This window comes from Macaca nemestrina, chromosome 1 (assembly GCF_043159975.1).
Source record: "Macaca nemestrina isolate mMacNem1 chromosome 1, mMacNem.hap1, whole genome shotgun sequence".
Taxonomy (NCBI): Eukaryota; Metazoa; Chordata; class Mammalia; order Primates; family Cercopithecidae; genus Macaca; species Macaca nemestrina.
The window spans coordinates 107,566,828-107,638,916 of NC_092125.1; the positions used below are offsets into that span (position 1 = coordinate 107,566,828).

General features: G+C 41.5%; 1 protein-coding gene across 1 annotated transcript; it reads left to right on the plus strand.

The window, feature by feature from the left end:
* The first annotated feature begins 21,907 nt into the window (after positions 1-21,907).
* LOC139360000 (hornerin) lies at positions 21,908-34,112 on the plus strand. Its single transcript, XM_071085244.1, has 2 exons — positions 21,908-22,045; positions 23,664-34,112. Exons 1-2 carry the CDS (start codon positions 21,908-21,910, stop codon positions 34,110-34,112), a joined length of 10,587 nt encoding a protein of 3,528 aa, XP_070941345.1.
* Positions 34,113-72,089: the final 37,977 nt, after the last annotated feature.

Genomic DNA, 72,089 nt, shown 5'->3' on the forward strand with positions numbered 1-72,089 from the left:
AAGGGTAAGATAATTCTTGATAAGCTGGCCTAACAAGATTTTTTCTGAAGACAAGCCACAGTGATCCCATATTACCTGGGAAATGGTGAGAGAGGAAGAATTTGGTCAGATACTGAAGGCAATCATATATCAAGGGTGGAGGGTTCTGTCTAAACTGATTTAACAGGATTCTTGCTAAAACTGTACTCTTGTGGACATTCCCAAGAATGGGGTCTAGGTCAGAAGAGCCTGACTAGTTAGGTCCAGGGGAGAGTCTCTGTCGATATTCGTGGTCAGTCTGGACCAAGCAGAGGTAGATGAGCATGAATTACTTATAGTCCGTCAGTGGCCTATAATAATTATGGGACATCATCAAGTGAACTAACCTCTATATAACAAGAATTCCCAGGAGACAAAAAAGAGAAGGGGCTAGCAAGCATATTTAAGGAAATAACAGCTGAAAGTTTCCGAAATCTGGAGAAAGATGATGTCATCCAAGTACAAGATGCTCAGAAGTCACTAATCAAATTCAACCCAAAGAGGAAATCCCCAAGATATATCATAATTAAATTAGCAGAAATTAAAGACAAAGCAAGACTACTCAAAGCAGCAAAAGAAAAGAAACACACCTTATTCAATGAAGCCCCTGTACGATTTTCAGCAGAATTCTCAGTAGAAACTCTGCAGACCAGGAGAGAACAGGATGCCATATTCAAAGTGACAAAGGAAAAAAGAAACTGCTACCCAAAAATTCTGTACCCAGCACAGTTAGCCTTCAAACACAAAAAAGAGATAAATAATTTCCAGACAAACAAAAACTGAGAGAATTCCTTAACAGCAGACCTGTCTTACAGGAATGCTAAAGGGAGTTCTTCAATCTGAAAGAAATGGATGCTAACGTACAAGAAAACATCTGAAGTTATTAAACTCACTGCTAAAAGAAAAAAAAAAAAAAACAGACAAATTCAGAATACTCTAAATGCCTTGACTGCCCATGGCAGGATCCTTGATTTTCTCCTGTGCTGGATCACACATGTCCATGGGTGGACTCAGATTGTCTACTTTCTTCAACTGCAATTGACGTAAGTAAGTCACTTATATTTTAAGAATAAAGACTAACAGATAAATTTATTAAAATAATAACTAAAACAATTGGTTAAGAGATAGGTAATATAAAAATGTAAACTGAAACATCAAAAAGTCAAAAAGTGGGGAGGAAATAGTGTTAAAGTGCGGAGGGTTTTTTGTTGTTGTTGCTATTTTTCTTTTCTTTGCAATGAAGTTAAGTCACTATCAGCTTAAGATAACCTGTAATAACATAAGATGTTTTTGTAGGCTTCATGGTAATCAAAAAGCAAAACCTATCATAAATACACTAAAAATAAATAGCACAAAATCAAAACATACTATGGGAGAAAACCACTTAACCACAAAGGTAAGCAAGAATAGAGAGAAAATTCTACCAAACAACTAGAAAACAAGTAACAAAATGCCAATAGTAAACCTTTACCTATCATTAATAACTTTTAATATAAATGAATTAATTTCTAAAATTAAATGACATAGAGTGACTGAATGGATTTTTTTAAATGACCCAACTATAGGTTGTGTATAAGAAACTTACTTCATCTATAAAGACATGCACAGACTGAAAGTGAAGAGACGGAAAAAGGTACTTCATGCAAATGGAAATCAAAAGAGAGCAGGAGTAGCTATACTTAGATAAAAGAGGGTTCAAATTAAGAATGAATTTGAAAAAAGACAAAAACGGTCATTATATAATGATATAAAGGAGTCAATACAATAAAACGATATAACAATGGTAAATATATACACACCCAACACCAGAGCATCCAAATATACAAGTCAAGTATTAATACATTTAAAAGGGAGGTTAGCTGCAATACACTAATAGTGGGGAACCTAAACATGCTACCTTCAGTAATGGACAGATCATTCAGACAGAAAGTCAATGAACATCAGAGTTAAGCTACACTCCAGATCATATGGACCTAAAAGACATTTACAGAACATTCCATCCAATAGCTACAGAATACAAATTCTTCTCATTGGCACCAGAAACATTCTCCAGGATGGATCATATGTTAGGACAAAAAACAAGTCTTAATAAATTTTTAAAAACTAAAATCATATCAAGTATATTTTCAGACTACAAAGGAAAAAAACTAGAAATCAATAAGAAGAGGAACTTGGGAAACTGAACAAATCCATGGAAACTAAACAACATGCTCCTGAATGACCATTGGGTCATGAAAGAAATTAACATGAAATAAAAAATTTCTTCAAACAAATGAAAAGCAAAACACGGCCGAATAGGAACAGCTCCAGTCTCCAGCTCCCAGCGAGAGCGACATAGAATACAGGTGATTTCTGCATTATCAACTGAGGAACACAGCTCATCACCAGCAATGGATCAAAGCTGGACGGAGAATGACTTTGACAAGATGAGAGAAGAAGGCTTCAGTCCATCAAACTTCTCAGAGTTAAAGGAGGAATTATGTACCCAGCGCAAAGAAACTAAAAATCTTGAAAAAAGAGTGGAAGAATTGATAACCAGAATAATTAATGCAGAGAAGGCCATAAACGAACGGACAGAGATGAAAAACATGACACGAGAAATACGTGACAAACGCACAAGCTTCAGTAACTGACTCAATCGACTGGAAGAAAGAGTATCAGCGATTGAGGATCAAATGAATGAAATGAAGTGAGAAGAGAAATCTAAAGAAAAAAGAAGAAAAAGAAATGAACAAAGCCTGCAAGAAGTATGGGATTATGTAAAAAGACCATATCTATGTCTGATTGGGGTGCCTGAAAGTGAGGGGGAAAATGGAACCAAGTTGGAAAACACTCTTCAGGATATCATCCAGGAGAACTTCCCCAACCTAGTAGGGCAGGCCAACATTCAAATTCAGGAAATACAGAGAACACCACACAGATACTCCTCGAGAAGAGCAACTCCAAGACACATAATTGCCAGTTTCACCAAAGTTGAAATGAAAGAAAAAATCTTAAGGGCAGCCAGAGAGAAAGGTCGGGTTACCCACAAAGGGAAGCCCATCAGACTAACAGCAGATGTCTCGGCAGAAACTACAAGCCAGAAGAGAGTGGGGGCCAATATTCAACATTCTTAAAGGAAAGAATTTTAAACCCAGAATTGCATATCCAGCCAAACTAAGTTTCATAAGTGAAGGAGAAATAAAATCCTTTACAGATAAGCACATGCTTAGAGATTTTGTCACCACCAGGCCTGCCTTACAAGAGACCCTGAAGGAAGCACTAAACATGGAAAGGAACAACCGGTACCAGCCATTGCAAAAACATGCCAAAATGTAAAGACCATTTAGGCTAGGAAGAAACTGTAACTACTAACGAGCAAAATAACCAGTTAATATCATAATGGCAGGATCAAGTTCACACATAACAATATTAACCTTAAATGTAAATGGACTAAATGTTCAAATTAAAAGACACAGACTGGCAAACTGGATAAAGAGTCAAGACCCATCAGTCTGCTGTATTCAGGAGACCCATCTCACATGCAGAGATATACATAGGCTCAAAATAAAGGGATGGAGGAAGATTTACCAAGCAAATGGAGAACAAAAAAAAGCAGGGGTTGCAACACTACTCTCTGATAAAACAGACTTTAAACCATCAAAGATCAAAAGAGACAAAGAAGGCCATTACATAATGGTAAAGGGATCAATTCAACAGGAAGAGCTAACTATCCTAAATATATATGCACCCAATACAGGAGCACCCAGATTCATAAAGCAAGTCCTTAGAGACTTACAAAGAGACTTAGACTCCCATACAATAATAATGGGAGACTTCAACACCCCACTGTCAACATTAGACAGATCAACGAGACAGAAAGTTAACAAGGATATCCAGGAATTGAACTCATCTCTGCAGCAAGCAGACCTAATAGACATCTATAGAACTCTCCACCCCAAATCAACAGAATATACATTCTTCTCAGCACCACATCGCACTTATTCCAAAATTGACCACATAATTGGAAGTAAAGCACTCCTCAGCAAATGTACAAGAACAGAAATTATAACAAACTGTCTCTCAGACCACAGTGCAATTAAACTAGAACTCAGGACTAAGAAACTCAATCAAAACCGCTCAACTACATGGAAACTGAATAACCAGCTCCTGAATGACTACTGGGTACATAACGAAATGAAGGCAGAAATAAAGATGTTCTTTGAAACCAATGAGAACAAAGATACAACATACCAGAATCTCTGGGACACATTTAAAGCAGTGTGTAGAGGGAAATTTATAGCACTAAATGCCCACAAGAGAAAGCAGGAAAGATCTAAAATTGACACTCTAACATCACAATTAAAAGAACTAGAGAAGCAAGAGCAAACACATTCGAAAGCTAGCAGAAGGCAAGAAATAACTAAGATCAGAGCAGAACTGAAGGAGATAGAGACACAAAAAACCCTCCAAAAAACCAATGAATCCAGGAGCTGGTTTTTTGAAAAGATCAACAAAATTGATAGACGACTAGCAAGACTAATAAAGAAGAAAAGAGAGAGGAATCAAATGATGCAATAAAAAATGATAAAGGGGATATCACCACCGACCCCACAGAAATACAAACTACCATCAGAAATACTATAAGCACCTCTATGCAAATAAACTAGAAAATCTAGAAAAAATGGATAATTTCCTGGACACTTACACTCTCCAAAGACTAAACCAGGAAGAAGCTGAATTCCTGAATAGACCAATAGCAGGCTGTGAAATTGAGGCAATAATTAATAGCCTACCAACCAAAAAAGTCCAGGATCAGATGGATTCACAGCTGAATTCTACCAGAGGTACAAGGAGGAGCTGGTACCATTTCTTCTGAAACTATTCCAATCAATGGAAAAGAGGGAATCCTCCCTAACTCATTTTATGAGGCCAACATCATCCTGATACCAAAGCCTGGCAGAGACACTACAAAAAAGGAGAATTTTAGACCAATATCCCTGATGAACATCGATGCAAAAATCCTCAATAAAATACTGGCAAACCGGATCCAGCAGCACATCAAAAAGCTTATCCACCATGATCAAGTGGGCTTCATCCCTAGGATGCAAGGCTGGTTCAACATACGCAAATCAATAAATTTAATCCAGCATATAAACAGAACCAAAGACAAAAAACACATGATTATCTCAATAGATACAGAAAAGGCTTTTGACAAAATTCAACAGCGCTTCATGCTAAAAACTCTCAATAAATTCGGTATTGATGGAACATATCTCAAAATAATAAGAGCTATTTATGACAAACCCACAGCCAATATCATACTGAATGGGCAAAAACTGGAAAAATTCCCTTTGAAAACTGGCACGAGACAGGGAGGCCCTCTCTCACCACTCCTATTCAACATAGTGTTGGAAGTTCTGGCTAGGGCAATCAGGCAACAGAAAGAAATCAAGGGTATTCAGTTAGGAAAAGAAGAAGTCAAATTGTCCCTCTTTGCAGATGACATGATTGTATATTTAGAAAACCCCATTGTCTCAGCCCAAAATCTCCTTAAGCTGATAAGCAACTTCAGCAAAGTCTCAGGATACAAAATTAATGTCCAAAAATCACAAGCATTCTTATACACCATTAACAGACAAACAGAGAGCCAAATCATGAATGAACTTCCATTCACAATTGCTTCAAAGAGAATAAAATACCTAGGAATCCAACTTACAAGGGATGTAAAGGACCTCTTCAAGGAGAACTACAAACCACTGCTCAGTGAAATAAAAGAGGACATAAACAAATGGAAGAACATACAATACTCATGGATAGGAAGAATCAGTATCATGAAAATGGCCATACTGCCCAAGGTAATTTATAGATTCAATGCCATCCCCATCAAGCTACCAATGAGTTTCTCACAGAATTGGAAAAAACTGCTTTAAAGTTCATATGGAACCAAAAAAGAACCCGCATCTCCAAGACAATCCTAAGTCAAAAGAACAAAGCTGGAGGCATCACGCTACCTGACTTCAAGCTATACTACAAGGCTACAGTAACCAAAACAGCATGGTACTGGTACCAAAACAGAGATATAGACCAATGGAACAGAACAGAGTCCTCAGAAATAATACCACACATCTACAGCCATCTGATCTTTGACAAACCTGAGAGAAACAAGAAATGGGGAAAGGATTCCCTATTTAATAAATGGTGCTGGGAAAATTGGCTAGCCATAAGTAGAAAGCTGAAACTGGATCCTTTCCTTACTCCTTATATGAAAATTAATTCAAGATGGATTAGAGACTTAAATGTTAGACCTAATACCATAAAAACCCTAGAAGAAAACCTAAGAAATATCATTCAGGACATAGGCATGGGCAAGGACTTCATGTCTAAAACACCAAAAGCAATGGCAATAAAAGCCAAAATTGACAAATGGGATCTAATTAAACTAAAGGACTACTTCACAGCAAAAGAAACTACCATCAGAGTGAACAGGCAACCTACAGAATGGGAGAAAAATTTTGCAATCTACTCATCAGACAAAGGGCTAATATCCAGAACCTACAAAGAACTCAAACAAATTTACAAGAAAGAAACAAACAACCCCATCAAAAAGTGGGCAAAGGATATAAACAGACATTTCTCAAAAGAGGACATTCATACAGCCAACAGACACATGAAAAAATGCTCATCATCACTCGCCATCAGAGAAATGCAAATCAAAACAACAATGAGATACCATCTCACACCAGTTAGAATGGCGATCATTAAAAAGTCAGGAAACAACAGGTGCTGGAGAGGATGTGGACAAATAGGAACACTTTTACACTGTTGGTGGGATTGTAAACTAGTTCAACCATTATGGAAAACAGTATGGCGATTCCTCAAGGATCTAGAACTAGAAGTACCATATGACCCAGCCATCCCATTACTGGGTATATACCCAAAGGATTATAAATCATGCTGCTATAAAGACACATGCACACGTATGTTTATTGCAGCACTATTCACAATAGCAAAGACTTGGAATCAACCCAAATGTCCATCAGTGACAGACTGGATTAAGAAAATGTGGCACATATACACCATGGAATACTATGCAGCCATCAAAAAGGATGAGTTTGTGTCCTTTGTAGGGACATGGATGCAGCTGGAAACCATCATTCTCAGCAAACTATCGCAAGAACAGAAAACCAAACACCGCATGTTCTCACTCATAGGTGGGAATTGAACAATGAGATCACTTGGACTCGGGAAGGGGAACATCACACACCGGGACCTATCACGGGGAGTGGGGAGGGGCAAGGGATTGCATTGGGAGTTATACCTGATGTAAATGACGAGTTGATGGGTGCAGCACACCAACATGGCACAAGTATACATATGTAACAGACCTGCACGTTATGCACATGTACCCTACAACTTAAAGTATAATAAAAAATAAATAAATAAATAAAAATAAATAAATAAATAAATAAAATAAAATAAAAAAAGAAAAGTGAAACACAACATACCAAGATCTGTGGGATACAGCAAAAGCAGCGATAAGAAACAAGTTCACAGCAATAAACACCTACCTCAAAAAAACAGAAAGACCTCAAATAAACAATCCTAAAATGCACCTCAGGGAACTAAAAAATAAGAACAAACCAAACCCCAAATCAGCAGAAGGAAAGAAATAGTAAAGATCAGAGCACAACTAAATGAAATATAGACTAAAACAATGTTACAAAGGATCAATGAAAAGTTGTTTTTTGAAAAGATAAGCAAAATCAATAAAACACTTGCTAGACTAACGAAGGAAAAAAGGAAAAAAGACCCAAGTAAAATCAGAAATGAAAAAGGAGACATTGCAACTAATACCACAAAATTTAAAATGTTCACCAGAGACTATTATGAACTATACACTAACAAACTAGAAAACCTATAAGACATACACAAGTTCCTGGACACATACAACTTACCAAAATTGAATCAGGAAGAGAGAAAACCTGAACAGACAATTAATGGGTAATGAGATTAAATCAGTAATAAAAAGTTTCCTAGCAAAGAAAAGTCCAGGACCAGATGGCTTCACTGCCAAATTCAACTAAACTTTCAAAGAACAAAACAAATCTTAACAAATTTTTAAAAATCAAAATCATATCAAGTATCTTTCCAACAATGGATTAAAACTAGAAATTAATAATAGAAGGAACAATAGAAATTGTACAAAATCATGGAAATTAAACAACATGCTCCTCAACAATGAATAGGTCAATGAAGAAAATAAGAAATTTGTTGAGAAAAAAATGAATAAACAATGTACGAAAATCTACAAAAGTAGTTCTAAGAGGTAAATTCACAGCAATAAAGGCCTACATCAAAAAAAGTAGAAAGACTCCAAATAAACAACCTAATGAGGCACTTCAAGAAACTAGAAAAGCAAGAACAAACCAAACCCAAAATTAGTAGAAAAAAAGAAATAATAAAAATTAGAGCAGAAAAAATGGCATTGAGACTATATATATAATATAATCAATGAAAACATGACATTGAGACTATAGATAATATATATTATCAATGAAAAATGACATTGAGACTATATATATACATATCATCAATTAAATGAAAATTTGGTTTTTTGGAAAGATAAACAAAATCATGAAACCATTAGCTAGACTAAGAAAAGACCCCAGTAAAAATCAAGGATGAAGAAAAGACATTACAACTGATTCCACAGATACATACAAAGGATTATTAGAGACCATAATGAACAATTTGTTGTATGCCAACAAATTGGAAAACCTAGAGGAAATAGATAAATTCCTGGAAACATACAACCTACCAATATTGAATCAGGAAAAAAAAAGAAAATTTGAACAGACCAATAATGATTAATGAGATTCAATCGGTAACAACAAATTTCTCAACAAAGGAAAGTCCAGAACCAGACGGCTTCACTGCCAAATTCAACCACACTTTTCAAGAAGTATAAACATCAATTCTCCTAAAACTGTTCCCAAAAATTGAAGAGGAGGGAATTCTAACTCATTCTATGAGGCCAGAATTACTCCAATACCCAAACCAGATAGAAACACAACAAAAAAAGAAAACTACAGGCCAATATGCCTGATGAACATAGATGTAAACATCCTGAACAAAATACTAGCAAACCAAATTTAACAACACATAAAAAGATTATTTATCATGATTAAATGGGGTTCGCCCTGAATAAAAGCATGCTTCAACATATGCAAATCAATAAAAGTGATACATCACATGAACAGAATCAAGAACAAAAGCCATGATCATTTCCATAAATGCTAAAAAGGTACTTGATAAAATTCAACACTGCTTCATGATAAAAACTCTCAATAACTGGGTATAGAAGAAACATACTTCTAAGCAATAAAGCCCATATATGACAAACCCACAGCTAACATCATAATGAATGGGGAAAAATAAAGGCTTTCCTCTAAGCTCTGGAGCAAAACAAGGATGACCACTTTCACAACTCCTATTCGACATAGTACTGGAAGTCCTAGCCACAGCAATTAGGTAGGAGAAAGAAATAAAGGGCATCCAAACTGGAAAGGAAGAAATCAAATTATCCTTGTTTGCAGACATGATCTTGTATTTAGAAAAACCTAAAGACTCTACCAAAAAGTTCTTAGAACTGATAAACAAATTCCGTAAAGCTGTAGGATACAAAATCAACATGAAAATTCAGTGGCATTTATATACACCAGCAGCAAGCAATCTCAAAAAGAAATCAAGAAATCCATCCTATGACCCCGTTTATAGCACTACCAAAAAAACCTAAATGTCTAGGAATTAATTTAACCAGAGAAGTGAAAGTTCCCTACAATAAAAACTATAAAACATTGATGAAAGAAACTGAAAAGGAGACAAGTAATGGAAAAAATCCCATGCTTATGGACTGGAAGAATTAATATTGTTAAAATGTCCATACTACTCCAAGAAATCTATAGATTCAATGCAATCCCTATGAAAATATCAATGACATCCTTCACAGACATAGAAAAAAGCATTCCTAAAATTTGTATGAAACCACAAAAGACCCCAAATAGCCAAAGCAATCCTGAGCAAAAAGAAGAAAGCTAGAGGCATCACACTACTTGACTTCAAATATACTACAAGTCTATTATAATCAAAATAGCATGGTATTGACATAAAAACAGACACATAAACCAGTGGAACAGAATACAGAACCCAGAAATAGATCCACATATTTATAGCCAACTCATTTTCACAAATGTGCCAAGAACATACATTGGGGAAAGAATATCTTTTTCAATAAATAGTTCTGGGAAAACTGGATGTCCATATGCAGAAGAATGAAACTAGACCCCTATGTCTCACTATATACAAAAATCAACTCAAAATGGATTAAAGACTTAAATGTGATACCTAAAATCAGGAGACTGATGAGAGCAAACATTGGGGAAACACTTTCAGACATTTGTCTAGGCAAATTTTGGGCGGGGGGTAAGACCTCAAAAGGACAGGCAACAAAAGTAAAAATAAATAAATGGAACTACATTGAATTAAAAAGTTCTGCAGAGCAAAGGAAACAACCAACATAATGAAGAGACAGCCTGTGGAACGGGAAGAAATATTTGCAAACTATTCATCTGACAAGGGATTAATAACCATTACATATAAGGAAACCAAACAGCTCAACAGCTAAGAAAAAAAAACATTAAAAAGTGGGCAAATTATCTGAATAGATATTTCACAAAAGACATATAAATGGTCAAAAGGCATATGAAGAAATGCTCAACATCACTAATTATCAAGGAAAATCACAATGAGATATCATCTCAGCCCAGTTAAAATGTCTATTATTAAAAAGAAAAAAATAACAGATGCTGGCAAGGATGCAGAGAAAAGAGAACTCCTATACATTGTTGGTAGAATATGTATTAGTACAGCCACTATGGAAAACAGTATGAAAGTTCCTTAAAGCACTAAAAATAGATCTACCATATGATCCAGCAATCCCCCTCCTGGGTGTTCATCCAAAAGAAAGAAAATCAGTTTATTGAAGAGATATCTGCATGCTCACATTTATTGTGGCACTGTTCACAATAGTAACAATATGGAATCAATCTAAGTGTCCATCAGAGGATGAATGGATAAAGAAAGTAGTATATATACACAATGGAATATTATTTAGCCATTAAGAAAGAACAAAATTTGCAGCAACATGAATGGACCTGGAGGACATGTTAAGTGAAATAAGCCAGGCACAGAAAGGCAAATATTGCATGTTCTTACTCAAATGTGGGAGCTAAAAAAGCTTATCTCATGGAAGTAGAGTAGAATGATGGTTACCAAAGGCTGGGAAAGGTAGAAAGGAGGAAGGATAAAGAGAGATTGGTTAATGAGTATGAAAATACAGCTAGAAGGAATAGTTCTAGTGTTTGATACCATCATATGGTGAGTATAGTTAACAATAATTATTTATTTCAACATAGTTAGAAGAGATTTGGAATGTTCCCAATACAAAGAAATAATAAAAGTTAGAGGTGATAAATATCCCAATTGCCCTGATTTGATTGTTACACATCACATGCATGTATCAAAATATCACATGTACCTGATAAATACGTATAATTATTAGGTATCAATTTTAAAAATTTAAAAAAAGCTAAGCATATCTAGAACAGAGCCTTGCAAAATTCCAACACCATTAAAAGAAGCAAGCAAAGACAACTGGAATTAATATTTTTGCTAACCAAATAGTAACTCCATATTTATATTATATAACTTAGGTTAGTAAATTATAATTATAAAGCCTATTATTATCATTATGATAATTTTATAAGACATATATATAATTACACAATTCCACATACACGATACTGTTGATTCAGACTAACATTCTGCATGTGTTAAATATTCTTGCCAGTGTAATTGTCCCTTTAAGAGTTGAGTCTTTTAAGAGTTAAGAGTCCTGATTTAAAGTCAGAAACCTGAGTTCAAATTCTACCTCTGCCACTTAGTATCAATGTGATTTTGCAAGTTAATTAACATGGTTAAACCTCAATTTCACTGTCTGTAAGACAGAAATACTAATACTTCACCTAAGAATTTGAACAGTTAATGTCTAAATATCTATAAATCACATTGACAGGTACACAGAAGATACTAATTTTAAAAAAAATAGCTCTGCAGCAAGTAACAATGGAAGCAAGCAAAAACAAGTTTTTACTTTTTTTTTTATAATAACGCTACACTCTAAAAATATATCCACAAGCAATGTGACCCTTACCTTAATAAGTGAGACACCAACAGGACAGGAACTAACTCAAAAACCAAGATGAGAAGAAAAACATAAAGAACAGGAATTTATTGTGACAAGTTCTTTCTGAGGACAAAGTTATCTGGTTCTAACCTTTTCTTTAAAAATGTAATCCTACTTTAATTCTTCTACTTAATATCGATCTTCTTTTAAAGGATAGTGCATACTTGCCCTCCTCAGTTAGCATATGTAAGTAGTGTGAGTTTAAATTTTAATACTAAAGAAAAACTTTGCTGTTTGGGTTTCAATTAGAGCATTAAATATTAAATTTCAAGTTTTGAAACTTCTGCCAAATTTTATATTTTACATAACTTTTACAGATATGTATTAAGTCTTATAGTATCATCAGATCACTGGGACTGACTGTAATGTGCTTGAGTTTATAGACAGAGCTTCTAATGCTCTGGTTTTCACATTCCAATTGCATAAAAATTGCCAACAAAAATTTATGAATTAACAATGTGTCTTGTCTCCATTCTGCTCCATTACCTTACTTTATAAATGGTAAGACTGGAAACTGATCCAAATAGTCAAAGAGCTAAGGATGGAGCTTTGGAGAGTAAAAACATTTAAGCACAGACCGTGAAAGAAAACCCTTCAAAAAGCCTGAAAGAAGCTGTGAAAATCAAACTATAAAGTGTTGAAGAGTAAGCGAAAGTTAAGGGAGTCAGAGACAATGAGTGCTGACTGCTCTTTTAAGGAGTTCAGTTATTAAGAGATGGAAATGGATGACAGAAATAAATTAGATGATAATAATTCATCATTATTTCCACTCACCTAAAACCTTCTCTTTCTCATTTATTGCTTTGCTTTTCTTTTTATTTATTTATTTATTTTGAGACAGGGTCTTGCTCTGTTGCCCAGGCTGGAGTGCAGTGGCACAGTCTCGGCTCACTGCAGCCTCTCCTTCCTGGGTTCAAGCAATTCCCCCACCTCAGCCTCCTGAGTAGCTGGGATTACAGGAGCATGCCACCATGCCCAGCTAACCTGGCCAACATGGTGAAACACCATCTCTACTAAAAATGCAAAAAATGTATTGCTTTTCTTAGTGGATGTTACCACCATACATACTGCCATCCAAGCCAGAAGCCTGGATTACTTCCATTCCCTCATCTGTCATCTGACTCATCTTCCTTATTCTACCTCACCTCTCAGTCTAGTATCAACATAGCAGTGAGTCAGATCATGCCACTCCTCTGCTCAAAACCTTACCTAATAAATAAGCCAACCATATGGTATGTTAGAAGTGTATATCAAATAGAAGGGTCAGGGTGGGCTTTACTGAGGTGATATTTGAGCAGAGACTTGAAGGAGATAAAGGATATAGCCAAATTGACATTTAGGGGAAGAGCATTCCTGGCAAAAATTCTTTTTTTTTTTTAAGTGACTTTTTTAAAAATTATTATTATACTTTAAGTTCTAGAGTACATGTGCACAACATGCAGGTTTGTTACATATGTATACATGTGTCATGTTGGTGTGCTGTACCCATTAACTCATCATTTACATTAGGTATATCTCCTAATGCTATCCCTTCCCCCTACCCCTTCCCCACAATAGGACCCAGTGTGTGATATTCCCCTTCCTGTGTCCAAGTGATCTCATTGCTCAATTCCCACCTATGAGTGAGAACATGCAGTGTTTCGGCTTCTGTTCTTGTGATAGTTTGCTGAGAATGATGGTTTCCAGTTGCATCCATGTCCCTACAAAGGACATGAACTCATCCTTTTTTATGGCTGCATAGTATTCCATGGTGTATATGGGCCATGTTTTCTTAATCCGGTCTTTCATTGATGGACATTTGGGTTGGTTCCAAGTCTTCCTTATTGTGAATAGTGTCACAATAAACATACATGTGCATGTGTCATTATAGCAGTATGACTTATAATCCTTTGGGTATATACCCAGTAATGGGATGGCTGGGTCATATGGTATTTCTAGTTCTAGATCCTTGAGGAATCGCCACACTGTTTTCCATAATGGTTGAACTAGTTTACAGTCCCACCAACAGTGTAAAAGTGTTCCTATTTCTCCACATCCTCTCCAGCACCTGTTGTTTCCTGACTTTTTAATGATCGCCATTCTAACTGGTGTGAGATGGTATCTCATTGTGGTTTTGATTTGCATTTCTCTTATGGCCAGTGATGATGAGCATTGCAAAAATTTTCTCCCATTCTGTAGGTTGCCTGTTCACTCTGATGGTAGTTTCTTTTGCTGTGCAGAAGCTCCTTAGTTTAATTAGATCCCATTTGTCAATTTTGGCTTTTGTTGCCATTGCTTTTGGTGTTTTAGACATGAAGTCCTCGCCCATGCCTATGTCCTGAATGGTATTTCCAAGGTTTTCTTCTAGGGTTTTTATGGTATTAGGTCTAACATTTAAGTCTCTAATCCATCTTGAAATAATTTTCGTATAAGGAGTAAGGAAAGGATCCAGTTTCAGCTTTCTACTTATGGCTAGCCAATTTTCCCAGCACCATTTATTAAATAGGGAATCCTTTCCCCATTTCTTGTTTTTGTCAGGTTTGTCAAAGATCAGATGGCTGTAGATGTGAGGTACTATTTCTGAGGACTCTGTTCTGTTCCATTGGTCAAGTGGGCTTCATCCCTGGGATGCAAGGCTGGTTCAACATATGCAAATCAATAAACATAATCCAGCATATAAACAGAACCAAAGACAAAAAACACATGATTATCTCAATAGATGCAGAAAAGGCCTTTGACAAAATTCAACAGCCCTTCATGCTAAAAACTCTCAATAAATTCGGTATTGATGGAACGTATCTCAAAATAATAAGAGCTATTTATGACAAACCCACAGCCAATATCATACTGAATGAGCAAAAACTGGAAGCATTCCCTTTGAAAACTGGCACAAGACAGGGATGCCCTCTCTCACCACTCCTATTCAACATAGTGTTGGAAGGTCTGGCTAGGGCAATCAGGCAAGAGAAAGAAATCAAGGGTATTCAGTTAGGAAAAGAAGAAGTCAAATTGTTCCTGTTTGCAGATGACGTGATTGTATATTTAGAAAACCCCATCATCTCAGCCCAAAATCTCCTTAAGCTGATAAGCAATTTCAGCAAAGTCTCACATTTTGCACAAAATCGATGTGCAAAAATCACAAGCATTCTTATACACCAGTAACAGACACACAGAGAGCCAAATCATGAATGAACTTCCATTCACAATAGCTTCAAAGAGAATAAAATACCTAGGAATCCAACTTACAAGGGATGTAAAGGACCTCTTCAAGGAGAACTACAAACCACTGCTCAGTGAAATAAAAGAGGACACAAACAAATGGAAGAACAAACCATGCTAATGGATAGGAAGAATCAATATTGTGAAAATGGCCATACTGCCCAAGGTAATTTATAGATTCAATGCCATCCCCATTAAGCTACCAATGACTTTCTTCATAGAATTGGAAAAAACTGCTTTAAAGTTCATATGGAACCCCACATTGCCAAGGCAATCCTAAGCCAAAGGAACAAAGCTGGAGGCATCATGCTACCTGAGTTCAAACTATACTACAAGGCTACAGTAACCAAAACAGCATGGTACTGGTACCAAAAATTCTTTTAAAAAGAAGGATGCCTGGAGGTTTTGGAGAATACCAAGGAAGTTAATATGGCTTCAGCTGGGTACCACAAGAGGGAGAGTGGTGAAAGATGAGGCCAGAAAGGAAACAGAGGTCTGATTAGTTTACTACTCACTACATTCATACCACAATGCCTTACTCTCCCTTCTCCATCTCTATCTCCTATCCCACCACTATCCCCTGCCACACACACACGCACACACACACAAACACACAGACATTAAAAGACAAATATTCTGGATTTTTTTCCAACAATCGAGGTCCTTATATCTAAACTTTTTTTTTCTTTTTTTTTTTTTTTTTTTGGTACCATTTCTAACACCTGAACGGTTTGTGAGAATCGCTTCCAGTCACTCTTCTCCATCTGTCCACTTTAATGGACCAGGTCTGCATCCTGAATGTTTCGGGTAGTAGGAACTAAGGGATAGAGACTATGAATACCAAGCCAGTAAGAGCATCAAATATCAAGATAAGAACACACAGCCTAAGTAACACAGTGAGACCTCATCTCTACAAAAAATTTAAAGATTAGACAGATGCAGTGACATACACCTATAATCTCAGCTACCTGGGAAGCTGAAGTGGGAGGATCACTTGGCCCTGGAGTTGGAAGCTACAGTGAGCCATGGTCGTACCACAGCACTTTAGCCTGGGCAACAGAGTGAGACCAAAAAAAAAAAAAAAAAAAAATATATATATATATATATATATATATATATAGAGAGAGAGAGAGAGAGAGAGAGAGAGAGCGCACAAGAGTGGTAAACTACAGCCTGCAGTTCATAGCTAGCTTGTCATCCATTTTTGTGCAGCCTACAGGATAAAAAGGTTTTCTATATTTGTAAGAGGTTGAAAAAATATATGACATGTGAAATTATATTAAATTCAAAGATTAGTATTGATAAATAAGTTATACTGAAACAAAGCCATGCTCGTTTGTTTACATATCATCTATGGCTGCCTTTATGCTACAACAACAGAGTTGAGTAGTTGCAACAAAAACTATCTGTCCTGCAGAGATAATATTTTGTACTATCTGGCCCTTTACAAAAAAAAAAAAAAAAAGATTGCTGGCCCCTATTTTAGGAGAACACTGGCCCCAAGAGCACATTCACCTGGAATAGTCTTCACTCACTCTCATATATATATATATATGAGAAAGATGCTGAGAGAATAAATAAAAGGATACGAGTATAAATGAGCTCTGGATTCCCAGCATTTGGAGCATTTTGGAGTTCTTGGAAGAGAAAATGGAGGATATTAAGAGAGAAAGAAACAACTCAATAGGCAGACCAGTACTGAAGCAGAATATATTCGAGTGTGGGTCTGAAGCTGAAAGATATGTCACCATGCCTGTCTCATCCCCAGGGAATATATACTAAGCTGTAAAACTATATCCAATCCATTTTTTATTTTTTGAGGTAATAGTAAAAAGGACTCATACCAAAAGAGGATATAGAAGGAAGCACTATTTGACCAGTTTCATATTATAGCTAACTTCTTTTGATTCCATTTACCCAAAATCATGACCTTCGACCTTCTCTTATAGACATATCCCTATTTTTTACACAGTCTCCTCATTTATAGAGACTAGGCTACAAAGAACTGTCAGAAATTACATGAAATAATTTCTGTAAGGAAAAAGGACAGAAAAGTCAATGAAGAAAAGATCTGCTTTAGAATTTCCCTATGATCCAAGAGATGGTACAATAGGCACATTATTCTGCCTTCCAGACAGGCAGAAAAAAAATGAGTGCACACAGATGGTACGGGAACTTCACTTTTTATCCTTGCTAGTTTTGTTTGTTTGTTTGTTTGTTTTTCCTAGGTGAAACACTCCATTCCTGAAGAACTGTTTCCAAAACCCTTCCTTTATCAAGACAATAGTTCCCTACTTGCTGACTATTCCTAGAAAAAGCAGATTTGAATTTGAATTCTGTCTTCTCCACTTAATAGCTAAGTGGCTTGAAACAAGTTATGGATTTCATCTGAGCCTCAGTTTGCTCATCTGCAAAATGGAAATATAATATCTAGATAACAGGGTTGTTGTTAGAATTAATGAAACAATGTACACCCACACGCAAAGCACTATGCTTGACATAAAAAGGAATGTAATTTCCATTCTTCTGCCAACACACAGAGAAAGGTACTCAAAAACCTAGAACATGGCACATACCATAGAAAAGCTTTTCTCCTGAAACCTATCATTTCCAAGGGGAAAAACCACTAACCAAACCTATGATGGAGGAATCTTCACGTGCAACCCTGTTACTGTGGAGAACACACTCTGAAAAAAAACATGAATCTGTTTCGAAAGTGACTTTGGTGATAATCTAGTCCAACTCTTAATAAGTAATTCTCAACAAGGAGAGAAGAGACCAAAACACATATGTAATATGCCTCTTATTTTCATGATACAAACCAGGAAATAAAGCCTAACAAAATTCTAGTTGGTGAGCATATTCAGAAAACAAAGTACTGAAAGAATTAATTTTTTCTTTAATAGTAAAAAACTATTCATATGATACTTGACAATAAATTCAATTACTTCACAAAGAGCTCATTGCATTTTCAGTCAATGCAAATATTAAATATTTCTCCCTTACATCAAATCAAAATTTATCTCCCTTTTATGAGCAGCCAAAGATCCTTTGCTCTGTTCCCTTTCCCCACCACCCCACACATGCTGACATTCACAAATTCACCTTCACTCTTGCTCTCTCATGCAAGAGTTAGTGGTTCTGATGTACCACACTTTTCAGCCCTTGTTTTCTCTCAGATCCTCCTCTCCTGGAGAATCTTCCTGAAAAGCAAATACAGAAGAGGAGCAAAGAGTGGTAAACTACAGCCTGTAGTTCATAGCTAGCTTGTCATCCATTTTTGCGTAGCCTACAGGATAAAAAGGTTTTCTACATTTGTAAGTGGTTGAAAAAATATATGACATGTGAAATTATATTAAATTCAAAGATCAGTATTGATAAATAAGTTATACTGAAACAAAACCATGCTTGTTTGGTTACATATCATCTATGGCCGCCTTTATGCTACAACAGAGTTGAGTAGTTGCAACAAAAACTATCTGTCCTGCAGAGATAATATTGTGTACTATCTGGCCCTTTACAAAAAAAGAAAAAAACAAGTTTGCTGGCCCCTATTTTAGGAGAACACTGGCCCCAAGAGCATGTTCACCTGGAATAGTCTTCACTCACAACCCTCTCCTCCCTTCGTGACAACAGCTGGCTCCTGCAGGAAATTGGTCTTCACTCAGCAAACTCCACCTCCCCTTTACTCCCACAGTCTCAGCCACACCTTTAAAAGGTCATTGTTCTGATGAAGCATGAAAACCTGGCCCAATCAGATGTCCAGAGGAAACACGTCTACAGAATGGATACTGACTCTGCAGCCCTCTGGGCAATTCTTAGAAGAAAACACATAGCCTAACAATAGTTGAATTTGGAATCCTGTAATTTATCACTTGCCAACAGTTGCTACCACACCTTCTCAAATCCTGATGACCATATTGCACAAGTTTTAAGTCCATGTAACTTCACACACCTTCAGTGAAATTTGTGTTATATGTTCACAATGGAAGAAATGCAGAGCGAGGGCCTCAGAAAAAAGCAGAAAGCTATTCACTGATTCTCAATGCTAAGATTCAGTTTATATTCAGGTAAAATCATGTCCTCTGAGGCAAAGATGACAAGAGAGAGGGCAGACCCTAGTAATCGTGTGAAAAGGTGGAAGTTGGTCAACACAGAGGACTATAGTCTTGATCCTTGTTTTTCTTTCAATTGAATTCAAACTTACATTTATTGGAGACCGTTATGTGACAAGCAGTATACTAGGTCTCCAAGTGACATAAGGATAAATAATGTCCATTCCTTATTCTCACGGAGCTCATAGCCTAGAAATGAAATAAGCCCATAGACAAATGTGTGTGTATGTGTGTATACGTGTATGTGTATGTGTGTGTTTGTGAAAGGCAAGGATATACAACAAATAACTAACAGTAGTTATTTTTGGCTAGTGGTTTTAAAGGTATTTTGATTTTATCTTATTTGCTTATCAATATTTTCTAATTTTTATATTAAACAATAATTGTATAGTAAAACAATTTTTAAAGATTATAATATAGTATGATTGATACAACAATAAATATGAACAAGATACACAATTACAACTCCCTCTTGAGTAATTCAGGAAAGATTTCCTATGGGAAGCCTAAATTGGATTTTGAAGAATAATTAGTTCACTAGGCAATGAGGAAAGACATTCTAAGAAAAAAATATGAAATAACATGGTATATTGAGGAAGTTTGAAATATTACTAGTTAATTACTGGTGGAGCACAAAGAGAAATATGGAGGGGAGAAATGGAGCTGGAAAAAAGCCACAGCCCAGATCATGAGGAGCCATAGATCCCACACTAACAAGCACACATTTCTTCCTAAGATTATATGGTGTTTGAAATGAAAGCTACGTTGGTGAATGGCCAATAAGGGGACTGGTAAATTGAGATAAAAGGTAAAATGAAATTAAAGAAATAAAAGGATGACCTGGAGCCATTATCCATTTCAAAAGGTAATAACAATACTACAGATGACACTTTGGCTGGAATATCATTTAAGAAAATTTAGCTCAGAATGGAGAGTTTGACAAGATGATCTTTACAGTCCTTTTAATCATCAGTTTCCATGATTCTTTGACATTTGGGCCATGATATCCCTGCACACACTCCATTCAATTTCTATTAAAATCCACACAATTTGTTGTCAATGTATTGTGCTACATAGTTTGATGAATACAAAAAGAGGCCTTTCTGCAAAGTGTCCTGACACTGGCAGGTGGGGCCGAGAGTAGCCCAGATTTGGGAACGGCTAATGCAATCTTAGGTGAACATGTAAGGAAGTGAGAAAGAAGGTAAACACCTGGGAGGTGGAGATAGAGGTGGTGATGGGCTTGTTTAGGAGTAAATTAGGACATCTCAAAGAGAGCAGCTCCTCCCTAAGATGGACCATTATTCCCTCTATAAAAAGGCCACTCTGCCCAACTAGCAGCACCCTGAAAGCTGCTTCTGTCTCTATCCTACTTGTTCCTCTGGTGAGCTAGGTAAGTGAGCAGGAGTTCAACTCCACTCAAGGGTACTTAGGGCTATAAATTATGAAAGTCCAGGATATGCTCTAAGGCAAAGAGGCACTAGATACAAGGCTTCTCTTTAGTATACTCTGGGGAACTTTGGTATAAGTTTAAGTTTACTGAAAAGAAAAATGAAACGACTAGGACTATGTATACTATCTCCTTTCTTTGAGGTTGTTTCCCTCATAACATGGATATCATGGGGTTCTAATTATCCACAGGCAGGTTGCCTTCTTTACAACTGAGCTTTTTCTCTCTATTGTGTAATAAGGTCTGAGGGTCACTTCCTGCTTGGAGTATGAGAACAGAAACTGGATCTAATAGCAGTTACCCTTAGCTTCATATCACCTAGGCTTGTTGTTGGCTTTGCTCACATTGTCTACTTTCTCTGACCTAGAAGTCTTGAGAGTTCAGTTCAGCCATTGATGCTCCTTAGTTGGAGTAAGGCGAGTCATGTATATAGTGGAACTGTACCCATAGTATGGTTGGAACCTAGAGAGAAAGAGGAAGCAGATGAAGTGGAACACTCAGGACTTCTACAGCTCCAGAACAAAGCTGATATTATCCCTGGTAATGGTGGGAAGCCAAAAACAGAGAGTCATTTTTCCTATATTCATTCAGGAATGGAAATAAGACCTATGGATTAAGTTCCTAATTTCATCACTCTCTTGCTACATGACTTGAACAAGTCATTCAACTGTGAATTGCTTCTTGATTACAACAGAATGAAGTTAATCATGCCTGACTAATTCTGAACAACTATTATAAATAATGAGACCTACTTATGTGTTTAAACAAGAAATGAGAATAGTAAGGGGTTGATCTCTCTTTTTCCTCCCTTTAGGTTACTCAAACTTGCAAAAAAAAAAAATGCCTAAACTCCTACAAGGCATCATCACTGTCATTGATGTTTTCTACCAATATGCCACCCAGCATGGGGAGTATGATATGTTGAACAAGGCAGAGCTGAAAGAACTTCTGGAAAATGAGTTTCATCAAATTCTGAAGGTAAGAACTCCATGCCAGGATGGAATTATGCAGGAATTTTCTTCTTTATCCCTTTCCACCTTCTTGTCACATATGTCAAACATCCTAGAGGACTCTTCCTACTTGGTGATAGAGAACAGGGTTTGGTAAAGGTTTGAGATAACGTCAAAAGCTGATCCATGATGGTTTCCATAGCATAACTAAAGGAAGTGATCCTACTAAACAACAAACAAAACCCATAGATTAAATAATGTCCAATCTAAGTGACTAATTCTTACAAACCCACACAGTCCTCAGAAAAACTGCAAAGTAGATATCTGAGTTCAGGAAATTAGCATTACCCCTGAATCACAAAAGAGTGTGTCCGCCACCTTAAAACTGTCAGGTCTAGATTTGATAGCTTAGATACTTGGGAGCTTATATCAGACTTTTGAGTTTCAATTCCTTAAATTTGGATTTCTGTGGATTTCAGATATGATATTCGGATATCAGATGTCATATATTCAGTGCGTCAGCTAAGAATCTCATAATCTTCACCTCTAACCTTGTTTCTTCATCTTTTTGCCGAAAGCAAAAACCTGGTATCATTTTTTATTTTCTCTCTCTCAGCAGACACCACTACCTTCCAACCTCCATCTAACTCATCAATAATCTCTCAAAACAACCCGTTTCTCTTCATCACTATTATTAGTCCTCTGGTTCAGGCCACCTACTACTTCTACTCTCAGCATTAGATGCAAATATAATCATTTCACTCCTCAGCTAAAAATCCTTCAGTAGTTCCCTATTGCTCTTAAAATGAAGTACAAAGTTCCTTAACATAACGTAAAACTCATAATCTAGTTGCTATTTATCTCTCTATCCACATTTCTTGAGTCTTCAAACTCTAAATCTAGCAATCCTGAATTTCTTTCAGTTCCCTGAAAGCTCTATGACTTCTCTCACCTGTAGCCATTTGTTCATATCATTCCCTCTGCCTAGAACAATCTTTTCCCCTTCTCCTTCCCTTCCTACTCCTTCATTTGGCTAATTCTAATCCATCCTTCAAAAGGCATCATTTCCTCTCATTAACCTTTCTAGGACCCCCAATGGTTCCTCTCTCATGTACTCTTGTAGAAACCTTATCATAATAAACTATAATTTTAAGTTTGTATATCTGATCAAATAAACATTAAATTCCATTTTTTTCAGGAAGCAAACTTGTTCACTGCTTTATACTCTCATATGACATAATGGTAGGCAAGTAGTAACATAATAAATCTTTGCTCAGTGAGTAAATTAATTACCTAGTTAATTTAATTGGACAAATAAAGTTGATATAATTAACGTAAGTATAAAAATGTATTAATTGTAAATTAACTAATCATTCATATTTGACCCATTCTTTACCAAAAATAATCAGCCCTCTTGTTTCCTTTCATTTTCCAGTTGCATCCTATCCTATTCTAGCTGTTTCTCACCGCATTATTCATTCCATATTCCTTTTTCTCTTTCTGCTCAGGACTGCCTAAGTGACTATGTGAATGAGTTCCATATACATAACCCAAACATTTATATTTTAACATCCTTCCTTCAGTTGGTTAGCTAGGTGTATTGTCCATACTAACAGAGCTACTCTTTGTACCTTGCTCTTATACAGAATCCAAATGATCCAGATACTGTGGATATCATCTTGCAAAATCTGGATCGAGACCATAACAAGAAAGTGGATTTTACGGAGTATCTTCTGATGATATTCAAGCTGGTTCGGGCTCATAATAAAATCATTAGCAAAGATTACTGCCAAGCTTCAGGGTCAAAGCTGAGAGACGACAGTCACCAGCACCAAGAGGAACAAGAAGAAACAGGAAAAGAGGACAAATGGCAAGAATCCTCTTCTAGTCATTCAAGTTGGAGTGCAGGAGAGAATGATTCCCATTCCAGGAACGTCAGAGGAAGCATTACACACGGGCCTGAATCCATATCCAGAAGACTGAGTTTTCAAAGAGACTTTTCTGGCCAAAATAAATCCAGCTCAGGTCAGTCTTCCAGGTATGGTCAGCGTGAGTCTGGCTCCCATCAGTCTCCAGGACACAGCCAACGTGGGTCTCACTCAGGGCAGTCTCCCACCTATGGTCAACTTGGGTCTGGCTACAAACGGTCTTCCAGCAGTGGGCCACATGGGTCTGGCTCACGCCAGTCTTCTGCCTTTGGTCAACATGAGTCTACCTCAGGGCAGTCCTCTGGAAACAATGAGCATGGATCTGGCTCAGGGCACTCCTTCAACCATGGGCAGCATGGTTCTACATCAGGACAGTCATCAAGTTTTGGCCAGGAGGGATCTAGCGCAGGCCAGTCTTCCAGGTACGACCACCATGACTCTAGCTCCAGTCAGTCTCCTGGCTATGGCCGACACGGGGCTGGATCTGGCCAGTCTCCTAGCCGCGGCCTACATGGGGCTGGCTCCGGTCTGTCTTCCAACTGTGGCCCACAAGGGTCTGGCTCAGCACAGTCTTCGGGCTTTGGTCAATACGAGTCTAGCTCTGGGCAGTCCTCTGGTTACAGTCAGCATGGATCTGGCTCAGGTCACTCCTCCAGCTATGGACAACACGAATCTAAGTCAGGACAGTCATCTAGGGGAGAACAACACGGATCTAGCTCAGGTTCCTCTTCTACCTATGGTCGACATGAGTCTGGCTTTCATCAGTCTTCTGGCCACGGCCGAAATGGGTCTGGATCTGGCCAGTCGCCTACCCCTAGCCGCGGCCGACATGGGTCTGGCTCAGAGCAGTCTTCAAGCCGTGGCCCATATGAGTCTGACTCAGGTCACTCGTCTGGCTTAGGTCAACATGAGTCTCACTCAGGACAGTCCTCTGGCTACGGTCAACATGGATCCAGCTCGGGTCACTCCTTTACCCATGGGCAACATGGTTCTACATCAGGACAGTCATCAAGCTGTGGCCAACATGGAGCTAGCTCAGGTCAGTCTTCCAGCCACGGTCAGCATGGCTCTGGCTCAAGTCAGTCTTGTGGCTATGGCCGACAGGGCTCTGGATCTGGCCAGTCTCCTAGTCGCGGCCGACATGGGTCCAGTTCCGGGCACTCTTCTAGCTACGGCCAACATGGGTCTGGCTCAGGTCGTTCTTCCAGCCATGGCCCATATGAGTCTGGTTCAGGTCACTCTTCTGGCTTTGGTCAACATGAGTCCGGCTCAGGACAGTCCTCTGGATACAGTCAGCACGGAAGTGGCTCAGGGCACTCCTCTAGCCATGGACAGCATGGTTCTACATCACGACACTCATTAAGCTTTGGCCAGGAGGGATCTAGCACAGGCCAGTCTTCCAGCTACGGCCACCAGAGCTCTGGCTCCAGTCAGTCTTCTGGCTATGGCCGACATGGGGCTGGATCTGGCCAGTCTTCTAGCCGTGGCCGACATGGGTCTGGTTCAGGGCAGTCTTCCAGCTACGGCCAGCATGGGTCAGGCTCAGGACAGTCCTCTGGTTATAGTCAGCATGGAAGTGGCTCAGGGCACGCCTCTAGCCATGGACAACATGGTTCCACATCAGGACAGTCCTCAAGCTTCAGCCAGAAGGGATCTAGCTCAGGGCAGTCTTCCAGCTACGGTCAGCATGGCTCTGGCTCACATCAGTCTTCCGGCCATGGCCGACATGGGTCTGGATCTGGCAGGTCTCCTAGCCAGGGCCGAAATGGGTCCAGTTCGGGGCACTATCCCGGCCACGGCCAACAAGGATCTGGCTCAGGTTGTTCCTCCAGCCGTGGCCATTATGAGTCTGGCTCAGGCCAGTCTTCTGGCTTTGGGCAACATGAGTCAGGCTCAGCACAGTCCTCTGGCTATAGTCAGCATGGTTCTGGCTCACGTCACTCCTCTAGCCAGGGACGACATGGATCTACATCAGGGCATTCGTCAAGCTCTGGCCAACATGGCTCTAGCTCAGGTCAGTCTTCCAGCTATGGTCAGCATGAGTCTGGCTCCTATCAGTATTTGGGTCGCGGCAGACATGGGTCTGGATCTGGACAGTCTTCAGGCCGTGGCCGACGGGGGTCTGGGTCAGGGCAGTCTCCCAGCTACGGCCAACATGGGTCTGGCTCAGGTCGTTCTTCAAGTCAGTCTTCTGGCTATGGCCGACAGGGCTCTGGATCTGGCCAGTCTCCTAGTCACGGCCGACATGGGTCCGGTTCCGGGCACTCTTCTAGCTACGGCCAACATGGGTCTGGCTCAGGTCGTTCTTCCAGCCATGGCTCATATGAGTCTGGTTCAGGTCACTCTTCTGGCTTTGGTCAACATGAGTCTCGCTCAGGACAGTCCTCTGGCTACAGTCAACAAGGATCTAGCTCGGGTCACTCCTTTACCCATGAGCAACATGGTTCTACATCAGGACAGTCATCAAGCTGTGGCCAACATGGAGCTAGCTCAGGTCAGTCTTCCAGCCACGGTCAGCATGGCTCTGGCTCAAGTCAGTCTTCTGGCTATGGCCGACAGGGCTCTGGATCTGGCCAGTCTCCTAGTCGTGGCCAACATGGGTCCGGTTCCGGGCACTCTTCTAACTACAGCCAACATGGGTCTGGCTCAGGTCGTTCTTCAAGTCAGTCTTCTGGCTATGGCCGACAGGGCTCTGGATCTGGCCAGTCTCCTAGTCGCGGCCGACATGGGTCCAGTTCCGGGCACTCTTCTACCTACGGCCAACATGGGTCTGGCTCAGGTCGTTCTTCAAGTCAGTCTTCTGGCTATGGCCGACAGGGCTCTGGATCTGGCCAGTCTCCTAGTCGCGGCCGACAGGGGTCCAGTTCCAGGCACTCTTCCAGCTATGGCCAGCATGGGTCTAGCTCAGGTCGTTCTTCCAGCCATGGCTCATATGAGTCTGGTTCAGGTCACTCTTCTGGCTTTGGTCAACATGAGTCTCGCTCAGGACAGTCCTCTGGCTACGGACAACAAGGATCTAGCTCGGGTCACTCCTTTACCCATGGGCAACATGGTTCTGCATCAGGACAGTCATCAAGCTGTGGCCAACATGGAGCTAGCTCAGGTCAGTCTTCCAGCCACGGTCAGCATGGCTCTGGCTCAAGTCAGTCTTCTGGTTATGGCCAACAGGGCTCTGGTTCTGGCCAGTCTCCTAGTCGTGGCCGACATGGGTCCGGTTCCAGGCACTCTTCTAGCTACGGCCAACATGGGTCTGGCTCAGGTCGTTCCTCAAGACAGTCTTCTGGCTATGGCCGACAGGGCTCTGGATCTGGCCAGTCTCCTAGTCGCGGCCGACATGGGTCCAGTTCCGGGCACTCTTCTAGCTACGGCCAATATGAGTCTGGCTCAGGACAGTCCTCTGGATACAGTCAGCATGGAAGTGGCTCAGGGCACTCCTCTAGCCATGGACAGCATGGTTCTACATCACGACACTCATTAAGCTTTGGCCAGGAGGGATCTAGCACAGGCCAGTCTTCCAGCTACAGCCACCAGAGCTCTGGCTCCAGTCAGTCTTCTGGCTATGGCCGACATGGGGCTGGATCTGGCCAGTCTCCTAGCCGTGGCCGACATGGGTCTGGTTCAGGGCAGTCTTCCAGCTACGGCCAGCATGGGTCAGGCTCAGGACAGTCCTCTGGTTATAGTCAGCATGGAAGTGGCTCAGGGCACGCCTCTAGCCATGGACAACATGGTTCCACATCAGGACAGTCCTCAAGCTTCGGCCAGAAGGGATCTAGCTCAGGGCAGTCTTCCAGCTACGGTCAGCATGGCTCTGGCTCACATCAGTTTTCCGGCCATGGCCGACATGGGTCTGGATCTGGCAGGTCTCCTAGCCAGGGCCGAAATGGGTCCAGTTCGGGGTACTACCCCGGCCACGGCCAACAAGGATCTGGCTCAGGTTGTTCCTCCAGCCGTGGCCATTATGAGTCTGGCTCAGGCCAGTCTTCTGGCTTTGGGCAACATGAGTCAGGCTCAGCACAGTCCTCTGGCTATAGTCAGCATGGTTCTAGCTCACATCACTCCTCTAGCCAGGGACGACATGGATCTACATCAGGGCATTCGTCAAGCTCTGGCCAACATGGCTCTAGCTCAGGTCAGTCTTCCAGCTATGGTCAGCATGAATCTGGCTCCCATCAGTATTTGGGTCGCGGCAGACATGGGTCTGGATCTGGACAGTCTTCAGGCCGTGGCCGACGGGGGTCTGGGTCAGGGCAGTCTCCCAGCTACGGCCAACATGGGTCTGGCTCAGGTCGTTCTTCAAGTCAGTCTTCTGGCTATGGCCGACAGGGCTCTGGATCTGGCCAGTCTCCTAGTCACGGCCGACATGGGTCCGGTTCCGGGCACTCTTCTACCTACGGCCAACATGGGTCTGGCTCAGGTCGTTCTTCCAGCCATGGCTCATATGAGTCTGGTTCAGGTCACTCTTCTGGCTTTGGTCAACATGAGTCTCGCTCAGGACAGTCCTCTGGCTACAGTCAACAAGGATCTAGCTCGGGTCACTCCTTTACCCATGAGCAACATGGTTCTACATCAGGACAGTCATCAAGCTGTGGCCAACATGGAGCTAGCTCAGGTCAGTCTTCCAGCCACGGTCAGCATGGCTCTGGCTCAAGTCAGTCTTCTGGCTATGGCCGACAGGGCTCTGGATCTGGCCAGTCTCCTAGTCGTGGCCGACATGGGTCCGGTTCCGGGCACTCTTCTAACTACGGCCAACATGGGTCTGGCTCAGGTCGTTCTTCAAGTCAGTCTTCTGGCTATGGCCGACAGGGCTCTGGATCTGGCCAGTCTCCTAGTCGCGGCCGACATGGGTCCAGTTCCAGGCACTCTTCTAGCTACGGCCAACATGTGTCTGGCTCAGGTCGTTCTTCCAGCCGTGGCCCATATGAATCTGGTTCAGGTCACTCTTCTGGCTTTGGTCAACATGAGTCTGGCTCAGGACAGTCCTCTGGATACAGTCAGCACGGAAGTGGCTCAGGGCACTCCTCTAGCCATGGACAGCATGGTTCTACATCACGACACTCATTAAGCTTTGGCCAGGAGGGATCTAGCACAGGCCAGTCTTCCAGCTACGGCCACCAGAGCTCTGGCTCCAGTCAGTCTTCTGGCTATGGCCGACATGGGGCTGGATCTGGCCAGTCTCCTAGCCGTGGCCGACATGGGTCTGGTTCAGGGCAGTCTTCCAGCTACGGCCAGCATGGGTCAGGCTCAGGACAGTCCTCTGGTTATAGTCAGCATGGAAGTGGCTCAGGGCACGCCTCTAGCCATGGACAACATGGTTCCACATCAGGACAGTCCTCAAGCTTCGGCCAGAAGGGATCTAGCTCAGGGCAGTCTTCCAGCTATGGTCAGCATGGCTCTGGCTCACATCAGTCTTCCGGCCATGGCCGACATGGGTCTGGATCTGGCAGGTCTCCTAGCCAGGGCCGAAATGGGTCCAGTTCGGGGTACTACCCCGGCCACGGCCAACAAGGATCTGGCTCAGGTTGTTCCTCCAGCCGTGGCCATTATGAGTCTGGCTCAGGCCAGTCTTCTGGCTTTGGGCAACATGAGTCAGGCTCAGCACAGTCCTCTGGCTATAGTCAGCATGGTTCTAGCTCACATCACTCCTCTAGCCAGGGACGACATGGATCTACATCAGGGCATTCGTCAAGCTCTGGCCAACATGGCTCTAGCTCAGGTCAGTCTTCCAGCTATGGTCAGCATGAATCTGGCTCCCATCAGTATTCGGGTCGCGGCAGACATGGGTCTGGATCTGGACAGTCTTCAGGCCGTGGCCGACGGGGGTCTGGGTCAGGGCAGTCTCCCAGCTACGGCCAACATGGGTCTGGCTCAGGTCGTTCTTCAAGTCAGTCTTCTGGCTATGGCCGACAGGGCTCTGGATCTGGCCAGTCTCCTAGTCACGGCCGACATGGGTCCGGTTCCGGGCACTCTTCTAGCTACGGCCAACATGGGTCTGGCTCAGGTCGTTCTTCCAGCCATGGCTCATATGAGTCTGGTTCAGGTCACTCTTCTGGCTTTGGTCAACATGAGTCTCGCTCAGGACAGTCCTCTGGCTACAGTCAACAAGGATCTAGCTCGGGTCACTCCTTTACCCATGAGCAACATGGTTCTACATCAGGACAGTCATCAAGCTGTGGCCAACATGGAGCTAGCTCAGGTCAGTCTTCCAGCCACGGTCAGCATGGCTCTGGCTCAAGTCAGTCTTCTGGCTATGGCCGACAGGGCTCTGGATCTGGCCAGTCTCCTAGTCGTGGCCGACATGGGTCCGGTTCCGGGCACTCTTCTAACTACGGCCAACATGGGTCTGGCTCAGGTCGTTCTTCAAGTCAGTCTTCTGGCTATGGCCGACAGGGCTCTGGATCTGGCCAGTCTCCTAGTCGCGGCCGACATGGGTCCAGTTCCGGGCACTCTTCTAGCTACGGCCAACATGTGTCTGGCTCAGGTCGTTCTTCCAGCCGTGGCCCATATGAATCTGGTTCAGGTCACTCTTCTGGCTTTGGTCAACATGAGTCTGGCTCAGGACAGTCCTCTGGATACAGTCAGCACGGAAGTGGCTCAGGGCACTCCTCTAGCCATGGACAGCATGGTTCTACATCACGACACTCATTAAGCTTTGGCCAGGAGGGATCTAGCACAGGCCAGTCTTCCAGCTACGGCCACCAGAGCTCTGGCTCCAGTCAGTCTTCTGGCTATGGCCGACATGGGGCTGGATCTGGCCAGTCTCCTAGCCGTGGCCGACATGGGTCTGGTTCAGGGCAGTCTTCCAGCTACGGCCAGCATGGGTCAGGCTCAGGACAGTCCTCTGGTTATAGTCAGCATGGAAGTGGCTCAGGGCACACCTCTAGCCATGGACAACATGGTTCCACATCAGGACAGTCCTCAAGCTTTGGCCAGAAGGGATCTAGCTCAGGGCAGTCTTCCAGCTACGGTCAGCATGGCTCTGGCTCACATCAGTTTTCCGGCCATGGCCGACATGGGTCTGGATCTGGCAGGTCTCCTAGCCAGGGCCGAAATGGGTCCAGTTCGGGGTACTACCCCGGCCACGGCAAACAAGGATCTGGCTCAGGTTGTTCCTCCAGCCGTGGCCATTATGAGTCTGGCTCAGGCCAGTCTTCTGGCTTTGGGCAACATGAGTCAGGCTCAGCACAGTCCTCTGGCTATAGTCAGCATGGTTCTGGCTCACATCACTCCTCTAGCCAGGGACGACATGGATCTACATCAGGGCATTCGTCAAGCTCTGGCCAACATGGCTCTAGCTCAGGTCAGTCTTCCAGCTATGGTCAGCATGAGTCTGGCTCCAATCAGTATTCGGGTCGCGGCAGACATGGGTCTGGATCTGGACAGTCTTCAGGCCGTGGCCGACGGGGGTCTGGGTCAGGGCAGTCTCCCAGCTACGGCCAACATGGGTCTGGCTCAGGTCGTTCTTCAAGTCAGTCTTCTGGCTATGGCCGACAGGGCTCTGGATCTGGCCAGTCTCCTAGTCACGGCCGACATGGGTCCGGTTCCGGGCACTCTTCTAGCTACAGCCAACATGGGTCTGGCTCAGGTCGTTCTTCCAGCCATGGCTCATATGAGTCTGGTTCAGGTCACTCTTCTGGCTTTGGTCAACATGAGTCTCGCTCAGGACAGTCCTCTGGCTACAGTCAACAAGGATCTAGCTCGGGTCACTCCTTTACCCATGAGCAACATGGTTCTACATCAGGACAGTCATCAAGCTGTGGCCAACATGGAGCTAGCTCAGGTCAGTCTTCCAGCCACGGTCAGCATGGCTCGGGCTCAAGTCAGTCTTCTGGCTATGGCCGACAGGGCTCTGGATCTGGCCAGTCTCCTAGTCGTGGCCGACATGGGTCCGGTTCCGGGCACTCTTCTAACTACGGCCAACATGGGTCTGGCTCAGGTCGTTCTTCAAGTCAGTCTTCTGGCTATGGCCGACAGGGCTCTGGATCTGGCCAGTCTCCTAGTCGCGGCCGACATGGGTCCAGTTCCGGGCACTCTTCTAGCTACGGCCAACATGTGTCTGGCTCAGGTCGTTCTTCCAGCCGTGGCCCATATGAATCTGGTTCAGGTCACTCTTCTGGCTTTGGTCAACATGAGTCTGGCTCAGGACAGTCCTCTGGATACAGTCAGCACGGAAGTGGCTCAGGGCACTCCTCTAGCCATGGACAGCATGGTTCTACATCACGACACTCATTAAGCTTTGGCCAGGAGGGATCTAGCACAGGCCAGTCTTCCAGCTACGGCCACCAGAGCTCTGGCTCCAGTCAGTCTTCTGGCTATGGCCGACATGGGGCTGGATCTGGCCAGTCTCCTAGCCGTGGCCGACATGGGTCTGGTTCAGGGCAGTCTTCCAGCTACGGCCAGCATGGGTCAGGCTCAGGACAGTCCTCTGGTTATAGTCAGCATGGAAGTGGCTCAGGGCACACCTCTAGCCATGGACAACATGGTTCCACATCAGGACAGTCCTCAAGCTTTGGCCAGAAGGGATCTAGCTCAGGGCAGTCTTCCAGCTACGGTCAGCATGGCTCTGGCTCACATCAGTTTTCCGGCCATGGCCGACATGGGTCTGGATCTGGCAGGTCTCCTAGCCAGGGCCGAAATGGGTCCAGTTCGGGGTACTACCCCGGCCACGGCCAACAAGGATCTGGCTCAGGTTGTTCCTCCAGCCGTGGCCATTATGAGTCTGGCTCAGGCCAGTCTTCTGGCTTTGGGCAACATGAGTCAGGCTCAGCACAGTCCTCTGGCTATAGTCAGCATGGTTCTGGCTCACATCACTCCTCTAGCCAGGGACGACATGGATCTACATCAGGGCATTCGTCAAGCTCTGGCCAACATGGCTCTAGCTCAGGTCAGTCTTCCAGCTATGGTCAGCATGAGTCTGGCTCCCATCAGTATTCGGGTCGCGGCAGACATGGGTCTGGATCTGGACAGTCTTCAGGCCGTGGCCGACGGGGGTCTGGGTCAGGGCAGTCTCCCAGCTACGGCCAACATGGGTCTGGCTCAGGTCGTTCTTCAAGTCAGTCTTCTGGCTATGGCCGACAGGGCTCTGGATCTGGCCAGTCTCCTAGTCACGGCCGACATGGGTCCGGTTCCGGGCACTCTTCTAGCTACGGCCAACATGGGTCTGGCTCAGGTCGTTCTTCCAGCCATGGCTCATATGAGTCTGGTTCAGGTCACTCTTCTGGCTTTGGTCAACATGAGTCTCGCTCAGGACAGTCCTCTGGCTACAGTCAACAAGGATCTAGCTCGGGTCACTCCTTTACCCATGAGCAACATGGTTCTACATCAGGACAGTCATCAAGCTGTGGCCAACATGGAGCTAGCTCAGGTCAGTCTTCCAGCCATGGTCAGCATGGCTCTGGCTCAAGTCAGTCTTCTGGCTATGGCCGACAGGGCTCTGGATCTGGCCAGTCTCCTAGTCGTGGCCGACATGGGTCCGGTTCCGGGCACTCTTCTAACTACGGCCAACATGGGTCTGGCTCAGGTCGTTCTTCAAGTCAGTCTTCTGGCTATGGCCGACAGGGCTCTGGATCTGGCCAGTCTCCTAGTCGCGGCCGACATGGGTCCAGTTCCGGGCACTCTTCTAGCTACGGCCAACATGGGTCTGGCTCAGGTCGTTCTTCCAGCCATGGCCCATATGAGTCTGGTTCAGGTCTCTCTTCTGGCTTAGGTCAACATGAGTCTGGCTCAGGACAGTCCTCTGGTTACAGTCAGCATGGAAGTGGCTCAGGGCACTCCTCTAGCCATGGACAGCATGGTTCTACACCAGGACAGTCATCAAACTTTGGTCAGGAGGGATCTTGCACTGGCCAGTCTTCCAGCTATGGCCACCATGGCTCTGGCTCCAGTCAGTCTTCCGGCTATGGCCGACACGTGGCTGGATCTGGTCAGTCTCCTAGCCGCGGCCGACATGGGCCTGGTTCAGGGCAGTCTTCTAGCTGTGGCCAATATGGGTCTGGCTCAGGACAGTCCTCTGGTTATAGTCAGCATGGAAGTGGCTCAGGGGCAGGTGGGTATTCTTATTGCAAAGGAGGAAGTAACTATGAAGGTGAAAGTTCTTGCTCAGATTTTCTCAGTTTTCATAGTAGGACTTCACCCTATGAATATATCCAAAAGCAGAGGTGCTACTTTTAGCGTTGAATAATAAATATAAATGCAACTTACTCAAGTAGCAATTTTAGAAATAGGAAAGTCATCTATGAATTCATCATGAAAGACAAGCAATCTATCATGAAATTCTTTCTAAAAGTGAATCTATCCTTTTCTGTCTCTTTCTTTAAAGCCTATAACTATAGCATATATCTTGTTATGGGGTTCCTTCCAAACACTGTTAGGCATTTGTGCTACTTTGTTAGATAATGCTGAGTGGAATAACTTGTTAGAATCAGGGTTAAACTTTGAGGAATAATTAAAAGCTTTTAAAGAGCGTTGGGTTTAGTTGGAGGTGTCTTTTTGAGGGCTCATCATTCAATTATAGATGGTGTCAAAGCTAACCTAACATTTCTTAAAAGCAAAATATTACAAATGCATTACCAGTCTAGATACAAAGCATTGTTTTACAGCAATTATTGTGCCATAATTTTTAGTGTGTCCCATGTTTGGTGTGTCCCAATTTTTGGTATTGTGGCAGAAGGTGAACGCTCTGAAAGCAAAGATGCAGCAGTGGTAGTGTCTTTACTTATCAAAACCATCAAGTCCCTTTTCTTGGGTATATCTTTAATCAGTAAGCTAATTAGTGGCATAAAAAGTAGCACCAGGGACTTTTCCCAAGCCTATGAGTAAGAGCATTATTTCATAAAGAACATGGATTTATCACTTCGGGGAAAAAAACATTCAAATGTGGGCTTTAGCTTGTTTTCAGCAAGAAAGATCTTGCTCCCTATTTCTAAGCAGCTGCTCAATATTGGGAAACATATTGAGGAGTTATTCCATGGAAATACAATGCTTTCCACCTACTACTGTATTTCAATAACCTTTCCACCTAAAAAAAATCATCCATGCCCAGATGAAAAGAAAGAGTATCTGTCACTGCTTTATAGTACCTTAATTTGACTGTAACATATTCGTTTCAAGTCTTTGGATTCAAACAAATGGATTGCATTAAAATTGAGAATAAATAAATGTTGATTAAATACTAAGATTTTTCTCATCTGTGCTTCATTTCACTTCTTACATACAGATGGTCATCCTAGAAACCAACCCAGATAGGTATTTCCCAATATTCTATTTTTCACAAACAATGAAGAATAGATAAAGCATTCTTAAAACTCAATAAGAAAAACTACTTCATTTAAAAATGAGCAAAATTCCATGACACTAGTATTGGCAATGATTTTTTTTTGATATGACACCAAAATCACACAATAATGTGGAGCTGTCAGCTCCATAAATGCTATTGTCCCTGAAGACCTTAGAGGGAGGCAACATACGGAGGTAGAAGGTGATATTTGTCTTAGTTTAACAAAAAGTTTTTAGTTTTAGTTTTTAACAAAATGTTTTTTTTTTAAATTTAAAATTTAAAACAGAAGAAAGCTTATAGAATAATGATGTAAAGAAAAAAACATTTGTGTTCAGCTATACAATGTGTTTATGCTTTAAGCTAAGGGTTATTAAGAGAGTCAGAAAGTTTAACAATGTAAAAGTCTATAAAAGTAAAAAATTACAGTAAGCTAAGGTTAATTTTTATTGGAGAAAGAAATTTTTTTATAAATTTAGTGTAACTCAAGTGTATAGTGTTTATACACTCTACAGTAGTATACAGTAATGTCCTAGGCCTTCCCATTCACTCACCACTAACTGACTGACACACCTAGAGCAACTTCTAGTCCTACATGCTCTATTCATGGTAAATGCCCTATACAAGTATACCTTTTTTAACTTTTATGGCATATTTTTACTGTACCTTCTTTAAGTTTAGATACATTCAGATGCACACTTACCATTGTGTTAGTTGCCTACAGTAGTCAGTATAGTAACATGCTATACAGGTTTGTAGCCTAGGAGCAATAGTCTATACCATATAGTCTAGTTGTTTAGTAAGCTATGCCATCTAGATTTGTGTAAGTACACTCTCTGATGTTTGCCTAAGGGTGCATTTTTCACAACATATCCCCCATTGTCAAGCAACATGATCGTGTACTTTACTATACGGCCTAGCAATTCCACTCCCAAGCGAAATAACTTATGTCTACATTGAAGATTTTTACATGAATGTTTATAGCAGCTTTAATAATAGCCCCAAACTTGAAACAATCCAAATGTCCACCAACAGATGAGTGGATAAACAAATTGTGGTATGGCTATACACTGGAATTCTATTCAGCAAGGAAAAAAAACAATAAACTACTGATACATATAATATAGATGAATCTCAAAAACATGTTGCTCAAAAGAAGCCATCCACAAAACAGTACATATTTATGATTCCATTTATATGAAACTTACTAAAAACAAACCTAATCTATAAAAATAGAAAGCAGATCAGTGGTTGACTAGGGCTGGGAGTAGAACTTGTGAACTGGCTGGAAGAGTCACAAAGGAACACTCTAGCGTGATGGAATAAATATATATGTAGCTTATAATCGTTGTTACATATATACTTCTGTCAAAACTCACATAATCATATATATTTTATTATATGGAAATTATATCTCAATAAAGTTGATTGTTTAAAGGCTTTCTGCGCAACTTGACACACGATTTTTTTTGTTTTTTGGTTTTTGGTTTTTTGGTTTTTTTTTGAGACAGTCTCACTCTGTTGCCCAGGCTGGAGTGCAGTGGCACAATCTCAGCTCACTGCAACCTCCATCTCCTGGGTGCAAGTGACTCTCCTGCCTCAGTCTCCTGGGATTACAGGCATGCAGCACCACACCCAGTTAATTTTTGTATTTTTAGTAGGCAGGGTTTCACCATGTTGGCCAGGCTGGTCTCAAACTCCTGACCTCAGGTGACCTGCCCACGTAGGCCTCCCAAAGTGCTGGCATTATGTGAGCCACCGAGATAAAGAAGGAGAGGAGTTTCATCTCATCAGATATCAAAATATATAACAAAGTTATATTATTTAAAACAGTGCAGAATTGTTGTAGAACAGATATACAGTGCAATGTGACTCCAGAAACAGATCCATGCATACTTGATATATAAGAGCAGTGGTTTTGCCTATCACTGGACAAAGGCAACTCTTTCAATAAATGGTGCCAAGGTAATGAATTTTCCATAGGAAAAAAATTATCTCTATTTCACACCATTTTACAAAAATCACTTCCAAGTAAATAAAAACCTAACTGTGATAAGCCAAACTTCTAAAAATTTTTAAAGAAAATATAGGAGAATATCTTTATGACTTCAAAATAAGTGCAGATTCTTTAAACAAGAAATACACAAACCACCAAGGAAAGACTCATGACTTTTACTATAATTAAATTCCAAATGTCTATAAATCCAAAGACACTCTCAAAAAGTAAAAGGGACAAAGCACAGAGTTGAAGAACATTTTTCAAATGCCTATAAACAACAAATGATTAACAGCCACATTATATAAATAACATAAAAATTAAAAATTTTTAAAAAAACAGCAAAACTTATAAAAAGAAAATTCACCAAAGGTAATCTGAATGGCAAAGTGACATTTTTAAAACAATGCTCAGGGAAATAGATAATTAAAACACAATGAAATTCATTTCATACCCATCGGATCAGGAAAAAACTAAAGTCTGGCAATATCCAGTGTTGAGGACACTGAGCAGCAAAAGTCTAAATTGATGACTAATTAAGAGGAAATCTGGCAACCACAGACAAGAGTCTGTAACAGCAAAATGTTACAAACAACCTAAAAGTTCAATAGAAGAATAGATAAATTGTAATATACCCATACACTAAAATGCTATACAGCAGTTAAAATTCATGAGCTACAGGTATGTATATATCAACATGGACAAATTCCAAAAGTGTAATGCTAAGTGAAAAGGTTGTAAAACAAGTATACATGTTATGATACCATTTATATAGTTTTACAATATATATAACAATACCATATATTGTTTGTGGTTAATACATATTTGGTAAATGTAAAAATCTTTATGTAAATGGTAAACAGCAAATTCAGAACAGTGTGTACCTCTGGAAGGAAGGAAGAAAATGGGACTGAGACCGAATAAACAATACCAAAAGTTTTCTTAAGCAAGATGGTATTCATTATATTATTCACTGACTTGTAAATCTACACTTACTTGTAAATCTTAAATTATTTTGTAAGAAAAAGGATAACACAAAGAACAAAGTCAGAATGCCCATCAAGGACCGCTCAAGGGAGAGTGTTCTGACAAGCTAGTCCACTGGTGTATCTGGTCCAGCATGTCCTAGTTTTTTAAATAAACGTCTCACCACGTGAGTGCCTAATGATACTCATCAGCTGAACCACACAACAAACCCTCTGCCATCTCTGCCATAGACTTCAAACTCACCAAGGGGCCTTCTAGAAAATTTGGCTTTCCATAGTTTTCCCAAAAGGAGAAAGCATTCATCAGCAAGATTAATACAAACACCCAGTGTTTCTGATAATGCATTTCTGACTGTAAATTAATAAAATGGCACTCTGGTTTTTATACTTCAGTCCCTGATGAGTTCAGTTACAATGAAACAGCTTTCCTGAGTCTGACCAACTCTGGGGCACTGATATGAGTGCGTTTCTGGGCATATAAGGATGAGAACCAAACCCTGACCCTTTTTCTGGGCAACACCCCAACCTTATTCTTTGCCTTCCAAGGTAAGGGGCAAGAAAATTTTTCTAATAAGAGAAAGCAAAGAAATTCTCAATAAATGCTTAGTTATATAATTAAGCCAAGTTTTTCACAATGTTTCTCTTTTCCTTATTATGACTCTAGAACCTAAAGAACCATAATGTTACAGCTAAAAGAAGAAAAGAGAAAGAGGTGGGCTGTTTCACGCAGGATCTTACAGAATCTCAATACCTCATCCCGAGTTGGATCTTGTTTTTGTTAGTTTTTTTCTGTACACTCAAATGTGATCAAGCTCTGGGAGACAGATTAATTCTAAGCAAAGTCTTAAGGGTTCAATTTATTTATTTATTTATTTATTAACTACAAGCTATAAATGTATTCAGAACAAGAATCAGCTGTTTAACATGGGGTATTCCCTGTCATTGGATAGATTCATTCGAGAGGTATCAGGTTATTAGATGAGCTTCAGAGCAAAAGAGTTTTATTCTCCAAGGTTGTGCTATGGTAATCTGATGATTAAAAAATTTTCTCCTGAAAGGGATGGAAAAATACAAAAGTAGCATTGTTATTGAACATCTTATGAGCTGGGAACATTACATTATGTGCTATATGCTTGACATATACTTATTATTTAATTTCATTCTCATAGAAACCCTGTGGTTATAAATGTTATTTTATTGAAGAGCAAACTGAGACTTTAAAAGGTCAAGTAACTTGCTTATATTAGTAAAGTCAGGTTTTACATCTAAATCTGTCTAACTCCAAAACATATGTGTTTGCTGACATAACACTGTCTTCTGCTTCAGTAATATTTCTCTCTAAACAACTACAGTCAAACAACTAGGACTGGTGCAATCCACTCTTCTGGACACTGCTGGAGACACACCAACTAGTACTCATCCTCGGACTCCCCCTTTCCTGCTTCAATGTAACCATACTTAATGTCTTGGGAGAGACTTGAAGAACACCCTGCTCATTAGCAGTACTTAAAATTTCCAAGGGTGGATTCCTGCTGCAGATAACTCATCTCTTCACATTTTATTTCATCATATTTAATAGTTCTCATTAGTTTCAGTTCCAGAGGGTGGCATTTTCTGACTTGACCTCCATAATGCATGCCTTGTTTTGAAGGTCACCAGGGACTAATAAACAATCACACACAGTCTGGTACCCTTTGAAAGATAAATATCTGATACCCAATTCCTTCAATAGCCTGTCTCGGCCCTGTTCCTCTACTCCTCCTGTTCTCTCAGACTCCCTGACTCTGTGTGTTCTACCCTAGAAACAAAGGGTTCCTGAGCATCACCACCCACCTTGGTTTGTCCTTACCTACAAATTCTTGCCAGAACACTCCAGATATTGAAGACTTAAAATTGTGACAAATCAGCCATGCAATATTCATAGACTTCACAAGCAAAGAAGTGAACTCCATGTGAAAGATATTGAGGAAATAGTGTGCTTATGGACCAAAGAGTATATGTCTTTGGCTGAAGCATGTAGGAAAACCAGTATCAGGAACTGCAGCTGGGAAAGCAAGTTGGAGGCAGGCTGTAAAGGGCTTTAAATAGAATCACATAAAGGAGGTGGAGTGAAGGACACTGATAAAGATGAATCAAAGTTGGAGGAGAAGCAGAGAAAATGGTGTTCCAGAAGCCAAAGGAAGGGATTTCATTAAGTAATGGAAGATAAAATGCATTTTATAAAGTTATTGTAAATACTCTCCTCCCAAATAGCATATTGGCAGAAGAGTAGATAATACAGATCAATATAACAATAAACAGCTCAGAAACAGATCCTAATATGTATATTTTTTAATTAATTTGTGAACTGTCTGCTACATAGTTAATATAACATAGTGAACTTAGAAAAGTGTCTGGTCCACAGTAATCATCTAATAAATACTAGTGGCTATCTTTATTACTACTTGTTGTTGTTATAATTATTATTAAATATCAGTGTGAGAAGATTCTTTAAAAAGTTTGGTAGTAAAGAGGAAATGGGAGAGTAGGCAAGGAAGAAGGAAAAATCCTTTAAGGAAGAACTTAAAATACATGCTGGAAACACAGGTAGCACTCAATAAAAATTTACTGAATGTGAATAATAGTTATAAGCCAAGTGGAAGGAGATTTATATAAAGAATCTATTGATACAGAGAAAGGAATCATTGTTGGATCAAGGACCTAGAAGGAACAACAGAAATGGAATCAAATATACACACAGAAAAATCAGTCTTGGAAAGGAAAAGAATACCTCATATAGTCTTGAGACAAAAAGGAGATTAAAATTCAGCAAAAATATAATTACCTCTGTGTTTCTAAAAGAGGTTCCTAGGATGAGCTACATCAGACTATGGTAATTATTTAAAAAGCAAACTCGTGGCCTCTATCCCAGATCAACTAAATCCAAATTTCTAGTAGATGGGACCTCGGAATCTGTATGTTAGTTGTCCATGACCCAGTTGATTCCTTTTGGAAGAATCAAAGTTAGGAGAATTCACATCTGTTGGCCCCTGTGGAGAAAACAAAACTGACTCCTTGCCCAACCACCATTATGATTAAGCATATAAAGTATCACCATTGGAGAAGAAAAACGAAAATCTTTACAACCTTGAGATAAGCTAAAAATAAGTAAGAAGATTCTACCTAGTCTTCCAAATCAATGAAGCTTTGAGCCCTTTCCTATAAATTGCTAACTCTCTAATGTAAACAACTTCATCCCTGACTTTTGCAACACTGACACCTACATGTATGATAATGATATGGAGGAAATTTTTGTATCCACATGAATAACTGTAATCTTGGTAGCCTAGTGATTTCTTTCCTTGAAATATCTACTGTGTCATTTAGCCAAGAAAACATTTTTCTCAAGACTGGACTCCTCATTCTTTATGAATCACGTCCCAATGTTAACAAAGAAGGAAGTAAAGTGATCTACTAAAAGGAGGATGGGGAGGGAGTGAAGCAGGAAGCTTGGAAAGATTTGAAATGAGAAAAGTCTGAAAAATCCAGCTGAGGGGTCTGGTAAAAGGAACCACTAGGGATGATGAAAGGGATTGCCAGGCAACAATCAGAGCGTGGGCAAGGTTAATATAATAAATGTGTAGAAATAAGCTAAGGCACCATGTATGTGATATTTGCCATCTAACAGCCTGGCAGAAGAAGCAAAAAATAAATAAATAAATAAATAAATAAATAAATAAATAAATAAATAACAAAACATGGAATTAGGTTAATCCCAGGTTTGAGACTGGCAGGACAGGTACAAAGAAAAATTCAAAGGTCCAAGGACACATAATGGTTCGTAGAAAAGGTTATAGGTATGGGAGGAAAAACCAGAAACCCTTACAGCAGGGGTCCCCAATCCCTGGGCTGCGGACTAGTACTAGTCTGTGGCCTGTTAGTAATCAGGCCTCACAGCAGTAGACGAGTGGCAGCCCACCGTGCATTACCACCTGAACTTTGCCTCCTGTCAGATCAGCAGCTGCATTAGATTCTCATAGGAGCACAAACCCTATTGTGAACTGCACCAGGAGGGATCTAGGTTGTGTATGCTTTATGAGAATCTAATGCCTGATAATCTGAGATGGAACAGTTTCATCCCTAAACCATCCCATCCCCACTGTCCTCCCATCCACGGAATAATTGACTTCCATGAAACCAGTCCCTGGTGCCAAAAAGGTTGGGGATTGCTGCCTCACAGGGCCCCTCCTTGGCCCAAACTATATGTGTGTGAAGGGAGGGATAATTTTATAGCCAAATTTCCCTTAGGCAAGACCTTACACTCTCGACTCCATTGTTGTAGGAAAGATGGGCCTTGTTAGTAGCAGCAACTTTTCAGGTAAAATAGAACTAACGATATGGAATATACTAGAGCTATGTACCAATATCTCATTACTTACCCCTTTTTTACCTTCACAATAACTCTTTGATGCAGAGATCCTTACACTTCTCCTCAGTACGCAAACTGAGGTTCTTACAAGTATAAATCCAAGGACACACAGCTCACCTATGATGTAGTTCAGATTTGAACTCAAGTGTGACTGACTATGAACTCATTCTCAATCTACTAGCCCACAGTGACTTCACCAGAACAGATAGGCTCCACTTCATAGAAAAAGGAAATCAGCATCATCAAAGGAAAACCAGATTTCTAGTAGAGCAAGGGGTGGCACGGAGTAAGGATATAGGGATATTTCTTGGCAACAAAACCAAAGAGAATGAAACATAATGTAGGATAATTAGCAGTGAGAGCACAGCAAATAAAAGGCAATAAGTAGCTGTAAATACTATATCTGAAGGCATGTGTGCATGGGGAGTAGTGGAGGTGAAGGTAAGAGCCAAGTGGAGAAGGAAGTGAGAGGAAGAAAATGAATTTAGCCCACTCACCATCATTATCTCTGACATCTCTCAAAGGAAGTAGAGTGGGAAACAAAGGAGATTAAAGCAAGTGTGTCTAAATAGGAAGATTCATCATGCCTGGCAGGAGGAGGTCACTGTTACTGCAACCTTTAACCCAATACTTTTCTCTTCTGCCCACTTTGGGGAGTCACCTGGGTGACTTGGTTTGTTCTTTTTTGAGATGCTTCCCAATTGCTGACAACAATCACAATGCATTATAACATGATTTAGGCCCACAATTTCAAAAGTGTGATGATGGAATCCTAGATAGATATTAAAGAAGGCAGGAAGGGGAATGGCACACTGAAAAAAAATAGAGACAGGATAAGGAACAGGTTTATTTGAAAAGTGCATACCCTGTCTACCAGCAGTTCTACTCCTACTCATATACCTCAGAGGAGTTTGCATGCAGACATACTTCATTTTGTTGTGCTCCACTTTATCGTGCTTCACAGACTATGTGTTTTACAAATTGAAGGTTTGAGGCAACCCTGTCTGGCAAGTCTGTCAGCACCATTTTTCCAACAGCATGTGCTCACTTCATGTTTCTGTGTCACATTGTGGTAATTCTCACAATATTTCAAACTTTGTCACTATTATATCTGCTATGGTGATCTGTAATAAGTGATCTTTGCTGTTACACTTGTTGAGGTTGAGGGCACCACAAACCTTTCCTATATGAAATAGAGAGTTTAATCAATAAACGAGGGTTCTCACTGCTCCAGTGATCAGCTGCTCCCCCTTCCTTCTCCCTCTAGTCAGGCCTATCTATTCCCTAAGATACAATATTGAAATTACGCCAATTAATAACCAGACAATGGCTTCTAAGTGTTCCAGTGAATGGAAGAGTCACATGTCTCTCACTTTATTTATTTATTTATTATTCATTCATTCATTCATTCATTCATTTGAGGCAGAGTATCACCCTATTGCCCACGATAGAGTGCAGTGGCAAGATCTCAGCTCACTGCAACCTCTGCTTTCTGGGTTCAAGTGATTCTCATGCCTCAGCCTCCCAAGTAGCTGGGATTACAGGTACACACCACCATGCACTTCTAATTTTTAAATTTTTTTGTAGAAATGGGGTATCATGGGGGGTGGAGCAAGATGGCCGAATAGGAACAGCTCCAGTCTCCAACTCCCAGCGCGAGCGACACAGAAGACCGGTGATTTCTGCATTTTCAACTGAGGTACTGGGTTCATCTCACTAGGGAGTGCTGGACAATCTGTGCTGGTCAGCTGCTGCAGCCCGACCAGTGAGAGCTGAAGCAGGGCGAGGCATCGCCTCACCTGGGAAGTGCAAGTGGAAAGGGAATCCCTTTTCCTAGCCAGGGGAACTGAGACACACAACACCTGGAAAATCGGGTAACTCCCACCCCAATACTGCGCTTTAAGCAAACAGGCACACCAGGAGATTATATCCCACACCTGGCCAGGAGGGTCCCACGCCCACGGAGCCTCCCTCATTGCTAGCACAGCAGTCTGCGATCTTGCGGCAAGGCAGCAGCGAGGCTGGGGGAGGGGGCTTAAGTAGGTAAACAAAGCCGCTGGGAAGCTCGAACAGGGTGGAGCTCACAGCAGCTCAAGGAAACCTGCCTGTCTCTGTAGACTCCACCTCTGGGGACAGGGCACAGTAAACAACAACAAAAGCAGCAGAAACCTCTGCAGACGCAAACAACTCTGTCTGACAGCTTTGAAGAGAGCAGTGGATCTCCCAACACCGAGGTTGAGATCTGAGAAGGGACAGACTGCCTGCTCAAGTGGGTCCCTGACCCCTGAGTAGCCTAACTGGGAGACATCCCCCACTATGGGCAGTCTGACACCCCACACCTCACAGGGTGGAGTACACCCCTGAGAGGAAGCCTCCAAAGCAAGAGGTACACTCTTTTGTACCAAAAGCAGACAGGTACACTCGCTGTTCAGCAATATTCTATCTTCTGCAGCCTCTGCTGCTGACACCCAGGCAAACAGGGTCTGGAGTGGACCTCAAGCAATCTCCAACAGACCTACAGCTGAGGGTCCTGACTGTTAGAAGGAAAACTATCAAACAGGAAGGACACCTACACCAAAACCCCATCAGTACGTCACCATCATCATCAAAGACCAGAGGCAGATAAAACCACAAAGATGGGGAAAAAGCAGGGCAGAAAAGCTGGAAATGCAAAAAATAAGAGCACATCTCCCCCGGCAAAGGAGTGCAGCTCATTGCCAGTAACGGATCAAAGCTTGACAGAGAATGACTTTGACGAGATGAGAAAAGAAGGCTTCAGTCCATCAAACTTCTCAGAGCTAAAGGAGGAATTACGTACCCAGCACAAAGAAACTAAAAATCTTGAAAAAAGAGTGGAAGAATTGAAGGTTAGAGTAATTAATGCAGAGAAGGTCATAAACGAAATGAAAGAGATGAAAACCATGACATGAGAAATACGTGACAAATGCACAAGCTTCAGTAACTGACTCAATCAACTGGAAGAAAGAGTATCAGCGATTGAGGATCAAATGAACGAAATGAAGCGAGAAGAGAAATCTAAAGAAAAAAGAAGAAAAAGAAATGAACAAAGCCTGCAAGAAGTATGGGATTATGTAAAAAGACCAAATCTACGTCTGATTGGGGTGCCTGAAAGTGAGGGGGAAAATGGAACCAAGTTGGAAAACACTCTTCAGGATATCATCCAGGAGAACTTCCCCAACCTAGTAGGGCAGCCCAACAATCAAATCCAGGAAATACAGAGAACGCCACAAAGATACTCCTCGAGAAGAGCAACTCCAAGACACATAATTGCCAGATTCACCAAAGTTGAAATGAAGGAAAAAATCTTAAGGGCAGCCAGAGAGAAAGGTCGGGTTACACACAAAGGGAAGCCCATTAGACTAACAGCAGATCTCTTGGCAGAAACTCTACAAGCCAGAAGAGAGTGGGGGCCAATATTCAACATTCTTAAAGAAAAGAATTTTAAACCCAGAATTGCATATCCAGCCAAACTAAGTTTCATAAGTGAAGGAGAAATAAAATCCTTTACAGATAAGCACATGCTTAGAGATTTTGTCACCACTAGGCCTGCCTTACAAGAGACCCTGAAGGAAGCACTAAACATGGAAAGGAACAACCGGTACCAGCCATTGCAAAACCATGCCAAAATGTAAAGACCATTTAGGCTAGGAAGAAACTGCATCAACTAACGAGCAAAATAACCAGTTAATATCATAATGGCAGGATCAAGTTCACACATAACAATCTTAACCTTAAATGTAAATGGACTAAATGCTCCAATTAAAAGACACAGACTGGCAAACTGGATAAAGAGTCAAGACCCATCAGTCTGCTGTATTCAGGAGACCCATCTCACATGCAGAGACATACATAGGCTCAAAATAAAGGGATGGAGGAAGATTTACCAAGCAAATGGAGAACAAAAAAAAGCAGGGGTTGTAATACTAGTCTCTGATAAAACAGACTTTAAACCATCAGAGATCAAAAGAGACAAAGAAGACCATTACATAATGGTAAAAGGATCAATTCAACAGGAAGAGCTAACTATCCTAAATATATATGCACCCAATACAGGAGCACCCAGATTCATAAAGCAAGTCCTTAGAGACTTACAAAGAGACTTAGACTCCCATACAATAATAATGGGAGACTTCAACACCCCACTGTCAACATTAGACAGATCAACGAGACAGAAAGTTAACAAGGATATCCAGGAATTGAACTCATCTCTGCAGCAAGCAGACCTAATAGACATCTATAGAACTCTCCACCCCAAATCAACAGAATATACATTCTTCTCAGCACCACATCGCACTTATTCCAAAATTGACCACATAATTGGAAGTAAAGCACTCCTCAGCAAATGTACAAGAACAGAAATTATAACAAACTGTCTCTCAGACCACAGTGCAATTAAACTAGAACTCAGGACTAAGAAACTCAATCAAAACCGCTCAACTACATGGAAACTGAACAACCTGCTCCTGAATGACTACTGGGTACATAACGAAATGAAGGCAGAAATAAAGATGTTCTTTGAAACCAATGAGAACAAAGATACAACATACCAGAATCTCTGGGACACATTTAAAGCAGTGTGTAGAGGGAAGTTTATAGCAGTAAATGCCCACAAGAGAAAACAGGAAAGATCTAAAATTGACACTCTAACATCACAATTAAAAGAACTAGAGAAGCAAGAGCAAACGCATTCAAAAGCTAGCAGAAGGCAAGAAATAACTAAGATCAGAGCAGAACTGAAGGAGATAGAGACACAAAAAACCCTCCAAAAAACCAATGAATCCAGGAGTTGGTTTTTTGAAAAGATCAACAAAATTGACAGACTACTAGCAAGACTAATAAAGAAGAAAAGAGAGAAGAATCAAATAGACGCAATAAAAAATGATAAAAGGGATATCACCACCGACCCCACAGAAATACAAACTATCATCAGAGAATACTATAAACACCTCTACGCAAATCAACTAGAAAATCTAGAAGAAATGGATAATTTCCTGGACACTTACACTCTTCCAAGGCTAAACCAGGAAGAAGTTGAATTCCTGAATAGATCAATAGCAGGCTCTGAAATTGAGGCAATAATTAATAGCCTACCAACCAAAAAAAGTCCAGGACCAGATGGATTCACAGCTGAATTCTACCAGAGGTACAAGGAGGAGCTGGTACCATTCCTTCTGAAACTATTCCAATCAATAGAAAAAGAGGGAATCCTCCCTAACTCATTTTATGAGGCCAACATCATCCTGATACCAAAGCCTGGCAGAGACACAACAAAAAAAGAGAATTTTAAACCAATATCTCTGATGAACATCGATGCAAAAATCCTCAATAAAATACTGGCAAACCAGATCCAGCAGCACATCAAAAAGCTTATCCACCATGATCAAGTGGGCTTCATCCCTGGGATGCAAGGCTGGTTCAACATTCGCAAATCAATAAACATAATCCAGCATATAAACAGAACCAAAGACAAGAACCACATGATTATCTCAATAGATGCGGAAAAGGCTTTTGACAAAATTCAACAGCCCTTCATGCTAAAAACGCTCAATAAATTCGGTATTGATGGAACGTACCCCAAAATAATAAGAGCTATTTATGACAAACCCACAGCCAATATCATACTGAATGGGCAAAAACTGGAAAAATTCCCTTTGAAAACTGGCACGAGACAGGGAGGCCCTCTCTCACCACTCCTATTCAACATAGTGTTGGAAGTTCTGGCTAGGGCAATCAGGCAACAGAAAGAAATCAAGGGTATTCAGTTAGGAAAAGAAGAAGTCAAATTGTCCCTCTTTGCAGATGACATGATTGTATATTTAGAAAACCCCATTGTCTCAGCCCAAAATCTCCTTAAGCTGATAAGCAACTTCAGCAAAGTCTCAGGATACAAAATTAATGTGCAAAAATCACAAGCATTTGTATACACCAGTAATATACAAACAGAGAGCCAAATCATGAATGAACTTCCATTCACAATTGCTTCGCATTCGTATACACCAGTAACAGACAAACAGAGAGCCAAATCAGGAATGAACTTCCATTCACAATAGCTTCAAAGAGAATAAAATACCTAGGAATCCAACTTACAAGGGATGTAAAGGACCTCTTCAAGGAGAACTACAAACCACTGCTCAGCGAAATAAAAGGACACAAACAAATGGAAGAACATACCATGCTCATGGATAGGAAGAATCAATATCGTGAAAATGGCCATACTGCCCAAGGTTATTTATAGATTCAATGCCATCCCCATCAAGCTACCAATGAGTTTCTTCACAGAATTGAAAAAAACTGCTTTAAAGTTTATATGGAACCAAAAAAGAGCTCGCATCTCCAAGACAATCCTAAGTCAAAAGAACAAAGCTGGAGGCATCACGCTACCTGACTTCAAACTATACTACAAAGCTACAGTAACCAAAACAGCATGGTACTGGTACCAAAACAGAGATATAGACCAATGGAACAGAACAGAGTCCTCAGAAATAATACCACACATCTACAGCCATCTGATCTTTGACAAACCTGAGAGAAACAAGAAATGGGGAAAGGATTCCCTATTTAATAAATGGTGCTGGGAAAATTGGCTAGCCATAAGTAGAAAGCTGAAACTGGATCCTTTCCTTACTCCTTATATGAAAATTAATTCAAGATGGATTAGAGACTTAAATGTTAGACCTAATACCATAAAAACCCTAGAGGAAAACCTAGGTAGTACCATTCAGGACATAGGCATGGGCAAAGACTTCATGTCTAAAACACCAAAAGCAATGGCAACAAAAGCCAAAATTGACAAATGGGATCTCATTAAACTAAAGAGCTTCTGCACAGCAAAAGAAACTACCATCAGAGTGAACAGGCAACCTACAGAATGGGAGAAAATTTTTGCAATCTACTCATCAGACAAAGGGCTAATATCCAGAACCTACAAAGAACTCAAACAAATTTACAAGAAAAAAACAAACAGCCCCATCAAAAAGTGGGCAAAGGATATGAACAGACATTTCTCAAAAGAAGACATTCATACAGCCAACAGACACATGAAAAAATGCTCATCATCACTGACCATCAGAGAAATGCAAATCAAAACCACAATGAGATACCATCTCACACCAGTTAGAATGGCGATCATTAAAAAGTCAGGAAACAACAGGTGCTGGAGAGGATGTGGACAAATAGGAACACTTTTACACTGTTGGTGGGATTGTAAACTAGTTCAACCATTATGGAAAACAGTATGGCGATTCCTCAAGGATCTAGAACTAGATGTACCATATGACCCAGCCATCCCATTACTGGGTATATACCCAAAGGATTATAAATCATGCTGCTATAAAGACACATGCACACGTATGTTTATTGCGGCACTATTCACAATAGCAAAGACTTGGAATCAACCCAAATGTCCATCAGTGACAGACTGGATTAAGAAAATGTGGCACATATACACCATGGAATACTATGCAGCCATCAAAAAGGATGAGTTTGTGTCCTTTGTAGGGACATGGATGCAGCTGGAAACCATCATTCTTAGCAAACTATCACAAGAACAGAAAACCAAACACTGCATGTTCTCACTCATAGGTGGGAACTGAACAATGAGATCACTTGGACTGGGGAAGGGGAACATCACACACTGGGGCCTATCATGGGGAGGGGGGAGGGGAGAGGGGGGAGGGATTGCATTGGGAGTTATAGTTGATGGGTGCTGACGAGTTGATGGGTGCAGCACAGCAACATGGCACAAGTATACACATGTAACAAACCTGCACGTTATGCACATGTACCCTAGAACTTAAAGTATAATAACAATAAAAAATAAATAAAATTTAAAAAAAGAAATTAAAACTGAGAAATTTTTTAAAAAATTTATTACTCATCTAAACTAATAAATAACCCATCATATGTAAACATAAATAACACTTTTAATGAAAAGCAGCTATTTTCCAAGACAAAAGTGGCACTGTTTATCATTTTTTTGATGTCTCTTTAATGTCTGCTTTATTAGAAGACAGTGGTATTCTCCTATCTGCTTCTATATACAGTCTGTGATGATGACGTATATCACGTAACTGCTAGACAATTCCACTGTACTCTTGTGGAAAATAAGAATGAAAAAGGCAAATACGGTGAAACCCCGTCTCTACTAAAAATACAAAAAATTAGCCAGCCATAGTGGCGGGCGCCTGTAGTCCCAGCTGCTCGGGAGGCTGAAGCAGGAGAATGGCGTGAACCCGGGAGGCGGAGCTTGCAGGCGGAGATCATGCCACTGCACTCCAGTCTGGGCAACAGAGGGAGACTCCATCTCAAAAAAAAAAAAGAAAAGAAAAGAAAAAGGCAAATAATATCTTAGTACTATTATGAAAACAGTTTTGACCATGAGGACACCCTAAAAGGGTTTCAGGGACTCCCAGGGTACCTGAATGACATCTGAAGAACTGCAGGCCTAGTAAAAGAAGAAATTATTAATAATGAGAATTTTACAAAATTGGGGTAGATCATGAGATACATTCTAAGTTCTTGGAGAAATTAAAGAAAGGCTGAATTACCTAATTTTTCCAAAATTTCGTGTTTTAGGAAAGGAGTATAATAAACCACTCTTCCTTCTAAAAAAAAAAAAAAAAAAAAAGAAATGGGGTATCATTATGTTACCTAGGCTAGTCTCGAACTCCTGGCTTCAAGTGATCCACCCATCTTGGCCTCCCAAAGTGCTGGGATTACAGGCATGAGTCACCAAGTACAGCCGCATGTCTCTCACTTTAAATAAAAAATCAGAGTTGGGCATGGTGGCTCACACCTGTAATCCCAGCACTTTGGAAGGCCAAGGCAGTTGGATCATCTGAGGTCAGGAGTTCAAGACAAGCCTAATCAATATGGCGAAACCCTGTCTCTACTAAAAATACAAAAATTAGCCAGGCATGGTGGTGGGTGCCTGTAGTCCCAGCTACTCGGGAGGCTGACACAGGTGAATTGTTTGAACCCAGGAGGCAGAGGTTGCAGTGAGCCGAGATCATGCCACTGCACACCAGCCTGGGCGACAGAGCACGACTCCGTCTCATAAATAAATAAATAAATAAATAAATAAATAAATAAATAGAAATTATTAAACTTAATGAGAAAAGCATGTCAAAAGCAGAGAGAGACCAAAAGCTAGGTCTTTTGTGCCAGTTAGCCAAGTTTGTGAATGCAAATGAAAAATTCTTAAAGAAAATTAAAAGTGCTACTCCTGTGAACACATAAATGATAAGAAAGTAAAACAGCTTTACCACTGACTTGGAGAAAATTTTAGTGATCTAGCTAGATCAAACCTGCCATACAATTATCTTAAACCAAAGCCTAATCTAGAGTAAGGCCCTAACTCTTCAAGTCTATGAAGCTGAGAGAGGTAAGGAAGCTACAGAAGAAAAGTTTGAAGCTAGCAGAGGTTGGTTCATGAGGTTTCAGGAAATAAGCCATCTCCAGAATAAAAAGTGCAGGGTGATGCAGCACATGCTGATAGAGAAGTTGCAGCAAGTTATCCAGTAGATCTGGCTAAGATAACTGATGAAGGCAGCTACATTGAACAACAGATTTTCAATGTAGACAGCACAGCATTCTATCAGAAGAAGATGTCACCTAAGACTTTTATAGCTACAGAGATGTCAATTCTTTGGCTTCAAAACTTCAAAGGACAGGCTGACTCTCTTGTAAGGGACTAATGCAGTTGGTGACTTTAAGTTGAACCTGATGCTCATTTACCATTCTGAAAATCCCAGGGCCCTTAAAAATTATGCTAAATCTACTCTGCCTGTGCTCTATAAATGGAACAGCAAAGCCTGGATGATGGCACATCTGTTTACAGCATGGTTACTGACGATTTTAAGCCCACTGTTGAGACCTACTACTCAGAAAAAAAGAGATTCCTTTCAAAATATTACTGCTCATTGACAATGCACCTGGTCATCCAACAGCTCTGATAAAAATGTACGGGGATGTTGTTCCTGTGCCTACCAACATGACATCCATTCTGCAGGCCATGGATTAAGGGGTGATTTCAATTTTCAAGTCTTCTTATATAAGAAATACATTTTGGAAGATTATAGCTACCATAAATAGTGATTCCTCTGATGGATCTGAGTAAAGAAAATTGAAAATCTTCTGGAAAGGATTATCCATTCTAGAAGTCATTAAGAACATCCATGATTCATGGAGAAGTCAAAATATCAACATTCACAGGGGTCTGAAAGAAGTTGATTCTAACCCTAATAGATTACTTTGAGAGATTCAAGACTTCAGTGGAGGAAGTAACTGCAGATGTGGTGGAAATAGCAAGAGAATTAGAATTAGAAGTAAAGCCTGACATGTTTACCTAGATAACAAACCTGCACATCATGGACACATACCCCAGAACTTAAAAGTTGAATAAAAAACAATAAAAATAAATTGATTAAAAATTTAAAAAAAGAAGTAGAGCCTGAAGATGTGACTTAATTGCTACAATCTCATGATAAAACTTAAACAGATGAGAAGTTGGTTATGAATGAGCAAAGAAAGTGATTTCTTGAGATGGAATCTACACCTGGTGAAGATGCTGTGAACACTGTTATGATACTCCATAAATTTAGTTGATAAAGCAGTGGCAGGGTATGAGAGGATCAACCAATTTTAAAAGAAATTATACTGTGGGTAAAACTGTATCAAACAGCACTGCATGTTAGAGAGAAATCTCTCGTGAAAGGCAGAGTCAGTCAACACAGCAAACTTCACTGTTGTCTTCTTTTAAGAAATTGCCACAGCCACCCTAACCTTCAGTAACTGCCACCCTAATCAGCCAGCAGCCATCAGCATCAAGGCAAGACCCTTCACCAGCAAAAAGATGACAACTTGCTGAAGGTTCATTAGCATTTTTTAGCATTAAAGTATTTTCAATGAAGGAATGTATACTTTTTTAGACATAATGCTACTGAACACTCAATAGAGACTACTCTACAGTGTAAACATAACTTTTATATGCACTGGGAAACCAAACAATTCATGTAACTCACTTTATTGCAATATTCTCTTTAATGCAGTAGTCTGGAACCGAACTTGCAATATCTCCAAGGTTTATCTACATTTGTGATAATAATATCTAATCGTTATATAAAACATACTATGCACTAAGCACTACTATGTATAACTCTCTCAATCACCCTAGGAGATAGATCATTCCATATCATCATTTTACTGATGAGGCACGGAGGTTAAGTAATTTGCTATGGTCACATAGCTACTACTGAAACCAAGCAATGTGACTCTAAGTTTTTGTTTGTAACCCAGGGCACCACATGTGGCTATGCAATTCATTCACTGTCCCAGTGGTGCCAAGAGGGAGCAAGTTGGCACAGAAATCCAATCCATGCCCCAGTTAATGATCTATGCATACCTAGTTCAAAGCTACATCCACCTGAGTACGTTTATCTTTGCCCTAGGCACTTTCTATTTGCCAAGCTGTGAGTTCAGAGGACTAGGTCCATAAAAAGAGGAAGTCTTTCTTATTCACACAAAGGTGCCATACAGTCCAGCTGTGGTGCTACCTTAGCCATGGCACTACACTGACCTATTTTGTTTGGGAAGACATTTACAAGGGTGTTTAATACAGCATTGTTTGTAATAGTGAATTTGGGAAATGGATAAAGTATACTATATTCTTATATTGGAAAGCTACGGTGCACCTAGAAGAAAGTAACTATTATATATACACATAGATTTTAAAAACATAATAACTTTGAGTGGAAATCAAGTTGCAAACTATTAATATGTACAGTACATTACATAAATTTTTAAATGCAGTTACATATTTTATACATATATACACAACACATTTATACATACACATCACACATATTTACCAAATTAATTATAGTGGTACTTCTGATAAGAAAAAAAAAAGATTAGAACTTGGGGGTGAGAAACACAGGAGACTTAAATTGACCTGCAATGTTTTATTCATTTTAATAAGACCTGAAGCAAATATGACAAAATGTTTACTACTATCAGTTCTAGATGGTAGCCATGCAATTAATCAAGATAAAAATTAAAAGATTATTTTTTAAGAACAGGTTTAGTGGGAACTTAAGAGTAGGAGAGCTAGAAGCCTATTCTCTGTGATCAATGAGTGACATTTCAGGGTTCACAGCTTCAGAGATGGAACAGTTATGGCTGATGACAAGGTCCAGGATGTGGTCATTTGAATGGCTGGCTGAGGTAGAGTGGAGGTAGAGATCAATGGAGTGTAAGAAATGATGGATCCAGATGCATCACCAACATGATTGTTGAAGTTTTCCAGAATGATGATAATAGCTAGGGTGGAAAGAAATAGACAGTTGCCAAAGCCCTCACTGAAGACTATGTGGTTATAGGGGAAGGAGATCAGTCAAGGAAAAAGTAAGGATGGAAAGAGGGTGGAATGTATGTGCATCAATGAAGGAGTGGTTATTGAAAGAAGCCACAGTGGTGAGCAACAAAATCATGCTGTGCGCACCTCTAGGCCACAACACAACAGCGGGAGAATGTGTAACCTGTACTTGGAACTGCTGAAAAGTAGTATCATTCAGGAAAATTCTAGTTTCAGTTAAGGTGAGGAGGTAGTTACTTCAAAAATCCTACTGAAACTCTAACTTTGTAATTCATTGACCCAAAGCTATAGGTCCAATCAGAAAGGAGCAGTAGATTTTACCAATAAGCCAAAAGAACAAGATGGAGGAGGAGGATCATGAGGAGAAAGAGAGAGAGGAAGGAAGGAAGCAAGCAAGGAAGGAAGGAAGGAAGGAAGGAAGGAAGGAAGGAAGGAAGGAAGGAAGGAAGGAAGGAGAGACTAGAAAGAAAAAAGAAAGAGAGAGAACAAATGAATGAAAGAAAGAGAAACGAAAGAGAGGAAGAAAGAACAAATGAAAGAAAGAAAAAGAAAGAAAGAAGAAAAGAAGAGGAGAAAGAGGAGGAGGAGAAAGAAGAGGAGGGAAAGAAGGAAGAGGAGGAAAAGAAAAAGAAGGAAGGAAGGAAGGAAGAAGGAGGAGGAGGAGAAGGTGGAGGAGGAAAGGAAGAGGAGGGGGAGAAGAACATGGGGGAGGAGGAAGAGAAGAAAAGGGAGAAGAAAGGAGAGGGAGGAGGAGAAGAGGGAGAAAGGAGAGAGAGAGGGAAGGAGGAAGAAGGAAGGGAGAAGAGAGAAAAAGAAGAAGAAGGAGGAAGAGGAAAGAAAGAAAGGAGAAAGAAGGAGAAGGAGGAGGAGAAGAAGGGGAAGAAGGAGGAAGAAGAAGGAAGAGGAGAAGAAAGAAGAAAAAAGAAAGAAAGAGAGGAAAGAGAGGGGAAAGAAAGAAGGAAGGAAGAAAAGAAGGAAAAGAAAGAAGAAAGAAAAAGAAAGGGGGGAGGGGAGGGGAGGGGAAGGAAGGGGAGAGGAAGGGAGGGGAGGGGAAGGGAGGGGAGGGGAGGGGAGGGAAAGGGGAGGGAAAGGGAAGGGAAAGGGAAGGGAAAGGGAAGGGAAGGGAAAAGAAAAGGGAAAAGAAAAGAAAAGAAGAGAAGAAAAAAAAGAAAAGAATGACAATGATGACTGGGGCCCTAATATATTGGAAATGAAACTGCCAACTGCACCAAAGAGGAGGGAATGCTGAAGGACATTATCACAAAGCTAAGGGCCAATCAGTAAAATCTTGGAAAACCAAATTGGCTCAGAAAGAGTGAAATGACTTAAGGGAGTAGATAAAGAAATTTCAGAATATTTTAAATGAAGAGATGGTTTTGGCTCTGGAAACAGGTCTGGGAAAGTATCAAGGAATAAATGTAAAGAGGGAACCACATAAGAGGAAACTTGAGGCTTAGAGTCCAAAATCGACCCATATTGAAGGGAAAAACCAGTATATCGAGACCTAAATCCTCTTAAAGATAGAATTTGAAAAATGACCTCTCTTAAAGATAGATCAGAATGGTGAAAAGGAAGACAAGCAAGAATCGAAGAAGGGAACAAGAATAATTAATAATTTCAGATGTCCTCTCATGCCACTTTAGGGCTGAGAGAAACTCAGGGGTCTGAATTTCTGCAACAAGCAAGGCCAAACATGTGAAACCAAGTTTTCTCACTCCACAGCACTGAAGGGCCTCTACAGGGTTTGCAGTCATCTTGGTGACACTAAGAAAAGGAGACACGTGTCCTTTCAGTTCTGGGATTCCCATACATACAGTCAGGTTTGCAGTGTTTGTATTCACCACTCCTCACACTCAGTCTGGGGCAAGGAAAGAGCACAGGCCCAGCCCATACACTACATCCTACTCTACTTTTTCTCCAAACTCCACTCTCGTTTAGATGGTCTTTTTTCTATTCTGGGTAGGGGTGGAGTAAAAGGAAAAAAAATGTTCCCAATAGCATTTTCTTTCAAACTTTAATGTCTCCTACATGCACCTTGCCTTTTGAATTTAGAAGAGAAGAATGTTGATCTCTTTGTCCATGGACCCCCCCAGTTTGGACTAAGGGACCCTCAGAATAAACCTGTGCAAACCCTGGGGGGGGGACTGGGTAAGACCTCATTCATACTTCACATATCTGGCCATGGTTGTTTTTGTAGCTCTAAAATAGTTCATTTGCATGTATTTACAAATTCAGCAAAATAAAATCAGTTTAAAGTATATAATAAATGACATCAAATCCATCTTTTCTCTGTTGATGGGGGTGAGGCAGTAAAAATACCAAGTGCCTGAAATGAGGCACAAGAACACAGGGATGAAATACCTTTTATGGTTAAACAGTCTGATAAAACCACCAAACCCTTCTGCCCTACCTCAACAAGACACACTCTTGAAGTGAAATGTCCCATTGTGTTTACAGAGAGGGAGAAACAGACAGTGAGGAAGGAGAGGATGGGAAAGTAGAGGAAGAAGGCTTTTTCTGCACTAACAACAATGATCAAAGGTTTGCCTGGCTTCACACTTGATTGCCTTCTGCCCCCAAAACAGGAAAAACAAGGTAGCAACAGAGTTCTTTTAGTTTTCTGTGCAGACCCACATATAGAAAACCAAGTAGTAATACTTCCTTAGTTGTGTCAAAGAATTTGTGTGCACATTCCAACGGAAATAATTCCACCTGGTACCTCCCTTTGGGGTGACTGTATCTCCCGCAGGAACTCAGTCCTCACTCAAAAAATCCCAAATTCCCTTCAATCCCGTACCCTCAATCACACCTTGCAAAGGTCATCCCTCAATGAAGTCTGGCCACCTGTTTCAGATCAGCAGCCCAAATAGCAATAGAGCCTATGCTGTTTCAATGGCCCACTAAATATTAATAGCTAATAATAGCTAATATAGCTAATAATAACATTTGATGAGCATTTACTATATGCTAGCACTGCTCTAAGAACTTCCCACATATTAATCCTCACAATAACTCTGTAAGTATTATTCTTACCCATATATTATAGATGAGAAAACTGAGAAACAGAGAAGTTAAGCAGCTTTCCCAAGGGTACACTGCTAGTAAGTGGCTGAGCCAGAATTTGAGCACAGGCAGCCTAACTCCAGGGACCATGTTCTTAACCATTACATGATTCTTCCCCTTGGAAGAGGACAGAACAGATAATATGATGGGTACATTTAGAAACATACAATTTACAATTTGCCCATGGCCCCAGCTCCCAATAACTTCTCATTCCTTTAGCCTCACTGTTCATGTTTGATGTTTCCTGTCTTCATATCTAAAATGCAACATGTGGCACTGTGTTAACTTGGCATAATAGAGTAAAAAAAACAAGGCTTCAGTGGGAATACAATCCTCATGTAAAGTTTAAGAATGGTCAGGACCTGTCCTCATGTCTTCATCAAAATTGACTCCAAGTATACAACTAAGCAGACCAAATGGTTTTAGCACTAACAGAATTCAAGCATTCAGAAGGCAGAATAGATCAAGTTTAGAGAAATAAACTTAGCTCAGGGCATTCATTTTTATTGAATAAAACAAATATTTTTAAAGCATTGAATGTATATCTGAAACTGTTCTACATTCTGGGCATTCCACAAGGAGGTAGAACAAGTCCTTGCCTTCTGGTAACATTCATTCTAGGGCACACTAGAAAAGACTGAAAAAGTAAATAAGGAACACAATGCTGTGACAAAATAACCAAGGGAACCTCTTTCATATGGGACATTCAGGGACAAAGCAAATTTGAGATGATCAAAGATAGGCAGGTAGATATACAAATCTTAATGACACGTTGTCGTTGTGCCTTCATTCCAGCTTCCCAAGAACCATAAAATATTTAAAAATAATTTATGATGTTGTAATGCAAACTTCTCAAGTTGATGCTCCAGGCTCTGTTCCAATCCAGCCCTGCCTATCTATCCTCTTCCCACCACCACTCCCAAACACATCCTCTCCATTCCACTTAGGGTAATCTCCTTACTGGCTCACAACATATCAAGTTCACCCCCAACCCTGTTCTCTCCCCTACGCCTATTAATTCTACCCATCCCTCAAGACCAGGTTCAAGTTCCACCTTCCTCGTTCTTACCGACTCAGGCTTACCGAACACCCTTCTCCTTTAAACAACTAGTTACCAGGCAATTAATTACCTAAAAAGTCTTCTGTCCTTTGCTGCTGTTTCACATATGCCATAACCCAGGACTTTTAACACAAGGCACCACAATATCCTTCCAGCAAGTGTAGGCATGAAGGGAAAGGGGTCTGGCACATGTCCAGAGTTCCCTGGGCCAGAGGTGAGGAGAACTGACTCAGGCTCAGAGAGGCAGCTCAAGGGGAGCAAGCACAGTGAACAAGGGGCACAACTCCCAAATAGGAGTGATGTAAAGTCTCCACTCAAGTGGAAAGATCTCAACAACTGCGAATACAAGAGACAAGGAGGCAGTTCTAGAGGGGAACTAAGGATCCAGATGGGATATCTAATTGAGAAGTGAAAAGTAGAGCATAAGCCCAGTCTCATAGACTAGTCCAACACAGGATAAAGGGAGTAGAGACTTATGACCGGAGGATAACTGTCAGCAAAAGGAATCTAGTGAAATTCTGGAACCTACAAACCAAGAATGGGTGACCAAGTTTAAGGACTTGACCTAATTCTAAGCTGTAGGTACAGATCATCAGTGGGCTTGTCTTGGGGGAAATGGGGAAAGTAGATGAAAAAGAGATGAAGGCCAAAATGGTTATGTATAGATTATTAGTCCCTTAGGGGCAGGAGACATGCTTCTATCCTCCACACCACTTAGCAAAATAAATATTTACTGATTATGTAAAAAAGAAAGATCACAGACAATTTGGTATTACCCAATGATGGGAAGTATGCCAAGATAACCTGAGTCATCATTTAAGCAAGTTATGTATTGTGAAGTCTCCATCACCCTAAAAACACCAAGTGGTAACGTGATCTGGTAAATGAACACCAGACTGGAAATGAGGACATGAAACCAGACCAGTTTTGTTAGAAACCTCTTATAAGACCCTAAACAAGTCACTTTACTTATCCGAACCTCAATTACCTCATATATAAAGGGGTAAATGTAATAACTCCAATTTTTTCATATCTAGAACACTCTTTCCGCCAGATCTCTGACTAATTTCCTCACATCTTTTGAATCTTTGCTCAATCTTGCCTTCCTAATGAAGCCTATTTAATACTAACCACTCTATTTCATACTGCAACCTGCCCATCCCACCAACCCTACCCACACACACAAACACTGGTCTACATTTTTTCTTTTTCATAACACTTCTAACATTTTACATAATTTATTATCTTTATTGTTGTGTGCTAGAATGTAAGCTCTATGAAGGCAAAGATCTTTGTCTATTATATTCATTGATATACTTCACATCTCTGAACGGAAACTGGAACAGAGTAAACATCCAATAAATGTTTGTTGAATGAATACATGAATGAATATTTTAAAAGGCCAAAATCTTGTGAAAGACCAGAATAATAAATCATTTATATTCTCCCTGAGGCCAGGGTCTGCCTCCCACACCCTCAAGCATCCCTCTATTCCCTGGTACAGTGTACCACAGTGTGGAATAAGTGTTCAATACGTCCCTACTAAATTACTAATTAAATATGGGACCCAAAAACACAAACACAACCGTGTGCTCTGGGGCCACCTGCTGGCAACTCTACTTAGTAGCTACCTAAGCAACCAAACTGACAAGAATTTTCAGTGGTGAATGGAGTGGCAGGGAGTATCTCCTTTCAGCCAGTGCGGACAATCAGGCAACAGACGGAAACAGGAGGAAGGAGGCTAGGCTGGAAATCAGACGTTTCCAAAACCTGCTGTGAAGGGCCATACACCCACTGTTTCCCAGAACTCACTTTCTACTTCAACAATAATAACGGTAAGTACCCTGTACTGTTTTCAGCACTTTCACGTATAGTCTCATTTAATCCTTACATTAATCCGCTGTGCCATCTTTACTACCATTTTACAAATGACCAACGTCTCCTTTTGAAATAATTGCTTTATTTAAGTGAAGCAGTGAAGCAGTAAAACAGTGTAAACTACTATTAGTAAGAAAAATCAAGGCATGACATTTGGGGAGTACCAAAGCACCACGTGCGGCCCGAGTGTGACAGGCCTGGAGAGAACCAATGATGCCCCAAAGGGGCTGACCTACCAGCCCGCCCCTTAAGCCAAGCACAACCTCAGTCCGGGGTTCTGGATCCCAAAGTCCGCTGTTTCATTCGGATCACACCAGAACAAGGAGGCAGCCCGCGCCCCTGCTAGCGAGCTCTGCGCCACGGGGACACGTGCCGGGGCCCTTACCCTCCCAGGGGCTCTTCTCGCCGGAGCCGCCGGTCTGGGGGCGCGGGACCCGGAAGTGCAGCCCCTCCGCCCGGAAGCAGCTTTTCCTACTTCCCTCTGCGCGACTGGAGGCGCGACTGGAGGCGCGACGGGAGCCTGTGCTCACCAGTCTTTCGGCTGAGGCCAGAAGCCTGAGGCCGTATCTTTTGCTGTTTCCGAACGCACAGCCCCGAGCGGCCCGAGGGGATACGAAAGACCTATGCCGATGGCCCTTCCACACTGCCGCCCCGCGGCTCCCCCACCTCTACCAAGGGAGGCCTCTGATGTGAGATTCCTCCGTGTTCTGGCCGAGGTACGCGACCGGGCCCAGCAGCTGCCTGGGGTAGCCCCAGTGATCCTGACAGAGAACTGGGCCTCGGCGCGCAGGATCCCGCTCTGGGCTCCAGAGCCCAAAGACTCCTCGTATTGTCGGAGCTTTCCGCAGCCCCTCTAGGCGCTGGGCCCCTTTGGTGAGGTAATGCCTGGGGTTCCCTACTCCGTCCGGTGCCAGCGTCCGGCCTCTAAAAGATTTTATCAGCCTCCACCTTATCCCTTAAATAAGGACTTCAGGTGACCTGCAAGTGCGCCCCCTCCTGGCCCGTAGGGGGCCTCACTACCTTGGTTCACCCCAACAGCCTTAGCTACATAGTTTCCCAAATGGCGTAACAAGATCGTCTTTAAGTGCTACATGCACTTTTTAAGAATGTTTGAGTATTTATTCTTTGTTAAAAAATATTAAAACCAGCTCAACAAACTGGTTATCCCAAATATTAGTGTAACGCTAAATTCTTTGTTTTTTTTTGTTTTTGTTTTTGTTTTGAGACGGAGTCTCGCTCTGTAGCCCAGACTGGAGTGCAGTGGCCGGATCTCGGCTCACTGCAAGCTCCGCCTCCCGGGTTTACGCCATTCTCCTGCCTCAGCCTCCCGAGTAGCTGGGACTACAGGCGCATGCCACCTCGCCCAGCTAGTTTTTTTTGTATTTTTAGTAGAGACGGGGTTTCACCATGTTAGCCAGGATGGTCTGGATCTCCTGACCTCGTGATCCGCCCGTCTCGGCCTCCCAAAGTAAGGCTAAATTCTTAAGTGAGTAGTTAACATTGGTTTAAAAATAATAGGCCGGGCATTGTGGCTCATGCCTCTCATCCTAGCACTTTGGGAGGCCGAGGTGGGCGGATCACATGAGGTCAGGAGTTCAAGACCAGCCTGGCCAAACATGGTGAGACCCCGTCTCTACTAAAAATACAAAAATTAGCTGGGCATGGTGGCATGCACCTGTAATCCTAGCTACTCAGGAGGCTGAGGCAGGAGAATCTACTGAACCTGGGAGGCGGAGGTTGCAGTGAGCTGAGATGGGGCCACTGCACTCTAGCCTGGGCAACAGAGCAAGACTCTGTCTCAAAATAAATTAATTAAATAATATTATTATTATAAATATGCAGATATTGCAAAAATCTTGAAGGTGGTACTCAAATGACTAAAGGAGAAAACTGTCAGTCTCACAGAGTCAATCAAGGGAAAAACTGGGTGTGATAGTTAATCTTATGTGTGAATTTTGTAAACCAAAAATTATCTGAGACAGGTCTCAAATCAACTTAGAAGTTTATTTTGCCAAGGTTAAGGACCACTCCAGAAACAGGTCTGTGCTTTCCCCAATGATTATTTTTGAGGACTTCAATATTTAAAGGATGAAAGCAGGGTGGAGAAGAAATAGGGAGGGTAGGATCACATTACTAAATCCACATATTACAAGATAAAAGGAGAAGGTAAGGGAATGGTCAATTATGTTTCCATCTGGTGCTCAATAAATCGGTGCTTTACACAAGGTAGGGTGAACATACAGTGGAGATATTTAACCTTTTATCAATAGCTATCTGCCTAGGAACAAAAGGAAAGGCTATTGCTTGCATGACTTACGTTTTGCTTAATTTTTTTCTTTTGGCATAGTGAACTTCCCTTTCACATTTCAGAGGATATTTTTGGATGGGATTAGCCTTTAAATCAGCAAACTTTGGGTAAAGCAGATTGCCCTCCCTAATGTGGATGGGCCTCATCCAATCAGTTCAAGGCCTGAATAGAACAAAAAGACTAGCATCCCTGAGCAAGAGAAAATTCTCCAGCTGACTGCCTTAGAATTCTGTATAATCAGCTCTCCCAAGTTTCTAGTCTGCTGGCCTGCACTGCAGATTTTGGACTCTCCAGCTTCCATATTCACATCAGCCAATTCCTTATAATAAATCTCTTTCTATAAACACACATGCTGTTGGTTCTATTTCTGAGAAATCCTACTAATACAGTGCGTGATCTTAACTAGCCTTCCCTCTTCTGACACTGAGTGGAGCTTCAAGGAGGACAGCAAAAGAAGGAGGGCTTGACTCCAGTATCCAAAGTGCTGAGGGCTCACCCTAGGACCTATTCACTGGGCGTATTGCTCTAGCTTTATTTCACTCCCCCTTCCCACCAGGTCCCTTGGATGCCAGGTTCTAAAGCACTCCCACTGCTCACTCTTCCTGGAAGAGAGCATTGTAGTGGAATGTTGATGGAGCTCCGCAGCCAAATCAGCATACCCAGTGTCATGACTCAGCCCCTTCACAGCTTGCAACCTTAGCTTATCAAAGTCCCTTCCCTACTCTGGAATTCCATTGTATCTGTACAATGAGAAGGCTTGATTAGATGATGTCTAAGGTCTCTACTAGAGGTGAGCACCTTTTTCCCACTCCCAGCTTCTTTTCACTCCTTTCTTCTCTTTGCCCCTGAGATGGTAGAAGGACTTAACTGCTTGGTAAATTTTGTAAGAATAATTGCCTTCGCATTGCCCTGCTTCTACTTGGGAACTGCAGAGCTCCCTATGCTATAATAGGGACTTACTCTTAGGCAAGGATGCCCAGGCCTGTCATGATTAGGTAGGTAAGTTAGCCTAATTCTCAGGTCTAGTATGAGCAAGCCCCAGCTAGCAGACCTACCGCTAAATATGTCTTACTTAACCACTACCAATAAAAAAGATGACATTTTGAGCACCACATTTTCTTTCTGTTTTTCAGCGCAGTTCAGAACAAGGGCAAAGAAGTAAAACAGTGCCATTTATTGAGATTCCTTTGCAGAATACAGTAATTCCTTCTAGCCCCTTCTAGCACTTTAATAAGTGCTTGTTTAATAACAAGACAATAAAAAAATCTAATGAATAAATTCACACTAAAAGGGCTAATATAACCCTTTATAGGCTATTTATACTTTAAAAAGCACTATAAGAAACAGAAAAAGGGCAGTGCTTTATGGTAAACATACAACTATAGTCCCTCAGTGGAAAGTATATTTTGGAGTAAGACCTTTTTCAGGGTCCCTCAAATAACACCCGTCTGTTCATCCGTCAACAGTTGTTAAGAAAGTTAAAAGTAGAGATTATGGATTTAAACTGTCTGGGTGCAAATCCTGCTTATGTCCCTGACTAGCTGTGTGACCTTGGGTAGGTTGTTTAACCTCTCTGTGCCCTAATTTTTCCATCTACAAGATGGGGTAATAGTAAGAACTTGAAAGACACTTGGTAAGCACCATAAAACTTCTGTTATGTGTAAGACACTGTCTTACTCCTAAATCCCCCAGGACTTTGCCTCTAGAATAAAATCTATAGAACCAAGAAAGGAAATTGATTGCAGAGGCTGTGGGATTGGTAAAACTAAATCAAATGCAAACATTTGGGCCAGTAACAAGGACGAATTTCTGGACAAACATGACTTTAAAAACAGGACTCTTGTCCCAGGATGAGCTCCTCAAACTGATATCAGATTGACTAATTCAGTTTCCAAACCCAGGAACTCTTTTGGGCACTTGGGACACACCTGAACAGCATGCACAGGGATTTGTTCCCTGATGATACTGAACGTAATTCCTCCAAACTGCCACCAGGTGTCCACAGACACTTACACACCCTCTGGCTCCTAAGTCAACAAATGGGTACTTTAACTGAGAGAGAAGTTACCAGCCCAAGGGCACAAGGTTTGTTAACGATGAACTCTGTGCTAGAACCCAGGTTTGTGTGGCTGGTTATTATTCAGTCTCAACTCCAAAGTGCTCCAGGGATAGAAGAAGCAAATTTCAAAGAAAGAATCAGGCCCAGGAGGAACCTGACATACCATCATACTTCTGCCTCCTTGAAGGATAACACGAGCCATCCCAACCATAAAAGGATCCTCTGCTCCACCAGAAAAGAGATATAAATTGCCCCACAGTCTCCCTGAGGCTCAAACCCAGGGTATGACGTTTTTCACTGCTTAGAAGTTATTCTTGGCTCTACCTTCAGATGTCAGCCCTGAAATTCTCAGCTTAGACCAGCAAGCCCAGATGTATTTCCTCCTTTTGCCTTTAATGGTCCTCTCCTGGTAAGCACAGAAGTAGTTTGGGCAGCATTCAGTGCAGAGCAGGGATCCCAATCGCAAACATCCTCTCTTCCCTCTCTTAGATCTAGCTGTTTGACAAACCTAGAGGTAACTATATGCATCTTTTTTCTTGGTAAACACTGAGTACTTATAGCATGGAGTCCATCATTAGCCACCAAGAATGTTCACACTTGCACTACACCTATGTATTTCTCTTGCTTACATAAGGGCGCACCGCCACCACTACTAGATCATAAGTTCCTTGAGGCAGCAACTCTGGCTTTCCTCCCAGCACTACACATGGTGGCTTACACAGTGACTGTTTGTTGAATTTGCCCCAGTGGTGACAAACTTGAAAGGCTTGTGTGGATTCTGGATGTGAGATTGTATGTTCATGTTAGATCCTTGCCCCTCTACCCTAAGGAGCTCCTACTTTGAAAAATGACATATGTCTCCACAGTGGCAATTCTGGCTCTGGGTGTAGACACACATGGGTGGTATAATCCTGGATGTTGGGATGAGGCTAAGGCTGAACAAAACTAAGAAAGCAAAGGGAGACATGGGTACAGAAACCTCCATAGCCTGGATCTCCCCTGACTCTACAGCTGCCCTAGGGAGTCATCAGATGCCCTTCTCATCTCTTCTCTTCCCCTTTCTTTCCCTCCACCTTTCTCTTTCTCTCATCTCTCTGTTCCCCTCTTTGCCCCTTTTGCTCTCTCCTCTTACTTTCCCTTTCCCTCCCATCTCCATCCTTCCCATGTTTCCCCTTCCTTTCCATCTCCCTGCATTGAATGAACAAAAACAGAGCTTCATACCTAAGACTCAGGGTCCTCCTAAAGGAGTTCCCGAGATGAGCTCAAGGACAGCTCAAAGGCAATGGCATCTGGAGTCATCTGTGCTAAAGGACTCTGCACCAGTGAGAACTCTTGGAGAAGATTCTTCCTGTACCTCTGTCTGATCTTATTTGTGTACATCATTCAATAAGTCACTGGCCTCCCAGATGCTGGCTTCCATTGTCCTTTGCACCGAGCCTCCCAGGACAGGGCCAATCCCATCTTGTTCCATAGGAGCCCACCTCCCACCGTGCCACTTGCAGGCCAGTCCAGGCAAAAAGCCTAGGAGCCTATACTTCCTATAGAAGGCAGTCAGAACACCATCAGGCCCCAGGCCCACTTTAGAAGTCATTAAGTGCCTACTCCATACACAGTTCATTGACAGTACACCAGCTTCACCACCACTGGGGGAGACACAAATGTACAACCCTGAAGTAGGTTTATGCCCTGGGAGCACATGATCTTGTCAATTGTGCTGCTCCGGTCTCAATTCAACACATCTCCACAAGTATCAGCTCTGAGCAAGGTGCTGAACTGCATTCTATGTCAGGTCACAACTAAAAAGCAACAAAACACAAATCCACCCAGTCTGGGGGTCCAATTAGTCTGGTAATAGCTTCACCAGCTGTTCTGTCACCTTGCGTCTAACATAGGGGCTCTTCCCACTGACTTCCTTCATAGCTCAGGCCCTAATCTGAAAAATAAAAATCTCAGACATGTCTGCAAAGGGGTCTCTTTAGGAACTGGTGACACCTATATGTTTTTATTTACACTTTTGGTCATAATGGTAGGAGATGAAACTTGGCATAAAATGAAGACCACAGGGGAAGGGCCTAGAGCAAAACACACTGGAAATACCAAACTCCAGAGTAACTCCATGAACCTGTGATTAGTATAGAGAAATGGGTAATTTCCCTTGACTCCCAAGGCACTGCCAAGACCATGCCCAAGGCACCTCAGTGCCAAGGTTGTTAGACTTGAAAGGGAACGATGTCCTCTTTTTTTCTTCCCACCCCTAGTCATTTTGTACTTGAGAAAACTAGAAAACATAGAGGTAAAGTGATCTGCCCAACAACATATGGCTGATCAGTGAAAGAACTGGAATGTGAGCCCAGTTTTTCTGACTCTTACTACAACATTCCTCTTACAAGTACTCAGTGGTGCCTGGTTCCTTAATACAATGCCAAATGTAACAGTGAACTTGTAGCAACTTGAAGCTAGAGTTGGTTCACCCAGAAAGCTGCAAAGCTAGCATACAAACTAGCTGCCATTTCAGTGGAATAATCTGACCTGAGTTTATTCCACTGGCAAGCTGATTGCTGAGGAGCCAGTCTATGGGTTTACCCAGGGGTCTCAAGGCTCCAGGAGGCTGACTCACACTAGCCACACTCACCAATATTCACATGTAATAGACACTGGGCCTCATCATCCATCCAGTGCACTGGAATGTGCCTGTCATAGCGCACAAGATCACGCAGATGTCTACACCACGTATCAGAAGTTTACAGCGGAACAGAGGGTCAGGACAGAGAATTTTTCACCTTGAGAGATATTTTAAATTAAAGAACCAGAATGTCCTTTCCGTGAATACTGCTAAGTGAAATAAACATGTTTCAATCTCCTTTTTGAAAAACAGCATGGTCACTTTTTTGTTGGCCTTTGTTACCCCAACATCCCCCAACAACGTGTTAACAAGCGTTTATCACATACTACAATTTCCAAGCCTACAGATGAATCTACACTGATTTCACTTCAGGGTGATTGTTTCCAGGTACTTCCTCAAGGAGGCACTATAGACTCATTCAACTGTCCCCAAAGCATAGCTGGAGAAATTACTTCTTGGAAGGCTTTCGGTAAAGCACGCAGAGAAAACAAGTCACCTTCATAATGGTGACTTCAGATTAGCCTCAAAGAGGACTCCTGTTCTTGTGTTCTCTTCCAGACTTTTTGCCTCTTTTTTTGTTGACCCAGATCTCAAGTTCTTTGGGCTTTATATACCTCTTGCCTTTTAATAATGAGGTCACACTCCAAATCCTGGTCTTTAGTGCCTAGAACAAAAGGGAGTATTGGGAGTGGGCCCCTTCCTCCCTGGCCCACCCCATGGATGGGGATTAAACTCCATTTAACTCTATTATGGAGACCATTCAGCCTTATCATCCCAATGTGCCTCATTTTCTGGAAGGTCAGAACCCTGTCACTGGCTCTGGCTGTGTCACTCGAGGGGGTCCTTAGTCTTCAGGACAAGCCCTTTTTTGTTTTTTGTTTTTTTAAAGTGAAAGCAAGTTCTTTAGGAAAGTAAAGGAATAAAAGGATGACTACTCCACAGGCAGAGCAATCAGGACAAGCCCTTTTATAATGCCTCTGACTATTTCTGACCTGGATAAGCTATCAGGCTTCTGGGTAAAATAAAACTCCTCTTATTAGTGATTAGAATAGTCAGTGTCCAGTCATGACAGCAATGATGTTAATATGAGAAACAAGAGTAGCAACAATAGCAGCTATTGAATCATCTCTTGTCATTTATGAGACAAGGGAAGGAGGCTGGGTTTCTACAGAGCAGGGCCTCACTTCACTGTGGTATGTGCCATCAAGCCTGTACCCAGGGTAGTTTCTGTATCAAGGCCGGCAGGAAGAGCCACACTGACCTTTGCCATTCACCCAGCCAGAGGGGACATCCAGAGCTTGGAGGCACAGCCAGAAGGCCAGCCTGGGATGACTGAGCCAGCCTTTGCCCATCCTGGGCAAAGGATGGGCAAAGGAAAGACATTAGAGGGGATGTAGCTCTGCTTCTGCTGAGAATCAGCACTTGAAGTCTACAAAGACAAAGGCTTTCCCAAACATAGCATTCCCCAGAACTGGCTGAACCTAGGGAGCCATGGCTCAAAACTCGTCCAGAACCTTTCCCAAGACTTCTTGTGCAACTTTGGCCTGTTTCGCCCTGTGTCTTTCCCAACAGATAAGAAGGAAAGGGGGTGAGACAGAGAAACCACAGGTGAGAGATGACTCTGGTTTAATCCACCAGCTCTGAAAAGTACCTGGAACTCCTCACTTTTTGGAAGTGAGTTGTCAAAAAGTGTGCTTAGGTCCCTCTTGAAAGCCCAGGACTTGCCATCCTAAATCTCCTCTAGGGCCTCTGCAGCTCTGGGTTCTGTCTTCATAGGCCAGAAGCACTAGGCTCTTCCTTAATGCTGACTTCTAATGTTAAGAAGCCCTCCAAAAAAAAAATGTGCTGCATTCCTTCTTCACAGCATGTATCAGAGCTTGTAATTAGTTTTGCGTGTGATGATTTGATTCTTAAATTAAGTACCACAGAGTCAGGAATTGAATCTGATCTCATATAGAAATTGGCCCAGGGTTTAGGATACAGTAAGCTCCATAAATATATGTTGAATAAATGAATGTATGAACAAATGAGTACCAGTCAGTTCTGAGTACCATGTTTTATGAGAGGAGTTGACAAACTATAGCATATACAGAGATGGCAGCCAGGATTGGGAATGTTCTTGAGATCTTATTACGTTAGAAAGGACTGAAATGACACAGGCTATAGAGACCAAGATGAGGATACGTATGAAAGAGACTGGTCTATTGTTTCCTGATGTCACATGGAGGAAGCATTCATGAGACTTGATTTACATTGTTCCAGAAGGCAGAATGGGAACCAAGAAGCAAAAGTCCCAGGCAGATTGTAGCTCCAAGCAGATGAATATACCCCATGGCTAGAATTGTCCCAGGGTGGGACAGTTTATTCAGTCTCCCATTAGACTGAATGGTCACGCGGAGGCTGGATGCCACCCTGCAGGAGCAGGACAGGGCGGGCCTGCATCTTGCAAGAGGTTCAGCCAGCAGACTGGTTACTGAGATTACCTGGAAGATTCCAAGTTCATTTCTCACATGCTCCAGGAGAACAAAAGGACAAGTTTTCATGTGGAATGAGTCTTGTAAGATCCCAGGAAAAACTATGAAAGAGGAAAAATCTGACAGCCTCCCTTGTTTACCTTTTCAGAAGCCTTATTCTCTCTACTAGCAAAAGTCCTAATGTTCACATTCTTGTTCTGGGTGCAAGCAAGTGAAGAAAAGAACTCACTTTAAAAGTGTTAATGCCTTAATATGTCAATCCATATTTTGAAAGAGGGTGCCTCAACAAAGCAATGTGCAGATATAATAGTAGGGCTTTTGGCACAATAGCATTTGAGCAGTAAAGTCTTAGATGTCCTCCAATCAATCAACCAAAAAGGGCTCAGAAGCTGTCCATGTCCAGCATAGTGCTAGGCAGGGGGAATGGGCACCAGATTGGGAGGTAGAAGTTCTGTGTTCAAGTCCTAGCTCTGCATTATACTGACTATGCGATCTTGATTAATTACTTAGCTTCTCTGAACTTCATCTGTGAAACTCACATGTACCTCACAGGGTCAAATGAAACACTAAATATGAGAGTGCTTTGTAAAATGTAAAGTACTATGGATGTAGCATTATTGTGATTATTATTTTTAGACATAAGTGGGAATGCAAAGCAACGTAAGGTCAAGTCTCTGTCTTCAGGTAGCTCACCGTTTAGTCACACCACATGGCAGGCCTAAAATGAGCTACTCTTCTTTATTCTCCCCTTCTTGAACATAAACATGCAAAAGAACATAGGAACAGGTGGGAGTGGAATGCAGAGAGAGAGAGACACTGGCAGCTCTGGCCCAGGGAGAGGGCTGAGCTAAGCCCTGGCCATGCCTGATCCCTGCCCAGAGCCCTGTCTTCCTTCCTGGCACTGGGAGGCTTACTTCTTGTTCTCTTGACTCCATTGCTCCCAGTAGCTCAAGGGACTCTAAACTCAATACCATCCACAACCACTTCAAGCACAACAGATATCCTCAACCTCCACCCTTCCCATCCCCACTTTAGAGAAGACAGTTCCCATAAATGAAGAACCAGCTTGACCCATTCAGGAAATTAAATCTTTATTGCAAATAAAGGGTTTCTTGTTTCATTATTATGTTACATAGAACTGACTCAGAGCAAATTAAAACTGATTTCCACAATGGCATAACAACCTTGCTTTTCACGGATGGCATGGCAGTACAAAAAGAAATCACTAAAACCACAAGACTAAGGATTTAACTGAGATTCAAGGATATATTTCCTAACAAGAAGTGAACTATAAAGAAAATGGAATCTTTTATTATCTGTCTGCTTGTTTGTTGTTCTGGTAGATTAAATCAGAGTAGGCAAACTTTTTCTGTAAAGAGCCATATAGTAAAGATTTTAAGTATTTATGAACCAAAGATATTACAAAAGTATCTATATACGATGAGAGAAAACAAATTTCCACAATTTTTATTGGCAAAATCCAAAATATAATAATAATTGAATACAATGTTTTTGTAATACTGGTCTACCAATGAGAAAAATTGAATTCTTTTTTTAGGTAGCGGGAGGGTAACATATCATTTAATTGGGGTTCAAAGCCATTGTTCCCTTTTTTTTTCTTGAGGC

Bases quoted from the DNA above. Each gene is read 5' to 3' on its own strand.
- LOC139360000 (XM_071085244.1), top strand. From the start codon at position 21,908: ATGCCTAAACTCCTACAAGGCATCATCACTGTCATTGATGTTTTCTAC. The intron at 22,046-23,663 runs GTAAGAACTCCA...GCTCTTATACAG, and splicing joins AGTTTCATCAAATTCTGAAG to AATCCAAATGATCCAGATAC.